At 33.0% G+C, this 72,089-nt stretch overlaps 3 protein-coding genes and 3 long non-coding RNA genes across 6 annotated transcripts in view; 2 read left to right on the forward strand and 4 right to left on the reverse strand.

Moving 5' to 3' along the window:
• Positions 1 to 16,654: 16,654 nt before the first annotated feature.
• On the reverse strand, positions 16,655 to 20,660 carry LOC127836003 (perlucin-like protein). Its single transcript, XM_052362421.1, has 3 exons — positions 20,556 to 20,660; positions 18,031 to 18,202; positions 16,655 to 16,976 (listed from the first exon to the last, which is right to left on the reverse strand). Exons 1-3 carry the CDS (start codon positions 20,658 to 20,660, stop codon positions 16,663 to 16,665), a joined length of 591 nt encoding a protein of 196 aa, XP_052218381.1. The 3' UTR covers positions 16,655 to 16,662.
• An 11,441-nt stretch (positions 20,661 to 32,101) lies between these two features.
• On the forward strand, positions 32,102 to 35,807 carry LOC127833287 (uncharacterized). The gene is made up of 7 exons (XM_052358460.1): positions 32,102 to 32,237; positions 32,928 to 33,374; positions 33,600 to 33,638; positions 34,002 to 34,118; positions 34,284 to 34,296; positions 34,525 to 34,589; positions 35,302 to 35,807. Exons 1-7 carry the CDS (start codon positions 32,180 to 32,182, stop codon positions 35,373 to 35,375), a joined length of 813 nt encoding a protein of 270 aa, XP_052214420.1. The 5' UTR covers positions 32,102 to 32,179; the 3' UTR covers positions 35,376 to 35,807.
• A 22,126-nt stretch (positions 35,808 to 57,933) lies between these two features.
• On the reverse strand, positions 57,934 to 62,110 carry LOC127833359 (uncharacterized). The gene is made up of 4 exons (XR_008027385.1): positions 62,077 to 62,110; positions 60,020 to 60,116; positions 59,251 to 59,422; positions 57,934 to 58,094 (listed from the first exon to the last, which is right to left on the reverse strand). It is a non-coding gene; the product is annotated as an uncharacterized LOC127833359 (long non-coding RNA).
• A 1,987-nt stretch (positions 62,111 to 64,097) lies between these two features.
• On the forward strand, positions 64,098 to 66,751 carry LOC127836541 (uncharacterized). Its single transcript, XR_008028818.1, has 4 exons — positions 64,098 to 64,239; positions 64,750 to 64,854; positions 65,230 to 65,369; positions 66,099 to 66,751. It is a non-coding gene; the product is annotated as an uncharacterized LOC127836541 (long non-coding RNA).
• A 771-nt stretch (positions 66,752 to 67,522) lies between these two features.
• LOC127834614 (uncharacterized) lies at positions 67,523 to 69,403 on the reverse strand. Its single transcript, XR_008028025.1, has 4 exons — positions 69,266 to 69,403; positions 68,657 to 68,770; positions 68,246 to 68,404; positions 67,523 to 68,092 (listed from the first exon to the last, which is right to left on the reverse strand). It is a non-coding gene; the product is annotated as an uncharacterized LOC127834614 (long non-coding RNA).
• A 1,379-nt stretch (positions 69,404 to 70,782) lies between these two features.
• Positions 70,783 to 72,089, reverse strand: part of LOC127836004 (uncharacterized) — an 18,271-nt gene continuing 16,964 nt past the window's right edge. The window contains exon 11 of the mRNA XM_052362422.1: positions 70,783 to 71,531. Coding sequence (XP_052218382.1) covers positions 71,475 to 71,531 — 57 coding nt within the window. The 3' untranslated portion in view covers positions 70,783 to 71,474. The remainder of the gene's footprint in view (positions 71,532 to 72,089) is intronic.

Here is a 72,089-nt window from a genome sequence, read left to right on the forward strand (position 1 = left end):
GTCCAGGCCGAAAGAATATGGTTAGATGCAGCCCGAGCAGGGCCCGGACGAGTGAGCCGTTGACGATCGTCGATGCGGCCCGTCTTCCGTGGCCCGCCCGCCCGCCCGCCCGCCCGCTCTCGTGGCTATAGTCCATGGGTCGGGTTCGGTAGACAAGAAACAGGTTATATTAATATTTATCTATGTATGTTTAAAGCTGAATGTATTAAAACGATTTATAAGTCGAAGAAAATATCTTGGAGCTTTCATTTCAAAGATCATTTGGTTTGCATTCACATTTCTCCAGATGATTATGTATATGTAAATTTTTCAACATAACGCTGTAGTAACAATAACACATACATAAAGAGAAACCCGTTCTGTAAACGTTGTGCGCTTTACCTTACTACTTCCAATAGATTTTACCGGGTTGAACGCATTTGAAAGAGGTTATTTAACATGTTCGAAGATAATCTCGGTTAATACAAGCGGGTACACAACCACAACGACTTGTTCCTTTAAGGGACTTTACTCTAATATTTACAAAATGACAAGTTAAAACAATCCTGAATTCAAACAAGAATGAAGTCATTATTTTCAAACATGAACAAACATATCTGTCTAAAATTTATGGAAAATAAATCGATTCGTTTTTTAATAATCATCAATGGAATCAGTGAAATAATAAAGCAATTATGACACTTGTTGTTGTTTTTTAAATCGAAAATATGTATATCACTTACATAGTATTAAAACGTGCGATGAATATTTGAAGCCAGTAATGTTGTGTTAGCAAAGACAAGACAATTTGAGTATGCTTCAAGATGTTCCGGGTTTTAACTAACGGGACGGGCGTCTCATCAAGGTCTGCGCTGTTTGCTTAAAGGAATTTCTACAAGAAGTATTCTAAATAAAGAAATAAGTTTACTAGACATCCCTAATTTTTTCAATAAACTGATCCAATTAAAAAGAATGGGAGAGTCCACTAGGCATCAATGGGTTAACGATTATACATGAGATATTCACTTAACTTTTGTAGTTAACCACTGAGTAACTACGGTATGTTAAAAACTTTAAAAAGTTTAGATACGTTAAAATGCTCGTTATGCAATCCTTTTCAGGTACATGTAAAAGGATTCCGGTTACAGAGAGTAATTGTCTATAAACAAACCAAAAACATATCCAACATACAGGTGAAATGTTTGGCGCTGATACTCAAAATATATTCAATAGACATGATGAAAAACCTGTGAAAAAATAATTAAATACTTCGCCTCAGTGACCGCCATGTTGTTTTTGTGTTAAGGTCATTGAACAGTTTAAGGTAGCATTACACTTAATCACGAAATGAGTTCCTATTTCTACAGAGCTCCTCTTTTCGGTCGCTCCCACACGTTTTGTCGTCATCCCTTGTGTCCTTTGTGGTTCTGTAACATCTTGTGTTTAAGCAGGGACTTCGTTGTAAAATGAACGTATGGGTGCGTTAATTTAAGTACGATGCTCTACGAAATCCCACTGCCGGAAAGATGTTTTCCATTGCCGCTTGCATTCGTGTGAAATTTACTTCCTTTTTTGCGAGAACGTATATTTCTGACTGCAATTATTGAAAGTATTATATAATCATAATTATTATAAGAAGCTAGATTTATTTTTTAAATAATAAATCTACCAGACTTGCAAACTTGTTTATATAGCAAATGCAAGAAAAATGATTTAAAGGCAGTTTTATTATGGGACCGTATGGAAATTGGAAATAATATAATCAAACCCTTATAATAAAACACATACCGGGTCTTTAGGACCCACTTGTTTAGAAAATAACTATTTAGCTGTGTTATTATATTAATTGAATCACTTCTAGTGTGAACATATATTATGTGTATCATAGCGTATATGTTGTCGACGAAAATTGAATGACAACTCGATTTTCGGGTAAAAACAGTAATAAAAAAGTACTGAAACCCGACGTTTGCGTCTCCGTTCTTCGATCGTGTTTAAAGAAACATTCAACACGTTGAACACATTACTTATGTCCGTTACATGCAAATACATGAGCAGTCAGTCTCGTTGTTTTAAACGATTTACAAGCAAATTTTTGAGGTCACCTTGTATACAGACCAATTACAGAAAACGCAAGCAATATGGTTTATAATGCGTCATTCTTAAATACGTTTTTGGAGTATTTTTAGTTTTGTCAGATCGATCTGAAATTTTGTATTCGTGGTACAAATACAATGATAACGGTGTAGATGCATTTTTCATGATCTCAAAATGTTAAGTTTTGTTAAAGGTAGTGCCTATTCTAAAGAGTTTCTTTTCTCTTCTGGAATAAAAGCAATTTAGCAATCTCACCCATTTTTTGTTTGTCATTTCTTGTATGCTATATGTGTCTTCAACAGTTTTGTTCATTTCATTGAGGACTACGCTGAAAGATCAACGTTTGGGTCGAAATCCCACAGCCGAAAACCTGTTTTCCGACGCTGCTTGCATTTTGGCGAATTTTACTTTCGTAGTAATAGCGAGAACGTATATTTTGATTGCAAGTATTGAAAGAAGACAGATTAATCTTTAAAATGAGACAAGACTCGCAAACTATTATCTATATGAAAGGATAGGGAAAAAAAGAATTATGGAAGTTTTATAATGGGACCATATTGGAGTTATATTTATAGTCTTCCAACATTTAGGATAATCCGGGCCGTACCTCGAGTGATGCTTTACAGTGAATATAAGTTAAGTAATTGACACAGAGGAAGTGTAGAAAAGATAGTGTAGGATAGGTTTCCTTCTGGTCATGATAACCCTCTTTACCCAATATTGTTCTATTTGATAGCTTATTATTCTGCCTCGATAACTCAGTTAAACGGCGTGAAAATATGTCAACCAATGCCACACAATAGCCATGGTTTCTCAGCCCAACGCATTCGTTTGTTTTAAAGTGTTGTTGCTGTTCGTGTTAATTTTTTTTTGCTATGTATTTATATGTATATGATGTAAACCTGCAACAACCTCGTATTGCAAAAAAAAACACAATAGAATACACGTTTTTGAAAAATTACAAAAGTTTGAAGAGGAAGGTTATTACCAATTGACTGTTATCCGATGATTTAGCTGAAGTAACTGGAGAAAAGACGTTATCAAATCGAAAACTTATAATCAGGATCTGCTTTAAAGTAAGTTATTTAAAACGGTCGGACAACTATTCAACTGTTCTTTTTGCAAACATGTTCCGATGGATTGTAATGAATTGCGGTAAGAGAGTGAATGCCATTAAACACTTCTAGCACATATGCAAAGTGGCTGTACGCAGTGAAATAATTAACGCTCGTGCATTAATTATATTAAAAAGATCTGATTAAAAACCTGAAAGATAAATGCATTAATGCCGAATGTCCAGTGATACTTTACATAGGGATGTATAGTAAGTAATAGGCAAAGGTGAAAATAGAAACAGGTAACTTTCTTTGGCCAAACCAAGTATTTACCTATTGTTATATGTGATCATTATGATTCTGTCCTGATGAATCTGGTGAACGGCGTAAAGATATATCAAACCATTACAAATATATCCCTGTTGTGTGTTTGTTTGTGCCTGTGTGTTTGTTTGTGTGGCTATTATTCTGGTTTAATTGTTTTGGTTTACTGTGCATTCATTAAATATAGTGTTAAATTAAATCTCATAGGATTTAATACAAAAACAAATGAATACCCGTTTGTTAAAACTTAAATGTATAAAAGAACAGTTTATTAAGAACGGACTGTTATCCGATTGCTTTAGCTGAATTAATGGAAGAAGAGATCAAATCAAAAACTTAAAAATATTTGTATTGTTTTACCGCTTTATTTAGCCAAAGTTTCACAAATGTACCCCAACCTCACCAAATCGTATTCACCGTACAGCTTGAAGTCATCGGCGTTAAGCATCAGCCCGTGTTTAGCGTGGTACCAGTTATTGAAAGGTTCAGTTCCCCACAAGTTCACGTCAGTATTATCTGGCATAACTTGCGTCACTGTTTCCCGTCCATTAAGATAGGTCTTCCTCCAGAACCACGTCCCTTGCCTCCTCTGGGGCCCCTGGGTTCTGTGAATCGGATCATAAAATCCACCTGTCCAAAATCCTGGAACCCCTACAATATAGATTTAACAGTTTACGTACTATCAATGAATATTACCTAAACATTTGTTTGCTTAAGTCGTTTCTTATTTGCATCCTACTGGCTTTACAAACAAGAAAACATTTTTGAATCTGTTAAATATATACCTCCACATTGACATATCTACCTTCTAAGCATCAGAAGTCAAAACCGTAATTTTATTGACCGATAAACACTGAATAGTTGAAAACGATTTCTTACATGAATTATATATTTCACAGAGTGTAGCTTCGTAGCGGGTATATGTGTTCTCTACACATTTCCGTGTAAAATATCATTAAATACTGATAACCAAGGAAGTGCGTAAACAATTGTATTTTAAAATTCTCGCCAAAAATATATAACAATTGTAAGCACTTGACAAATTTGTGTTATGTTACATAATTTATTCGACATTTGTTATGGCTTTTTGTGTTATTAAGACTAATAGCATACATCACCCGACGTGTTACTTTTATGTAACGCAATACGGTTTTATGAAGTAAAATGAATACAATCGAAATAAACCTAATGTGAGATTAACTTTTCGCATAAAGGATTTTTGACAAAATATGTAAGATATATATCTACAATCTTTATTGGACAGTTATGTTCGAGTGTCGGTGTTAGTATATGGAGACGATAAACAAATGTAAATAAATAATTGTGTGTACAGACAATCGATTTTATGACACTATCTTTTTTCAGAGCGTGTGTTTTAATTACAAAACAAAATATAAGCACGCTTGGTTTCACTTACATTAACGGGAGATAAGTATGGTTAGGAATCGCTGGTCATAAAAGGTATATGGGAAATTGCCTAGGCTATTCAGAACAGTACAAACAAATCAAACAATTGTTAGAACAATTATCAAAAAGCGGTTTAATGATAATGAGAATTACAAAACAATAAAATATATAAACACCAGCTTAGTAACAAATTAATTACTTAAAGGTTTCATATCCTCACGCAATGCATAATTTAAACTTGAAGAGGCGCGATTTCACGAAGCAAAAAAAAGACATAAGACTCACAGCCACCAGCACGTCCGACAAGCCTTTTAAGAAAGTTCAACTCTGGAGTGGAATCCATGTTCAGTAGGTAGCTGTTCATCGCCTCGCATCTGCGGTACGCATCGACGAAGACCACAGGCTCTTTGACCACAGTGTAGCAGGCATGGTTATATTCCTCGAATCAACGGGTACACTGCAAAATAGAATATAAAGCATGATGCTGACCGAATTGTATGTAGCAATTATGGTCAAATTGTGTTTCAGTTTCACAAAATCATCGTTCCTAAGCCTACTAACATCAATTTCTTGTATTTTTAAACATCATTTATCAATCAAAAGAAGTATTTCTGAGATAAACAATCCGTCATGGGCTGTTTTGTTTCATGAATACATTTGGGTTAGTGTGTTCTGGCTTTCTATGGTGGAATTTTGTGAGTCGTTTAATGTTCAAAGCTCTGAAGCATTAAATGTGTCGTTTTTTTTTTGTTTAATGATACCATACATATTCTTAATATACAGTTCGTTAAAAAATATTCCTTCAAAAAATATAAAGTGAAAATATCAATAAATGAGCAAAAATACATAACGCAACATATCAGCCAACGCTTTTTACAAAAACAATGAAAACAAAACTGGCAACGCATCTGAAATAGCCGTCGATACTTGACCTTTATTCCAAATGTGCAAGAGCAGAGATAGGCTAGCCCGATGAAAAGTAGTTGCAATCTGGACATCTTGATGGTTGTATCCTGTTAATGTTCTTCAATTTCCTATATTTATAAACACTCTATCATATTATGCATTTTCTCTCTATAATTGCGTCTAAACGGTTGGCGTGTCCACATTTGATCACTTCATACATTTAGCAATAATCAATTATAAACGTGGAAAGTAAGACACAATTATCGCAGTACAAATGATCTTTTTAAACTAAAATTTATTTGAATTTGTTGGATATCAAAATATCAAGTTTCAATATTTGTAATTAAAGGTCTTCTCAAATGCAGTCCACACTTTTCGTTCAAAAATGTGATTTTGTTGTTTTTCTATGGGGTTTTTTTCTGTTCTGTGATTGTGCTAAACCATTTCAAAAATATTTATAACAATAAGTCCCGATTCACGTTGTGTCTTCTCGTTTTGAGCGACATTTTGCTTTTATACATTTTGTCAAATTGATAAAATATGGTGGGTAACTGTTCAACTTTTTGATGATAATGGATGCTATGAACTTATCAGAAGAACACGGAGACAAAAATGTGATTGATATGTAAAATATGTAAGAACAAATCAATTTGATATGAGTTTAGAAACACACCGATTTTACGATTAGTTGAGACACGTTGACAGTTTCATTTGGTGACTTGTTTTATTCATAATTTTGCTGGAATTGCGATGTGAAAGCTTGGTAATTAACAAGGTTATAGAAGTCGCGGTCTATATTTGTGTTACTGGGTTAAATAATATTGACAGGAATAACAATATGATGTGATTCCGACTCAATTGTGAGCACTATTTACAATTCTATCAAAATATCAAAGTTCAATATTTGTAATTAAAGGTCGTCTCAAATGCAGTCCAAATTTATTGTTCAAAAATGTTTACTTTCTGTGTTGCTTTGTTTACATATGACTTCATTTGATTGTGCTTAACCGTTTCAAAAACATGTATAATACCAAGTTCCGATTCACGTTGAGTCTTCTCGTTTAGAGCGACATTTTATATCAGACAATGATAAACCATCTTGTTTTACGCCAATCACGCATCGCGTCTTTTATATATTTTGTTAAACTGATTAAATATGGTGGGTTACTGTTAACAGATTCAACTTTTTGCTGATAATGGATGCTATGAACTTAAAAGAAGAACACAGAGACAAAAAATGTGATTAATATGTAAAAATATGATGAGTTCAATATGATATGGCATATCGATACCTTCGTAAATACATCTGCTTCTCGCTCTGGCGTAATGCTTCTGCGAAAAAAAAGTCGTCCTAGATTAACCTGTGCAGTCCGCTGTTATGGATGATTTCGTTTAAAGGGAATCTTTTTTAAACAAAAATCCAGCGAAGGCGGAAAGTATCGTCCCTGATTTGCCTGTGCAAACTCCATAGGCTAATCTGGGACGACACTTGGAAGCATATGCATTAATCCCGATTATCCAAGAGCAAGATTCATTAGTTTCCCAATTCTTTGTTTTACAGCAACCACTTTAAAACGTGATGAAACCGGAGGATGAAAATATTGTTTCAGTTTGTTTATGTCTTCAAATTTAATTTCCTTCCAGAACAAAATCTCTACCAACATAAATGTGTGTTTGTAATATAACTTCAATCAACATTTTAATATATATTTATAGAGTACTTTTGTAATGCCGAATTGTCTCTGTCAATACATATGTAGTTTAGGCTTGTGCTAAATACAAAGGTCAACTATTCATAATATAAAGATAAAAGCATGCGTTTATATTCGTGTTATCATAATATTTTACTTCCAATAAATGACATAATTTTGGTATTATATTGCAATTCGTTATTATTTTTTATGAACTAATAATTAAACACCTCTTTACCTCAAACGCAAACTGATGCAAAAATATGTATATAGCATCTTACCTGAAAAATGTATAATCGCAAGGTGTAAAATAACTATTTTGGATCTTGCTTTTAATTGTTTCTCTCCGCAATAACATCTGCTCCAACGCCTTTAGCTGAGGATAAACAACAGCGCTTCGATATCCTTCTGACAATATGTGGTGTTTGTGTACAGCACTGTTAGTTGACACTTCTTAATTGTAAAACCAGCACATATTAATTGTCAAACCAACAGCTGTTTCAACATTAAATTTGACATGTATATGTGATAAATAGCGACACGGTTATTCAGATTCCTATACAGACACGAATCAGTTTTCTTGAATCATTGTTTTTGCTAAGCATTCCTGGAAAAAAAGTCCACTGAATTGTAACTTAAGATTGTATGTATTCTATAATATCAAATAAGTATGTTATACTCATTCAAATGTTGACAAATATTAATGCCTTTTACATGGTGGCTAATATTTGCCATATCGTTGTCACAGCGGTAAGGCAACAAACGTATTAATTTTCGTAATGACGCCCCTTTTCTCGTTATGGTGGTTTATCCCTTATCTGTTCTCACGGCATTTTGGCGCAAATGCGACGTTTATCAAAAAGGGCTATAGATCTTTTTATTATAGTATTTGGTAATTCTTTTTCTTTTTCTTCTTCTTCTTCTTATTCTTCTTCTTCTTCGAATTATTATTATTAGTAGTATTATTATTAGTAGTAGTAGTAGTAGTAGTATTACCATTATTATCATAGTAATTAACTTTAGAATTTGTTTTCCCAGTCTTGTTTTTTTACATAAATAGACATCTTGGAATTTTAAAAAGAATTTAAACAACTTTAAATTTGAGTCACAAATTCATTATATTAGTAGCAGAGAGTGCAACATCAGCTTCATGACAGCATTTACATATTATTCTACAAAGATGTTGTTATATCTGTCATCTTGTTAGCAAACTTAACATAGTTCCAAGTTTTATGTTTTAATTTCATTTTGATATTGACATAACGTATATAAACACGTGTACATGTACATTGTTCATTTTATCGTTTATGTTTTGAAATTAAATGCCTATGACACTGGTGTTTCATGATTTCCTAGGACGTTATTTTGTATATAGATTTGATAACAGCTTATGCCTACCTCTTTCGCTTAATTATTGATTGCTATATCCTTTAAAAGTGTCTCATTGTATTAGCGTCTGTTCATATGTCAGCCATTGTGGATAAACAGGAAGTTGATTTCCTGATGCTGGGTGCATTCTAGGTAGTTTACACTGACTACAGTATTTCTGATAGTTTAGTCATATAAACTAATTTGCTTAATACTTATATTGCTTCTTAAAATTGTTTAAAAGGGTATTAGTTGTCTTTATAAATGATTTTTTCATTTAATTGATATGTTTTGACTATTGTTTAATTGTTATATCGTCAGAAATATAATGTTAAGACGAGTGACATTTACCGTGTCAAGAACGCTTATATATTGTGCGCTCTTGCGTGCTTTACTGAGCGTTGTTTGTGCGCGTTTTGCGCACAATTCATATGTGCGATTTTATGTTTATATTGCACAACGCTATGCTTGCGCTTCTGAACAGTATAAAAGGCACTGAAAATTCTCATTCGTAGACTCTGAACTGTGTTTTCCTAGGTGGGTGACCTATTTTATTTTTATTATATAAGCATTGAAAATACAGTTTTCAATAAGACTAGATATTAAAATTAAGGCTTAATTTTGTAAATTGCATTTAACAGCTTTTTAGGACATCATTAAATAGAGTGTAAATACTTAACATAATACATGTATATTTCTGTATTGCTATGATAAATGTCTAAGAAATAATCTGTCTGTTTAGAAATATATATATTGAAAGTTGTTATTAATTTATTTGTTATGTATGAACAAATTTTGTGAATGTTATAAATCTTGAGTTTGTATTTTTTTTACAATTTTAAAACAACTGAATAGGCTAAATGTTATCCCTAGTTTACTGTTTATCAGAGTCATTTTTGTTCTATGTTAAACTTGAACAAAGCTTAAAGTTTGGATAAACAATAGGGAAAGTTGAAGAAAGTAAAAATCACAGCTACCGCTCGGCTCGTGACAATATTCTTATTTGAAAAATGTCATTGGTTGGGCTTTTCATTTACTAAAGTTTCATTATAATAAAGAGTAAAGTTAGCATTCAAAATCACATTTATTACGTTTAGTGCACATCATAAAACCGCAGATTTTAAATATCGAAGGCAAGCATACACATGTTTGAAAATTGTTCAAATTAAAACTCGCCTACAAAATTAACAGCACAAGTACAAAACATACAATATTGTTAATCATAATCAAATTAAACAAGAAAAATGGTTAATACTGCAATAGATCTTCAATAAGTGCCTGCAATGTTATTCGATTAATTGCTGCTAGTCGTGGTTCGCATTGTTTTCGTTAGGATAAACTAAAAGATATAATACATTGTTGTTGTTGTTGTTTTCACTAATAGTATATTAGCTTTATGTATAACTATTTTATAATTATAATCAAAAACGCACAAAGTCTTTGTCTGTTTCTCAAATATGATTTTTTCACTATATCACTAAAATCTAAAATACTAGAGACATTGCAAGTGAATTATATCCTATATAAAATTTCAATTGTATAGCTTAAACCATTATTTCTCTGGCAACCATTATGATACGGACAAACTATTTTTTTGTATATGTGGTCTAAGTCAAACAGAAACCCTATTGTAGCAGCGGTATATAATAAATAAATTCTAGAACACGCTAGTGCATATATATTCAATATTCAGTCGAGTATACTTTCCATATACCTCTGTTTTTTGGTGTCTGTCGTATACGAAAAATACATAAAATGTGATGAAATAACAGCTTACCGACTTGTCTTATAAGTGTAATTTGCTCGTTAATGAATGACAACTTGTGTAATATAACAAACGGGGTTTTTCGTTCGCGACAAAATAGGATTATATGGATTAAGTGGGAATCAACTAAATGTATTAAATGCATGTTATAAACATAAATAAGCGCATACAAATTTAATATCACCCCAATAAACAAATGTCATAAACCTAGAGATGCCATTTTAAAACCAGAAAAGCGCAGCCAATTACTTTATTCAAATAATAATTGTCAATATTGTCAAATATTAAGTCATTATTATCATAATTGTTTGTGCTGTGTTAATATGCATTCATCTTTTTAAGTGTTCATATTTATCCATCGCTGTTTTCGAAATGTGTCAAAAATCAATCGACCATGGCAATAAACACGTTTTAGCTATACACATCAACATAACACTTTTATACGATTATACGTGGGATATTCATTTGTATTTTGAGGTTTTCCACTAAGGAATTACGGTACGTTAAGAGCTTAGAAACGTTTGGATACGGAAAAATGCTCTTTTTGCAAAACTTTTATAGGGACATGATAATAGATTGCGGTTAGAGAGAGTGATTGTCAATAAACACTTCAAGAACATACCCAATATGACAGCACTTGAAATATGTGACGCTGATAATCAAAATATATTAAATAGACATGATGAAATACCTGTCAAAAAACAATTGAATACTTCGCCTCTATGTCCGCCATGTTTGTTGACTTGCCAATATCTGTTGAGGAAGTTCGCAATGCGATTAAACATTTAAAACGGAATAAATCATCTGGTAGTGATTGTATGTTGAATGAATATTTCCTTGAATGTAGTGATATCTTATCTGCCCATTTATGCGATGTGTTTAACGGTATTTTTGTATCGGGTTTTTTCCCCGATAAATGGACAGAAGGAGTAATAATCCCTTTGCATAAAAAAGGCTCAGTTAATGATGTAAATAACTATAGAGGGATTACCTTAGTAAGCTGCTTTTCAAAATTATTTACCACGATTTTAAATAAACGCATTGAAACTTTTTGCAATGAAAACACTATTATTTCGGATGCGCAGTTCGGATTTAGAAAAGGCTATTCAACTGTTGATGCTATTTTTATACTGATGTCAATTGTTCAAAATTATTTGAATGAAAATAAACGTTTGTATGTTATATACGTCGATATGTTTAAATGTTTTGACAGTATTTACCGCAATGCATTATGGTTGAAAATGTTTAAGTCTGGTATACAAGGTAAATTGTTAAGAATAGTGAAGGATATGTATGCGAATGTTAAGTCACGTGTTAAATCATGTTCATCCTATTCAGATTATTTTAGTTATGCGGTTGGACTGAGGCAAGGGGAGGTAATGTCGCCGATCTTGTTTTCTTTATTTGTTGAAGATTTTGAACTTTACTTACAAGATAGCATTAACTCTGGTTTGAGTATAGATGATATTGTGTTGATTTTATTATTATTTGCTGATGACATGGCTATTTTAGGCAAGTCACCTGCTGAAGTCCAATCACATTTAGATAAATTATATGTATACTGCAATGCTTGGGGGCTAAAAGTTAACACTGCAAAAACTAAAATAATGGTATTTCGGAAAAGAGGGCGATTAAAAGAAAATGAAAAATGGTCATATAATGGTATTGATATTGAAGTCGTTGATAACTTTAACTATTTAGGCACGGTGTTGAATTATACAGGAAGTTTTAAATTAAACCAAGAACATTTGGTTGGTAAAGCCCTTAAAGCATTGAATACATTATTGTTTAAATGCAATGAATTTGACATAAAACCGAAAATATTTTGCCAGTTGTTTGACGCTTTTGTGGGTTCTATATTAAATTATGCTTCAGAAGTGTGGGGTTTCACTAAGTCAGATGATATAGAACGCATACATTTAAAATTTTGCAAACGATTGCTACAGGTGAAAATAAATACATGTAATGTTGCTGTTTATGGAGAATTAGGTCGATATCCATTGTATGTAAACAGGTTTGTTAAAATTATTAAATATTGGTTTAAAGTTATGAACAATGAAAATATCATTATGCAAACTGTGTACAAACAAGCCTTGAGCGATTGTAATAAAGGTTATACAAACTGGGTCTCAAATGTCAAGAACATGTTAAATAATTTTGGATTCGGTTATGTATTTGAAAATCCTAACGTTGTACATGTTAATAGTTTTATTAGCGAGTTCAAATGTAGACTTGTCGACAATTTTAAACAAGAGTGGTACGGTAAAATGAATAATAGTACTGTATTAGATATGTATAAAGCTTTTAAAAGCTGTTTGGAATATGAACCATATTTAGATTTACTTCCTAGAAGCCTTCGATTATTTTTTGTAAGATTGAGAGTCTCTGCACATCCGTTGAGTATACAAACTGGCAGATACGCCCGAAATAACATACCACGAAATGAACGTTATTGTTTATGTTGTAATGTCTTGGATTTAGAAGACGAATACCATTTTATATGTATATGCCGCTGTTACACTGATTTAAGGAAAAAATATATTAGTCGCATATTTTATATTAACCCATCTGTATATAAATTCCACAAGTTATTAGCCTCATGTGACAAACCAGTCATTTCAAATGTATGTAAATATATGAAAGAAGCTTTTGCTATAAGAAATGCAATTCTTAATAATGCTGTTTAATAAATTTCATTACCGCTTTGATAGAATTTACGTATTCATGCAATTTGATTGTGTTTATTTATATTTGAATTCTTAAATGACCATTTATGTTATGTAATGTTATGTTGTTATACCTATTCATGTGACAGAAAATAATGTGTATATTTGTGTATTAAGACGATGTACTTATGTATAAGTCTGAATAAACTGTCTGTCTGTCTGTCGTCATTAAACTGTCTAGGTTACATAACACTTAATCACGACATAAGTGCCTATTTCTCGAGAGTTCCTCGTTTCGGTCGCATCCATACTTTGTGTGGTCATCTCCTGTATCCTATGTGGTTCTGTAACATCTTGGTACTTTTAATCAGGGACTTCGTTGAAAGATAAGTTCGGGTGCGTTTATTTACGTACGATGCTTTTGTCGAAATCCCACTGCCAGAAACATGTTTTCCGAGGTTGCTTACATTTGGGCGAATTTCATTTGCTCTATATTTGCGAGAACGTAAATTTCAGACAGCAATTATTGAAAGAAGCCAGATATGTCTTTAAAATGATACAAGACTTGCAAACTTGTATATATAGCAAATGAAACGAAAATGTCGTAAAAGCAGTTGTTTAATGGGACACTATTGGACTTGGAATTAGTAAAATCAAACCGTATATAAAAACAGATACGGGGTCTTGAGGACCTATTTTTATTGAAATTGACTGTTTAGTTGTGTCATTATGTTAATTGAATAGCGGGAAAGCATATTTTGTGTATCATAGCGTATGTGTTATTTACGATATTTGAAGGAAAACTCGATTTTCGGGTAAACAAAAATAAAGAAAAAAGTACAGAATTCCGACTTTTGCGTCTCAGTTATCATCCGATCGTGTTCAACACATTCAAAACATGTTGCATGAAATACAGGAGCAGTAAAACTCGTTGTTTTACATAAATTCCAAGCGATTTTCAGGTCGCCTTGCATACCGACCAAATAATGAAAACTAAAGCAAGATGGTTTATCCAGCGGCATACTCAACCACTTGTTTGGGGTATTTTTAGTTGTCATATCGATCTAAAATTTTGTAATTGTGGCACGAATAGAATGATAATAAGGAAGATGCGTGTTTTCATGATTTCAAAATGTTGAGTGTCCTTTTAGTAAGTGTCTATTTCTGACGAGTTTTTTTTCTCTTCTGGACTCAAAGCAATTTAGCGACCTCAGCCATTCTTTTTTTTGGTAATTTATGTTATGCTATGTGTGCATTTAACGTTTTTGTGAATTTCTTGAACGATGAACGTTTGGGTCGAAATCTCACAGCCGAAACCCTGCTTTTCGACGCTGCTTACATTGGGGCGAATTTAATTTTACTTTTGTCGTTATTGCGAGAACGTATATTTTGACTATATTGTTTTGAAAATAGACATATATATTTTTAAACAATACCAGACTCGCAAAGTGTGATCTATAGAAAAGGACAGAAAAATGCTTCGAAAAATTGAAATTTTATAAAGGGACACTATGGGAATTATAATTATTGTATTCCGGGCCGTTCCTCCAGTGATGATTTACAAAGAATATAAAGTAAGTAATTTACACACAGGAAGTGTAAAAAAAGAGTTTAGCATATGTTGATCATATTTTGATAAAGATTAACCTCTTTACCCATTATTGTTCTATTTGATAGCTTATCATTTGGCCTTTATGATTCAGTAAAACGGCGGGTAAATATGTCAATGTCAGCCAATAACCGTTGTTTCTCAGTTCAACACATTGGATTGGTTTATGGTGTTTTTGGTTGTTTTGTTTTGTTATGTTTTAATATGTATGCATTGTATATGATGTAAACTTGTAACACCTAGTATTGCAAAAATACCAATAGAATAAAAGTTTGCGTAATTTTACAAAAGCTTACAGGTGAAGGTTATTAACAAGGGACTGTTATCGGATGATTTAGCAAATATTATCGGAGAAAAGACGTTATCATATCGTAAATTAATAATCAGGATATGCTTTAAAGTAAGTTATTAAAAACGGTCGGACATTTCAAATGTTCTTTTTGCAAACATGTTCCGATGGATTGTAATGAATTGCGGGAATAGAGTGAATGCCATTAAACACTTCTAGCACATATGCAAAGTGGCTGTACGCAGTGAAATGTTTTAAGGTCATGCATTAATTAAATAGCGAATACATGGTTCCGAGATGGAGGGAGTTTATCCGGTATGGCTTAGAAAAAGAAAATAGGGCGAGCTAAAGCTCGCCTTATTTTTCTTGTTTGGGCCGAACTGGATAAACTTTCTACATATCGGCACCAACCGTGTATTCGATTTATCCTGATTCATGCCGTTGACACATTTTATCAAAGACCAATGATAAATTGACATAACAATATAATTATTCTGATCGAGCCTCCTTCATGTACACAACATTCCAGACGACCGAATAACTACCGATTGTGCCAAGTATAAAAAAAGTTCCACTTCAAACTGTTCCATTGAATACTTTTCTATAGAAGATTTGAGAAGAAATAAAAAAACGAATCGAGAATGTTATTTTTTCTTGGTCTTCAATTACGATAGCAGCCGATATAAGTAAAATACTACACCCTTGTGTAGTGTAGGAAAGGGTACAGTCAACTATGTGTCACAGCGTGGGTAGGAATACACTACTTCCTGTAGACCGGAGATAGGAAATTTTATTCGACCCTGCTTTATTAGGTCAATGTTTTTGCAACAGAGGCAGGATAAATTAAATATACCTGATTAAAAACCTGAAAAATACATGCATAGTTAAGTTAGCGTCTGTGTTCGCCAGAGTACTGCGTTAGGCTTATTCCGGTGCAGGCCGTATGTCCAGTGATAATATACAGAGGGATATATGGTCAGTAATAGGCTGCGGGCCGTATGTCCAGTGATACTATACAGAGAAAAGTATGGTCAGTAATAGGCTGTGGGTCGTATGTCCAGTTATTCTATACGAGAGAAGTATAGTAATAGGCAAAGATGAAGTATTGAAACAGGGAAATTTGTTTGCTATCATGATAGACATCTTAACTTAGTATTCACCTATTGTTTTATGTATTATTTTTCTGTCTTGTTGAATCAGGTGAACGGCGTGAAAACATATCAAACAATTACAAATTTATCCTTGGTTTGGGTTTGTTTGTGCCGGTATGTTTGTTTGTGTGGTTATTATTATGGTTTAATTGTTTTGGTTTACTGTGCATTCATTAAATATGGTGTTAAACTGAAACTCATAGCATTTAAAACAAAACAAAATTGATTTGTGGAAACTTAAATGTTTAAAAAGAAAGTTTATTAACGACGGGCTGTTAGCCGATTGCTTTAGATGAATTAATGAAAGAAGAGATCAAATCAAAAATTTAAAAATATTTGTCTTGTAATTAGCGCTTTATTTAGCCACAGTTTCACAAATGTACCCCAGCTTCACGAAATAGGTTTCACCGTACAGCTTGAAGTCATCGGTATTAAGCATCAGCCAGTGTTTTTCGGTATTAAGCATCAGCCAGTCTTTAGCGGGGTACCAGTTATTGAAGGGGTCAATTCCCCACCAGTTTACGTCAGTATTATCTGGCGTCACTTGCGTCACTGTTTCTCGTCCATTAAGATCAGTCTTCCTCCAGAACCACGTCCCTTGCCTCCCCTGGGGCCCCTGGGTTCTGCGAATCGTATCATAAAATCCACCTGTCCAAAATCCTGGAACCCCTACAATATAGATTAAGCAGTGTAAGTACAATCACTGAATATAACCTAAACATCTGTTTGCTTTAGTCGTTTCTTATTTTCATCTTACTGGCTTTACAAAAAAGAAAACAATTGTTTAATCTGTTTAATATTTACCTCCACATTGACATATCTACCTTCTAAGCATCAGAAGTCAAAATCGTAATTTTATTGACCGATAAACACTGAACAATTGAAAACTATTTCTTACGTGAATTATTTATTTCACGGAGTGTAGCTTCGTAGAGGGTATATGTGTTCTCTGCACATTTCCATTGGAAATATCGTTTAAGACCGCTAACTAAGGAAGTGCGTAAGCAATTGTGTTTGAAAATTCTCGGGAAAAAAATATCACAATTGTAAGCACTTGACAAATTTGTGTTATGTTACATAATTCATTCGATATTTGTTATGTATTTTTGTGTTATAAAGGCTAATAACATACTTCACCCGACGTGTTACTTTTATCTGCGAATGCAATACGGTTATATGAAGTAAAATGAATACTAATAAAATAAAACTAATTTGGGATAAACATTTCCCATCGTGGATTTTTGAAAACTTATGTAAGATATATTTCTACAAGCTTTATAAGACAGTTATGTTCGAGTGTCGGTGTTGCGGTATATATAGATGTTTTACAAATGTGAATTAATAATTGTGTGCACAGACAATCGATTTTTTGACACTATCATTTTTTTAGAGCGTGTGTTTGAATTACAAAACAAACTATTAGTAGGACTGGTATCACTTAAATTAACGGAAGATACGTCTTATTAGGAACCGCTGGTCATAAAAGGTATGTGAGCAATTGCCTAGCCGAAATTTAGGACAGTACATACAATACAAACAGTTGTTAGAACAATTAGCAAAAAGCATCAAAATGATAATGAGAATTTAAAAGCAATGAAATATATATCAATACCAGCTGAGTAACAAATTAATTAATTAAAAGTTTAATATTCTCACAAAAAGCATATTAATTAAAACATAAATTAGAAAAAGCAAATTGTGTAAAATAAGATAAAAGACTCACAACCGCCAGCACGTCCGACAAGCTTTCTAAGAAAGTTCAACTCTGGAGTGGAATCCACGTTCAGAAGGTAGCTGTTCATCGCCTCGCATCTGCGGTACGCATCGACGAAGGCCACAGCATCTTTGACCACAGTGTAGCAGGCATGGTTATATTCCTCGAAGCCATGGGGGCACTGAAAAATAGAATATAAAGCATGATGCGAACCGAAATGTCTGTAGCAATAATGGTCAAAATGTGTATCAGTTTCACAAAATCATCATTGCTTAGCCTACTTACAGCAGATACTTGTATTTTGAACGTCATAAATGCATCGAATTTCTGAGAGCAATAATCCGTTAGGGGCTGTTTTGTGAATTGAATAAATTGGAGTACGTGTGTTCTGGTCTTCGGTGACGGATTTTTGCAAGTCGTTAAGTTTTCAAAGCTCTGTATCATTAAATAGGTCGTCTTTTTTCGATTAATAATGCCATAAAATTATTGTTATTTCCGAGGATTTATTTTTTTAATTGTTAAAAAGTATTTATAACAATACAAGAACATTTCTGGATGTAAAGTTGGTTCAAAAATATTCCTTCAAACACTATAAAGAGAGCATATCAACAAAAGAGAAAACATACTAAACGCAAAATATCAGTCAATTCGTAGCATTTAACAAAATCATGCTAAAAAAACTGGCAACACATATGAAAAAGCCGTCGATACTTGACCTTTATTCCAAATGTGCAAGAGCAGAGATAGGCTACCCCGATGAAAAGTATTTGCAAGCTGGACATCATAATGGTTGTATCCTGTTGAAGTTCTTTAATTCCCTGTAGTTATAAAAAACACTCTCATATAATGCATAGTCTTTCTATAATTCTATACGATCATCTTCCCACATTTGATCACTTTTTACATTTAACAATAACCACATATAAACTTGGAAAGTTAGACATAATATATCGTAATTAAAATGAACTTTTTTTAAATTAAATTTATTCGAAAATTTGGATATACAAAATTACATTCGCACAGAATAACTTTATGTACATGGATGTATTTCCGATTTAACTGTGAACACTTTTTACTAAAGTAGCAATAATATCAAATATTTGTCATCAAAGGTCTTCTCAAATGCAGTCCACACTTTTCGTTCAAAAAATGTTTACTTTCTGTGTTACTTTGTTTACATATGACTTCATTTTATTGTGCTTAGCCGTTTAAAAAACATGTCTTTCAATAAGTTCCAATTCACGTTGAGTCTTCTCGGTTTGAGCTACATTTTGTATCAGCCAATGGTAAACCATCTTTTATTACGCCAATCACGAATCGCGTCTTTTATAAATTTTGTCAAATCGATTACATATTGTGGATAACTGTTATCAGATTGAACGTTTTCGCTGAAAATGGATGCTATGAACTTAAAAGAAAACACAGAAACACACACTGCGATTAATATGTACAAAATATGACAAGTTCAAATTGATGTTGGTTTAGGAATTGGTTGAGACACGCTGACAGTTTCATTTGGTGACGTTGTTTTTTGCATACATAATTCTGCTGGAATTGCGATGTGAAAGCTTGGTCATAGACACAGGTTTGGAAGTCGCGGTCTATATAAGTGTTACTATGTATAAAAATGTTGAAAGGAATAACATTAAAACAATATTACTAAATATATGAACTTATATGAATTTACTTGTACCTAAGGATGGTTTGGTCTCTTTGATGAACTACATTTTCAACTGTTCATTAAGATGCAGGGTTGTGAACGTGATTGTCATTATATGCAGCATTATAAAGAGCATATAACAAGAAGTTTTGAAACTCACAGAGAAGCTCGTTTTTTTTTTCAAAACATGCATTCTTCCCTTGTTCCCACAAGTTAATCATTGACGACGCTTTCCGTTTTTGTTTTAATTTTTCATTAAAGGAAGTATATTCTGAACGAAATTTTAGTCTATGCAGAAAGAATCGTCCCTGATTAGCCTGTGCTGACTGAACATTATAATCTGATAAGAATTTAACGCTCATGCTTTAAGCCCGTAAGTTTGTTTATCACCAGTTATTAGTTATATTGCATCCACTTTAATGATGAGAGATGAGGAAACGATTGGGGTAAAATATTATTTCATTTTTTATTATCTTCTAATTAGATATATTAGATTAGATATATTTCCAAAAAATCTTTACATACATCAATAAATGCATGAATGTATGATTGCGATATAAGTAAATTTAAAGATTTTCATACACTTAAATACTTCTGGTGAACTGTCTAATTGTCTCTGTCAGTGTAATTTATTTAAGGATTTAACAAAGCGTTTGTATATAGGAAACCTTGTGCTAAATAAGACGGTCAACTATTAAAAATATGCATATTCAAGTAACATATATTTACATGCATGTATTATAATATTTTATTCCAATACATTCGATTATGATTACATTGCAATCCGTTCACTTGTTATATTAATTGCATTACGTAACAAACAATTCTTTACATGTTACGCAATATGAGACAAGATATGTGTTTAACATCTTACCTTGATGACTGTACAATCGTGACTTGTGATCAAACCATGTGGGACCTTTTTTATAAGTTTCTCTTCGCCACACATATGTTCCAATGCCGTTGGCTGAGGATCCATACAGCGCTGGAAATACAAGCTGGTGTTTTTTACAGCCCCGTGTTGTGTCAGTTGACACTTATAAATTGCAAACCAGCATGTGTTTCAATATTTAATTTGACATTTAATATACAGTCATGTTGAATTGCGTTGATAAATTACGATACTTTAATTGAGATTCAGTGACACCTATGCAAACCCGAATCACTTGCCTTGGCGAGACATCCAATTCTAGGTGCCGGAACATATTTTCTATTCCTTAATTTTTTTAACAAAGCAGTACACCACGAAAGTCAATAAAATGGCACTCTAAGAGTGCACGTATTTTCGTAAATGAAATATGTAATACATGTTCATATGTAAACATTCATAATGCCTTTATCAGTGTAGCTAATTTCTGCCATAGCGTTGCCAGAGCGGTAAAAAGAGCGACAACATATTCAATCATCTTAATATGGGCGTTGTTCAAATATCGCCATAACTTGGCAACTTTTTGCACAAAAAATGACGTCTTAATGTTTTCCTTGTTTTGTTTGTTAAAGCTCAGTATACTGTATATTTTATCGCGTAAAAACCGTTTTTATGGAATGTTAATCCTCTCCCCATACGGTTTTCCAATCGACATATTGGTACCAATTTTACTGATGAAAGGGCGCTCAAGTTGTTTGCTTTCAATACCTTAAAGTGTGTTTCGACTGCCCTTTTAAGCTCACCTGAGCGATAGCTGGGGGTGAGCTATTGTGATCACTCACCGTCCGGCGTCCGTCCGTCCGTCTGTCTGTCTGTCTGTCTGTAAACAATTTGTAAACATCTTCTTCTACTAAATCATTGAGCCAATTTCAACTAAATTTCATGTGGAGCATCCCTAGGTCATAGGACAAAAGAATTGTTAAAAAAAATTTGATCACATAACCAAGATTGCCGCCATGGCCATATATGGTAAAAACCTTAAAAAATCTTCTTGTCAGAAACAGCTCATCAGATTATCAAAAAAATTCACAGGGATGACCTTTGAAGGCTCCCCTGAAAAAGTTGTAAAAAGAAATTTGATTCGTCAAAAAACATGGCCGCAGGAGCTCGTTGAACTTTGCATGTTTATTCGTTTTTGCCTATTTTGTGAAAACTTTCAAAAATCTTCCACATTTTTTGTCCGATCCTTTCCAAATTTGCACAGTGTCTTTATATCAATGAGGACACGAACCCTACAAAAAATGAGCATTATTGGTCCATGAAGTACAGAATTACCTCCCCTTGAATTGAGAAAATGGTGTTTATGCAATAAAGTCCAAATTTTTCATCCAATTCTTTCCAAACGTGCACAGTGTCTTCATATCAATGAAAACTCGAGCCCTGTCGAAAATGAGCAACATCGGACCATTAAGTCCAGAATTATCTCCTTGAGATTGCAGATTTAGAAATAATTATAGTGTACTCTTTTTTCCAATTAATAGTGCTATTAGAGTAAAGGATTTGCTGGCTACAGGCCAGGTTTCTCTGACACGATTCTCTTCTGATGGCTTTGCTGCAGACCACATAAACCCTTAACCCAGAACAGTTAATTCTTTGTGCAAATGTTTGTGACTGTGGAAATCATTGAAATAAAAGGAGAAATTGCTGAAATTAGCATTTTCTCCTTTCGTCACAATGCTTCCTACCCTATTAAATCAGTTTCTTCTTATTCCATTATAATTTAATTTGTCGTCTGCAACCTCTTTCAATAAGGAAAAGGGTTAACTACCAGAAATCAATTAATGCTGTAGTTTTGCTGATGAGAAATTATTTTTCCTTTAAAATGGGAGGTGATTATTGCTTAGGAAATTGCTCTGGTAGGGTTGAATCATTGTGGGAAATTGAGAAATTGTTCAGTCCAAAATATGTTGATTGGAAAAGGGTTAAATGGATACCATTTTTAAAATGGGAGGTGATTATTGCTTAGGAAATTGCTCTGGTAGGGTTGGATCATTGTGGGAAATTGAGAAATTGTTCAGTCCAAAATATGTTGATTGGTAAAGGGTTAAATGGATACCATTTTTTTCCAAGTTACCCTTTTCCTTATGCGAACATGGGTTGCCTGTTTAGTGGATGATATATTGTCAATTTTGAGAAAAAAGAGGAAAACAAGCAAAAATTCCTTTTATCTCAATGTTTAAGTCCACTTTTTAGCGTACCTGAGCAGATCATATTTTCCTCCTAAACCATTGAGCCAATTTCAACCAAATTTCATGTGGAGCATCCTTACGTCACGGAAAAAAATATTGTTAAAAAAATTTGGTCACATAACCCAGCTGGCCGCCATGCCCATATATGGTCAAAACCTTAAAAAATCTTCTCGTCAGAAACGGCTCGTCGGATTTTCAATTTTTTTACAGGGATGATCCTTAAAGGCTCCCCTAAAAAAGTTGTTCAAGAAAATTTGTTTCGTCGAAAAACATGGCCGCAGGAGCTCTTTGAACTTTGCATGTTTATACGTTTTTGTTTATTTTGTGAAAACTTTGAATATCTTCTTGTCCATAACCATAAGGCCTAGGGCTACCAAATTTGGTATGTGGTGAAATCTTATAGTCCTCAACCAAATAGGTAGAAAACATTGTGTTTAAAGGAGATTTTGCTTGCTATGAGCTATTTCTTCTTTTGTCTTCTTAAGTCATCTGAGGTAGAAGGGTAACTCCCCTAACAGTACTTCAAGAAATCCTTCATTGCATAACACCTGTGAAGATGTAAGGTCAACTTCTGTTGAACCCATAAACCCTTTACCAAATGACAACTTTTGGACTGTCCCAAATTCAAAGAGGTCGCAGATGACAAAGGACATTGTAATGGAATGTGAAGAAATAGCTTTGGTAGGGTTGAAATCATTGTGATAAAAGGAGAAATTGCTCAAAATAAGCAATTTCTCCTTTAATCACAAATGATTTCTAGAGTCGTCTGCAATAAACCAGTAAATTATTGTTATTGTTTGTAATGGGTTAATCCATTTCCACATTTTTGGTTGGAATAACCCATTACCAAACGGTAACAGGATTTTATGGGTTTGGTGCAGAAGACTGTATAAATCATTGTGATTAAAGGACAACTTTTTTGATTTGCGTATGGAATTATACCGTTTAGCCGCAACTAGAGGGTCAAATTAGTGGTTTTAGTAAATAACTTTCCTTGAAAATGTTACGCACCTGAGAGTTGCATATCAATAATATATACATATTTGTCAATATTACAACTTTGATGGACACTTTCCGCACCATAGGAATTATGCGATCGTTTCAATTTTTTTACGGAACGATCTTCTTAATACACGTATTTTACCAGTTCCATGAGTAACATATTCATTATTGCCTTATAAGTAAAATGTAAACATAATAATATAAAATACTTCGTCCATGGTGATTGATAATTCAAATCTCTAGAAAAAAAATCTTACAGACTTGTATTAGTCATTGCCGTTGCTTTTCAATCGAGTACACATTTATCCTTGAAATGGCGGAGTGAAGTTTGAATCAAACCACCTTTGACAATGTTTCGATATATACTTTCAGAGCGTTCTTTTTAAAGCTTCCGTGTAAGCAATTTTGATTTTGTTGTTCGGTTTTACTGAAATCAGAAAGGGATGTCAACGGAATAGCACACTTAGATTGCGTGTATTTTATTAAATAACAAATATAAAACTCATTGTTTGATTAACAAACCCCAATGCCTTTTAGCATGGCTGATTGATGATTTGACACAAATTTCAAAATGGGGCGACAGGCGTATTTATTATCGTTATGGTGCTATTTTTTTAATTCCTGGAAGGCAAATATGACACTGACACTGACACATTGCGTGTTAAATTGTTTATTAAAAGCCTACGGAAACGAAATAAATTGCGCAACATTTGCTATTAACAAGTCTATGTATGCATCATGTATTTTGTTCCGAGATATAGCGTATCCAACTGTTTTCCAAATGCTTGCGGAAAAACATAATTACCCAATAAATGGTATAAGCAAGACAATACAAGTATTATTAAAGCATGTGTTGGTCTTTTCCGTGGAAAAAATATATTTAGCATTCACGTGGGGACTGTTCAGTTACTGTGGTACTAACTGAGTTGATTCATGTCGTCATAACATTATAAAACGCAAGAAGGGAAACTGTTTGTACTCCTGTCGCATGAAACAACAAAGTTTGACCACGTAAATGTATACAACAAAACACATTGATTTCCAACACAAAGCAAAGTCTAGTATTTCGTACATTTTGTCGCCATACCGAGTATGTCGACACATCGGATCTACGATAGAAAATGATGGTAAAGAATACTTATTCTCATATCATCGTATTTTTTAAAAATGTATTTAAATATTTTCCTAAACGAATATACAATGTTTTAAAAAGTCTTAACTTATGAAAGTTCAATACAAATATTACCGTCTTAGGAATTCAAACTCTGGAAGCACAAGCTAATTCGCTACCACTGCTCCACACAAGCTTTTGGTTTTGTTGATTTATTACGAACATTGTTAGTACTACACTCATTAGCCACGTTATTCAGGAAGAGCGTTGTTAACGCTGTATTATTTTATCAATTTCGAAAGTTTATTTTCCACTAATAAATCAATATTGTAACATTTTTTCTGGTCAGGATTATTCTTTCACAATTATTGTAAAAAGCTTTATTTAAATAAGCCGTTAACAATTCCCTTTTTTCAGTCATACGTTGAAAAAACGTTTTCTCATTCCTAAAATACAACTTTTATCTTGGTTTATCTGACGTTAAGAAATGTGAACTTAGTTATAGAAGCTGAAAAGCATTTTCTAAACACAATTATTGGCAAAATTAATATGTTATACTGTACTCAACTGTTACTATCGCCGATTTTCCTAGATCGTAGTAAAGGCGCCAGTCCGGGCAAATATTCACACACTAAATATAAGCCTTAGATCAAAGGATAAACATTTTCTTTAATCTTAAAATAATCAAAACAAGTGCATTTACATTAATTAACTTAGTTTTAGTACTAAAGTAGCAATATGCGTTTTATAAAAACATTTGTTAATGGAAAAAGCATCATAGGCAACATGTATATCGTCAAAATATTTATCGGCTCTAAGTCTATTCTTTATTCTCAAATGTGATATGGGTTTGTAAATATGGATCCTGTTGTGACGGGTATATATAATATATGTTTCGCGACAAGTTTCTGAGCAAAGCAATCATGAAAACACAATTCTAAAACAAATTTCTTCCCTCATTAACGCAACAAGCTCAAAAGCTAACCCAAAATACATGTATTTTCACAATTATTAACGTAATGAAAGCCGTGTGCCTGTTTGATATTAATTAACTAGACAATGACTTATAAGGTAAGGATGTTTACATAAATTTGGTTAGCCAAGCATTTCTGTCGAACCCAGCTGCCTCCAAATAGTTTTACTGTGTCCGCGTTTTGATTTCTTGTTGTCCTGTGTCGTGTGACAAAGTCTGTCTTCTTAATTGTTTATGTTTGAACACGTGTCTAAAAGTGTTATAATGCTGATACCAATATATAATGTAATAATGGCCCGTTTGAGCTGTAATCATGAAACTGTCGCTCGTATCTAAATAATCGTATGTGATGATGTACAACTTACATAACACATACCGATGTATACGTGTTCAAATTCACATTCACTCACACGGTATATTCACAATTCACAGTTTGAACAAACTGTTTATAATTCATTAAAACGTTTAATTGATATAAATGATAAATGTATTACCGATTTAGTCACAATCAAAACTGTATATAATATGCAATATTTAAAACAATAACAAACATATTTATACGAATTCATATATTCCATATGAATAAAAATTGTATTTTATGTGAAAATAGAATATTATATGTATCTTTAAGCGGTTTTAAACATAACATCTCATAAAACACGAACAGGCCAAAACGTATCAAGGCTTATACAATTTAACAATCCTCTTTAAATTGTTTCCCAAAATAGCCTCTGCAGTCCACACACGCTACTCTGGGATGAGATGTTCCGTCTACACTGGATTTGCGTTTAGAAGATGCTTCCTTTGAAGGAAAAATACCATAACATGAAAAGTTAATCCCTGATTATCCTGTGAAGCATAAGCCAAGTTTTCGAATGAAAGCTACTCAATTAAAGAATAAGGTACGAGCCTTAAATAAGCGTTTGATGATGAAATCAGTTGATAAAATCAGATAATTAATGTGTGTGTTTCGGTACATTTTTGATAAAGTAACCTTTGCTGAATCGCACTACATTTCCAGATTCTTTTAATGCGAAATATGTTGAAAAACATATGAAACTTACTCACCCTGATGAATTTTCCGTGAATTTTCAAAACATCCGATCCATAGCGCCACCTCGGAAGTAGCATTGGCTCATAATATTAATGTATCGCAAAAACGGGTGGTGCCATGAATTACGGCATTCTACAAATGAACCGCGCTCTGAAAAAACCTCGATTGAAGTCAGTGTGCCAGCTTTGTGTTCAACCGAGGCATACGTACCAGATGCCGCTGCCTTATTTTAAAATGCATTAAATAAGAAATAGAAAACTCTACAGACGGCCATGTAAAATAATAGTGGCCAGCCAGGCAGACCAAAATTGTATATGGACCGAAGTCTGAGGTAATAGACAGTTTCGGCCGCCTGGTTGGTTACTTTAATCATATTGGACCCGCTTCCTTTGTAGAATGTTAATTAAACAACGTTGTCATGGTTCCAGTCAATTAAAGGGACCGTCAACGACTCAACCATGATAAATAATGTCATAAGAACATCATGACGATTCGCTTACCGCGAAACTCTTTATTTAAACCCATGTTCATGTAAACATTCAGAGGAACTTGATAAAGTAAATAAAGCCATAACATTTATCTTTAACATTTAAGGGTTTTTTAGTAATATGGTTCGCTTGTTAGGTGTACAATTATTGATCACAGTTGCCCATATAAAGGCAAACAATTTGTCCTTACTTTTTAGTCTTCTTACAACTGATACCGACTACTAACAATGTGATTAAGTGTTTCCAGTCGCCGAACTTGAGTGGTGTTCTTGAAATGTGTTGAGGCTCGACAATTATATATATTTATAATCTTACTTTATGCTATAATAAAGGTATTATACATTAACGTGTAGATCTACATGAACGCATTTATTTGCAAAATAATGTTCAATTCGACAAGAAATGAAAGGCGTCTGAGTAAATAATTGTGTTTTTAGCAAACACAAGACGTAACGATATGTGACAATGTCGCTCACTGACTGTAATGTCGCATTTAGTGATAACTGTACGAATGTTCATATAGGGCAGTTTTATTGGTTCGAACTAAGTATCCCATGTACGATTAAAAAAAAACACGGTACATGATGTTACGTGGTACTGATAAAGTTACTGTTAATGACTGAGACTGGAATTCGTTGTTTCATCGATCATTTTTTGTGCGCTGTAATTCCGTCTGTATTGTTTGAAACACGTTGCTTAGTTTGCCGCCCTTTAAATCTTACAAAGATAAAGAGCGACCACAGCGATAACAAAAGGCATAAACATGTGTAACGACGCGTGTGTTGTTATTAAATGTTCGGTTTTATTGTTATGTTTTCTATCTTTGGTTAAAGGGGCCTTTTCAATTTAAAAAAGTTGTCTCAGATTCGCAAATTTTCGTTTTAGTTATGGTATTTGTGAGGAAACAATAATACTGAACAGTTACCATGCTCTAAAATAGCCATTATATGCATTAATTGACGAATTAAAAACCTGAAAATTATAAAGCGTTGCCACGCGAAACGATTAAATACTTAGGAGAGTTCTGTTGTTGTCGTTATATTTTGTGAAACCACGAGGATTGCTTATACAAAGTATAAAATACATCTTTCATAATATGAGGAAGAATGGCCGAGTGTTCTAAGTGGTAGACTTTTTACTCTAGTGCTCCTGGGGTCAGTGGTTCGAGCCCTGTCTTGGGTTACTTTTTTCTTTTTTTTAATTTTATTCTTGATTTTTATTTGAGCTTTTAAGATCCAATATTTACATTTATCAATATAAAGCATTAAATGGCAAACTTCAAAACATGCCAAACTCTGTGAAAAGGCCCAGCTTAGACGAATCGAAGCCATTCAATATTAAACATCGTTCGTACGTACGATTGTATACCATCAGTGAGAGCTTTCCATGTATATCAATAGTTTGAGGTATGTTTTATTAAATGTTCAATACATATATTTTTCTTCTACGGTATTTAATGTTATGGATAAAATATATTGATCTGTATGGAGTTTAAACAGCAAGATTTACAACTTAATGTGTCTGATTTAATTGATATTACAGCCTACGCGGTCATTAAATATTAAAAAAGAAACCTGTTACTGTTAATTCTGGATACTTTGGTCATAGCCTATACCTCGAGAGTATTAGCGAAGAAAGGCCTAACACATCTCTGCCAGAAGAAAAAATACTTAGTTGCTGTCCAAATCAATCAAACAATATACTTGTTTTTATATACCACGACTTAGAGTATTATTTATCTGTATTAAATCTGGAACAAAAGAGAAAATAATGTATGTTCCTCTACGGACACGTATATGGTACACCCCGATAATATGCTGGATTAGTTTATATCAACTTACTGTGAAATAACACAGTATGTCGTCATAGTCTTGTTGGTTCCCACTTTATTGCATTTGCCATAACGACAATTAAGTTTAAGTCTAGATGTAAATGGTTCTGGCTACTTTTTTCTCTCTTTTTTTGCCTCGTACTGTGAACACTTTTCTTAATAGACTTTCAGTAAAACGACAAAAAATCTCCCCGTACCAACTCGTTATAGCCATTTGCTGAATATTACAACAAACATTCGTATTTTTTGTGTGGTACCGGTACAACAAAGATTTGTACTGGTATAGCACAGATTTGGTACTTTTAAATAACGTAACAGTCATAGAAAAATCCGGTATTGCTGCTTTTGTAACACATAACTTTATCTTATATACATGAAACTTATTTGTATGGTGAAATAGTGGGATATTGCGTGTATTTCTGTTTATATCTTCCTGTTAGGTTTAATAAGATACTGAATCATATTGCTAACGCCCAACACATAATTAGGACGAACACAGAGTACACAACTGCCTGAATAAAATGTCCGTTCGCGGCAATATATGTGTTGGACGCAAACATTATAATGCGGGTAAACATAGACATTCACCGAAATAATGTTTCTAGTGCAATATTTTAGTACTCAAAACGTTGATCAATTTTTCCAAACGGCGCAGCCTATAGTTTTCCTATATGAAGAAATGTATGTTATGGTTATCTTTAAATTTACCCTGATTCATCCTGGTACGGTTGTCATAAATAACCGTTAAACGGCGTTTGTTTATCTTTCTCAAACAAACAACAGAACAATCAGTTTAGGTCATGCAAAGCAAACGACAAAATATTTACACGTGATAATAACATTGATTCAGCATTTGATTAGGAACCATCATCACACATAATTACAAAATGATTGGCAATATATGTCTTATCAAGTATTTAGGCGTTACCACAAATGACAAACAATTATGTATGGTTTTAATCTAGTATTTCTGTATGTGTTTTCGTTGTAGTTAACTTTAAGCGTTTGAAATTACTTGGAAGCAATCTGAAATTTTGTTTACATGTTGTATTGAACAACTTATTTTTACGTCACATTTTGCATTTAATGCGAACGTATTTCTTGAAGTAGATGCATTATCAAAAGGTGAACCATTTAAAATGTGTGTACTGATTTATGTCATTTAAACCGAACTTACATCTTGGTCTCATGAAAATCAGTCATTGATTATGATTATTTTGTACATAATAATAATATTCTTTTCTCAACTTCCAAAATGTGCAAACATCAAGGTATTCAAATGTTGTGTTTTACTCATTTACTCGTCACTGTATTATTCTGTGACCACTGGTATTGATTAACGATGATCATATATAGACGACCGGATCCAGGATTCGACCGCTGGAGTGGCCGAGTGGTTTTAATGGAGGGCAATCCGAGTGTTAAAATGATGATCCTCCTTTAAAAACCGGATCACGTCTACAATATTTATTTAATTGTTGTTCGCGAATTCGAATTGGCACATCATGATTTTATGTATAATAACGACAACAATACAGACACGGATGCAAAAAAGGTCAATAAAATCATGTTGTTTTTCTCATTAATTTGCCTGATGTCCATTTATGAGAATGATTAAAGCAAACAAAAGCAACAGTAGCCTATGTTTACAGTAAATAACATTAAATATTCATTAAACAACAATCTATATTCTAACATTCTATTTAATCTAAGGAGCAAGATACTAAGAGGCTGTCTGTCTTCGATTTTGCGGAAAGTAAATAATCTGCCTGGATATCATAAATTAAAGGTTGAATTTGCTTCCCGATACCCGAAGTATGCCGTCAAAACCTGACATGAAAATACAATAACGCATTAAACAGCTCATTGTTCCTTCCTTAAGCAGTCATCCTTTGGCAGACGCACTTAAATGTTTTACATCGGTTGTAATTCAAATAGTGTAAACGTTCATGATATATATTTGTCATAGTGGTTAAGTGATCACTCTTATGTTAAAAGGATTATTTTTAAATTGCTATTGTTAATAAAATATTACATGCGTGCTAAAACCATCATACAGCAACGTTCTCACTTCAAATGTCCGCAGTAAATTTGTGTATATGCACACTGTTCTCCAAACCTTAAAACATTAACAAAATGTCCCCTAAAACTGAAAACAAAAGTAAGTTTAGAAGTGTCCTGACCACAGCCAGAAACTTGACAAACAGTAATCTCTCACGAATACACATTGGTAAATGTTTGTTGTTGTGACCCATGTATTTCAAACTTGAAGATATTCTAGATTGTATTTCTTTTATTGGATCTTACCTTAGTAATTTGCAATTTTACTTCTTGTGTTTGCATCTAACCCTAAAGTTATTGATTGTTATTTACTACAACAAGTATTCTCTTTCATAACCGTTGAATCCTTAAATGTGTGTTGTTGAATTCGGAGGATGACTGATCAAGTGAGAGTTTCATCGCACTATAAACTGTTTTAACACCCTATACCCCATTCGTTGACTCATAGTTTTGCTCATGTTTTTTCATTGTTATGTTACGTTTTTGTTTTGTCCCGTTCAACTTTGAAAATAGTCCACGCAAGCTACTGATTTTTCTTCAACCTAGCGTTTTGTTTCCTTGCTGTGTTTGTTTTGATGTGTTTTGCTTTCATTGATATCACCACATCTTAGTTTGAAGTCAACCAACATCGTAAAACATCGATAAATCGTGTGTTAAATTTATGAAACTGTCAAGATAAGGGTCATATCCATGCATAGCGTATTTATAAGCTTGGTTTTTATCACTCGGGGAGTTTTTAATAATTTCTATATTCTATTTAACCTTATTGTTGTTTGGATTATTCGTAAAATTGTGCAATATATATTCATATATATTCGTAAAAATATATTAATAATTAGATATTTAACCTTACAAGAAGTCATGCTGCAGACACTAATTATCTTAGGAGGATTTATTTGTTCATCAGTCAACTCACAAGGTAAAATTATTGTTTGAAGAAATATTTTGTGTTTTTCTAATAGTATGCCAAACACTTGCAATCCTGCATAACACTTGCAATTCTATGCCAGCATTGCATGTTACTGTGTCTGGTTAATGGACATAAATATGTCAAGTATTAATAATGTCTACCTCGTAATATGTTAGTTAACATGTATGAAGCATAATCAATTATACCAACTGACCTGTTGACTAAATAGGCTTTTACGTTCATATGAGTTTAGGTTTCAATAAACATGCAACGCCCGCCAATTACTTGTAATTGTATGCCTGGTTTTAATGCTTGTTTTAGATTTACTGGAAATTATCCTTGATATTTAAAGAGATTTTTTTATATTGCAACCGATTACAAAGTTAACACAATATTTCTGAAATAACATGTCGAGGTATTTTGAATGTTCAAAGAGTAAAGCACAACCAGAACAACATTCATTCCAATTGAAGTTATAACAAACAAACATTCAATTCTTAAAATTGTTTGGCAAAAAATGTATATGTTTTAGATGCTTATCTGTTTGAAATATATCAATTACATAATTTTACATTTTCAGTTGAAAATAAATATGAAAAAATAACGAAATACGTCTTTTTTAAAGAAGGAATGTTTTGAAGTTATAAAATGTTTAGTTTACAACACGCCAGCATTGTTCGGATTTACTGACCATTTCAGGTCTACCTATTGACTTTATAAGGGAAAGAGCCGACAACTCTACATACATAGTTAATGACATTATCGCTGACAAAACTAGTAGCGAGAGACTGCAGATTGTCTGCCGAATTAGTTCCATTTCAAATCTTGTAACTTTTCAAACCATAAATCTTAGTAAAATAACAAGCAATCACCGTGAACAAATGTTGGCTACAATGCAGGATCTTTTGTCTGGAAAACCCGGATATCAAACCCCTTACCTTTATCCTGGAAGTGGCATCACTGGAATTCAAGCTGTTGGGAGTTACAATAGGACAAATCCAACCATTGGAATATCAATACCAGTTTCAAGTCTGAGCTGTGACATTATGATATATCGATGTCAATTGTCGTACGAGTACGATAATTGGCCAACTGATCCCATTGTTGAAACGCAAGCAAATGGTTCACGAAATCTCAAAGTTTCAGGTATATATCTGTATTATGTGTTTTCAAAATGTTGTCAGAGTTTACATGTTTAAATTACTATAGAATATGCTACTACTCGAGTATATCTCTATTCGATTTCATATGCTCCAATAATATAAAATAGATCAACTATATTGAAGTATTTTATGTTAGGCAAAGATATATCCACATTTTTGCATTAATGTGCTGCATGTTGATCCGTTAATTCATATTCATAAATTTCAGATACATCAGCTGGGAGGCTGCCGAAACATATTGATTCTGGTAAAAATAATATTGTTTAAAACGTTAAGTGATTGCTACCTGAATGAAAAGTTTCTTATATACTTTTATTATACATCTGGTAATATAAAGACTGAGTTAGTAAGTTATTCGATTCGCTTTATACACAATGGGACACAATTGATATACACAATTTATTTTAGTACCAAACAAACGCATACTACATGGTGAAAGCATTTATCTATTATAATATGAAGCAGTTTGCGTTCTGTTGAACTAAATAACACTTGAGATTAAACACTTGTAATAGAAATTATACATTTAGATAATATGTCCAACTACATTTTGATGTATGGCATTAAGTAGGATTTTTTAACAAATGAGTCATTTAGTATTGGTTTTCAGGAAAATTGGTTGCACTTATAATTGGAGTTTTCGGATTCATAGTTCTCGCAGCGGCTTTTGTGACTGTGTTAATACGAAGGTGTTGGCTAAATCATCAAAGTCCTGAACATCTGCTCGGTAACATATTTTTGTCAGCCGAAAGGTTTTCATCTTTTTCGTTTTTCGATTTTTTTATTAGGGACACTTAATTTATGTTGTGAATTTCCATAAGTTTATGCCGTTTATATGTGTGTAATAATACTTTATGTCATATTTAATACAGTGCTTCTGCTTCTGTTACAGGAAACAACTATACGTGAGTTGATTGGTGCCGTATAAACGTACTGTAACTTATATAATATTGTAATAAATTAATAAAGAAATGCATTTTCAAATTACACAAATTGTCTATCGACGAATATACGTTTTTATGCTCAAATTAGAGACTCCGATTCAACTTAGTTGTTATTCAAATGTTAATATACTATGTTTGCAACATAAAACACGTTGAATAACATATATTGTTATCTCCAATACCCATTAGATATGACTTGGCTGAATCACTTCTTTCATTTGGTCTACGAGGATCAAACATGAGGTCTTACTCAGGTAAGTAGGGGTTTTTAGTTCCCAATTCCTTCATGCTTGGTGTGTTCGTTACTTTTTTGAATATTGTAAATGTAATAGGGTTATGTATAAGTATAACTTATACTGCCTTGCTGTATGAGCTAGCTCTTTTAGCGATGGTGAAGAGCGTCTGGGTTCAATCCCAGTTGTGTCGGGAATTTTTCTAGCTGAGTTACATAAAAGAGATTGTAAAATTACTTAAATGTGCATAGTTGATGATTGTTCAAAGAATTATTTTATGTTATGTAGTATTGCATAACAGTTTCATGAAGGTTACACATACGGTAAAATAGCGCAATTACTTTTACCTATCGTATTAAAAATTAAAAATCTGTTGTGTCTCTTCCGTATTTGCGTTAAGGTTAAAGCCATGATTTCACAAAATATTTGTTATTCATGATCTTTTTTTAATTATGACAAATAAAATTCAAACATCATGCGTATTTAAATCAGTTTATTTCTTTTTAAGACTCATCAATTGGATAATTATAAACATTTCAATTATTAAATAACGGAACACACTCAACACGACAATGTGCATTTATTTGATGGTCAAACAATAAAAATGAGTTAATTTTGATACAGTTTTTGTCATCACATATATGAGACCTTTCAAGAATTATTTAAACGTAATAACTTTTAGGACTGTTTTACCATTTCAATCCTTTAAACGTATCTTTAAAATGCACTTTAGCTGTTCGTCCGACGCCCATGGTTCCATTCGGTCCACCTACGAGTAGGGACGTACAAGGTCACAACAGAAGATAAATTAATCCGTTTAAAACATCCAGACGCTTCGCCGTCTTCGAATATAACAATTTGTAACATTGTCCTGACAACGATATCAGTGATGGAGAAGCAGACTTAGTATTACTTGCGATGATTCCATAATTATCTGCCGTTGTGTGTAGCTTTTTAATGTGACATTATGAACTACTCACTCAAATATGACGTACTTTTCAGACGAAAAAATGGTGTGAATTATTACAAAATATTTGTCATTTTACACCGACCTTAAATTTTATTATGTCCTATACGAAACAATACATTAAAATACCAAACAAATACAGGATCCTATTTATTTTATCTTGATATATACGTTTCGTAAACAAATAAACAAATCTTCACTCGTTATTGAATTATTCATTGGCGATACATAAGTTTGTCGTTCTTTGCTCTGTTTGACTGTTGGAGTATATGTAACCTGTGTGGAATTAATTGGCCATTCGCTGGTTACATGCTTACAGGAAGTTAATATGAACATTGCTAAACCGACATTTATATGAATCAATGCAGACAAGTGACTTAAATGTCGTTTCTATAAATTTAAGATTTATCCACGCTGTTTAACTCTTCACATTTAAACACAATATTTTTAGTTACATCTGATTTCTTATTTCTTATCAGCAGAAATAAATTATTTTATGAATAAAATATGTATAGTTACATCTTTTGCACGTGGAAATGGTGAAATGTCTTTATGACTGACCGGCCTTCAACATGCGTATTGCGCGGTTTCGCTCCGAAATATGCATGCAAGTCATATTGTTTTTTATATTTAAGAACTCATCTAGAATGATGCAATTAAAATAACATAAGAGTTATATCGCGCTGCACGATTTCAACGTGCAAAAAGATGAAACCCTAGTTACCATACCCACCCCACATATTATAGCGCCCGACCGTCACAAATGAATTTATTATTTGTGAGCTTGCACAGAATGACGTGAAACGATTTAATCGAAACAAAATCAAAATATTAACAACTAAAAAGTAAACAGGACATTCGTTTTTTAAATGTGTTGCTTTCAAAACGTTTTCTAGTGTAACACATTCATATACCTTTGTTTTTGTCATACGGTAAATCGTATTTATGACCAGCATACATGTATTTATCTATTACAATACAGCAATTTTAAAAGCAATGTCGTATGTTAAGTAATCGCTCTCTGTGAACATTCAAATGGATCCGAATTCAGAATCATAATTGTGCAACTTCACGTATACGGTTAATGTCTGTATATTGTTAAAGCATATTCCGCTAAACACAACTTAGGTTTTATTACATTTTATTCTGGTTTAGATAAACTATAAGCATATGTCATATAGTATCAGTCGACTGTACCGGTATGTAAACACTGCGGATAATAGGTAACATAAGTATAGTTTACATATCGAATGCTACTCATCTTATCTACATGTACGAATATATGTCTTTAACTTCTGTTAAATAGATCAGTTTTTTATTGTGTTTCGTGTTCTTTTTCACTCGTTCACTTTTCTCTTGCTGGAAAAGGTCTTGACGCCTTAAATGTTTTAATTAATAATCTAATACAGATATTATTATATATATAAGAGATATAGAAATCTAGATATTAAACACAGACTTGATTTTTAACTCTTTGACCCAATTGTGGGTTGGACATTAATTTACTGTGCGAGATATGGTGATTTTACAAATGTATCGTTGTAAAACGTATACATCTAACATTTTGTTCAATAATACTAGGTATTAAATCATCTAGCAGCAGAGTGGGATTATTTAAGGGAACAAGGAACGTATCCACTTTAAATAAACAGAAACCACGAAAAATACATTTCTGGCGTAAAATACGTGAATCAAATAAACTGATCATCTGACAATTTAAAAATGTTTCAAAAGTATGAAATTGTAGCAGCAGTTTGGTTTTAAATGTGACGAAACTTTTGGCTACTGACGGATGTTCATACATGTTGTACAATTTCTCTGCTGCCTATCTCGATACATTCCATATTGTATTTAAGTCAACGGTGAAATATGTTTTAAACAATCTTGGCACAATTCATTTAAAACGTCATGTAATTACTTGCATACAAATTATTTGAATGCAAGTTTGAATGTTAACCTTTTTGTTATTACTTGCCTAATAATTTGCGAAACTGCCTTTCAAAATTACGATCATCGTTTATCAAATATTATTATTATTATTATACCGGATTTATACAGCGCCCTTTTCATGCAAGAGAGCACGTTCAAAGGCGCTTTACATAAGAACATTTGACGTATCGCAGATACGAATACATTTTGCAACACTGTTTCAAAAGAAATCGATCAAAACTACTCAATTATACTATAAAACTACTCTATTATACTATAAGTACTACGTAAAAACATGCACAGTAACCCTAGATTAGAAAGATCAACAAGACACTATAAAACTTCCCTATGTGTATAGCTATAAGACAGTTAATGAAACAATAAAATCTAAAACTTAAAAAATAAGTACTACGTAAAACAACACAAAACATGCACAGTAACCATAGATTCGAAAGATCGGCAAGACAAATCAGAGAAGAAACAGAGACAGAGACAAGGGTAACGTCAGGATACCATAACCACGAGTCCACAAACCCCCAAAGGAATAATTATGCTTCCTTTAAAAGGGTAAATTAAAGTTCATGCTGATTGAGACAAGGGTAACGTCAGGATACCGTTACCACGAGTCCACAAACCCTCAAAGGAATAATTATGCTTCCTTTAAATGGGTTTATTCAAGTTCATAATGATTGAGATTTAATATAATGAATTGAATAAACCACTTCTTATATTACATAAGATTGGAGGAAGAGGTGAGTTTTCAGTGCCTTTTTGAATGAATTCAGTGTTAAAGAAACTCGAATGTTTGATAGAAGTGAGTTCCAGAGTTTGGAAGCAGCGTACATGAAACTTCGCTCCCCGTATGATACGGATTTAATCTTCGTTTGAATCACTAATGAAGTCGCTTCGTTCGTTGATCTTAAGTTTCGCATTGGTTCGTAGACTTCAAGTAGGTTTTTCAGATATACAGGCGATTGTCCATTTAAGGCTTTGAACGCATTGGTAAGTATTTTGAAGTGGATTCTTTTTTCTACTGGGAGCCAGTGTAATTCTTTTAGGATCGGTGTTATGTGACTATAGCGGGATGTTCTTGTGATAACACACGCCGCAGTGTTTTTGAACATTTTGTAGTTTCTTGATAGCTGATGTTTGTGTTCCATACAGCAGTGTATTGCAATAGTCTAGCCGAGACGTGACAAGTGAATTGACCAAGGATTTTGTGGCATTTGGTGTAAGATATTACCTGATGTGACCTATTTGCCTAATCTGACCGAAACATGATCTACTTATAGCATTAATATGGTGCTCCATGTTCATTCTTGAATAAAAGCTACAAAAACAAATATACATACCAATATATAATGATCTTAGCCCTTCTGCATAAACTGATTATCTTTTCATTTTGCAAACAACTATAAAGGCACGATATAGTTTATCTTTGTATAAAACTATATCAGCATGATATCGTTTCACTGGCACACATAAATAAGATAACTCTATTATTTCATACTTAGATAAGACTACAAGAAAGTAAAGGAAATAGGCGATTTAGTTATGCTCGTGCTCTGTCAACTCGTCGACACCATCTTGTCGATGACAGAAATGGAATATCTGGTTTCCGATACTTACGTTATTATACGCTAGCAAATATGTAGCAAACGAGTACGCAGCTAGCTCATGTCCTTCTTTGAAGGGCATTGTTATGCCGTTGAGTATGTGATTAAAGCTTAACTTTCTGAGTTTATCGACTTTCTTGTTATAGATCTATCTTGTATAGTTTGTATATCGCTCACAAACGCATTTGTATAGTGGCATAATACGGATGTATGAAACATGTTAACAAGTTTGCTTCCTGATTCTATTCAAAGACTAGCGTCGTAGAGTTAAAAAAGAATATTGCATTACATTCAATAAAGCAAAATATCACTCCTGGCTACCAAAACGGTTAAATATGATTCTTCATTTATTGATTATTATAATTCGAAATCGGAATAAAAACTGAAACAATTGAATCTCTTATCATCGATTATTTAATAAACGTTATTACTGATGTAATGTTTAATCTACCATTTTCATTCAAACCCTTTACAGTTTTGCTGGTAAATTCTTTTAATTGACATTTTAAATAAAAACGAAAATCTATAAACAAGTCCCTTATTAGTGCCCTAAACGATGCACAAGAAAAAGAAGGGGTTAACTATATAAAAAAGTTTTGTTAATTTAATTTTGAGAAAGAAAAAAAAAGTAAAATGGGTTTATATTGGAATCACGTTTACTCTGGCCATTTGCCTTGTTTTTTCTATGACATAACTTGAAAACAGACGAATATACATGATACTTCAGAGGTGAATGGATTTCATGGACGAAATGTGCAGTGTACAAAAAACATAACTCATGATACTGCATGGTTATACCTCTTTGTAAATGTTTTTCTGTCTGCTGTTTTACTATTTGCGACACAAAAAGTTAGTATTTACAAATTTCCATCTAAATTGTATAATAAAAATGAAAAAGCTAAGGTTTTTATTGGTAGTGGGAAAGGGGTATTTAATGCAATTTTATTCTATATAAGGTGGTTTTAAAAGTATCACGGCGGTCTCTTAACCTTCTCACACGATGCCAGGTTTAATTTTGTATAAGTATTAAATACTCATTTGTACATCATTATTTTACAACTGCTCTTTTTGTAAGATAGGTAAGGCCTGAATGATCGTAAGAATAATAACGAGAAAATATCTTCATATTGATAAGCGAGGATTTGAATAAAAATTGATGAACGTGAAAATAATACTAGTAAGAGATATTTATCATTTTTGATGCCATTTACCATGGTGTAGATGATGTACGCTTTAAAAGAATGTTATGATGATAAGAATCAGTTTGAAAAAAGTTAAACCGTCCGGCAAGTAGCAATTACGTTTTATTAAAACAAAATTCACAAACAGAGATGGAAAAGCAATTTCAGCAAAATTCAAGGTGCATATACAGAACTTCTAACATAATTTATATAAGACAAAATATTGATAATAACCGAATATATTTTAATTACATTTAAATAATTGTTTGACTGTCTTTACACTTAAATATGAAGAAACGTGTCAGACAGTCGATTAATTAAGGCTCATTAATAATTATAATTTATATTGGCCTAAATATTGGGCTCGAAATAGGAAACGCTGCAAGACCATGTATTTAGAAATGACTGAATGACTTTCTAAAACATCCACTAATTAAATATATTGCCTGTTTTATTAATTGACATTGCGACGAGATTCGATTGCAAGTGTAAATCAGAATGCTTGGAACTGGGTGCACTTTTTCCTAAAAAACTGTACACTCTCAAACGTACGGGACTCACCTACATACATACGGCACAGAGAGTAGAATTTGGGTCTACTGCGAAATTGTTTCCTCAAGGCTTAATATAATGTGCTTATTCTGTTTCATATTGTAACAATAACATGCCAAATAGCTTTTGAGTACCTAGCGAAGACATATACATCTAATGGCGAAATGCAATCCCATTCTACATGTATGCCCTCCCGAATAGTGTATTTATTATATCTTTGCACTGGGCTTTTCACTGTTAAACACATGAGAGTCTAATGTTTAAGTAGAAGTTTATAAAAGCCACACGTTCCCTTTATAATCCACATAAATCTTATTATTGTTTAGATGGTAGATGTTATCGATTCAAAAATTACCTGCGCTTAAAAAGAAATCCTTGAAAAGAAATAACAAGTAAGCTGCATTCATAGTTTGCATATAATGTGTATTCAATTAGCATACTAGTCGATGTTATCGTGAAACGGTTGGTTTAAAACCTAACAGGGAGTAATACAAATTGCTACATAGGTTATACGCATGCACGTATCACTAGAAACATTTAGTGTAATCAATGAAGTGGACAACAAATTGTGAACCTGAAAACTTGTGTGTATCTTGTTTGCTGTGTTCAGATTTAAAATAACGTAACAATTGAACCTGCATATTTTCAAAATGATAAATTGTACATTTTTCTCTACACTAATTGTAAATGCAAGACTAGGATTAAGCCACTCGCAAGGTAAATTTAAAAGCCATGTTTAACTCTGAGTAACTATACTAATTGTGCCTTTGAAGTGATATGAAAAGCATGTGCCTAGTATTTTTAAAGAAACATATGTTGTTTAAATGTGTATTTAACATCGGGCATTGCCTGAGATTTGTTTAACGACTTCTTGTTTGCAATCAACGTGTTACTGGTCAATTTCACTGCAATTAGTGCTTCTTGATGTTGTGACATTCATCAAACGTTCGGATATTAAATAACCTCTGTCCTTCGTTCAGACATTCATAATGATCAAGTATTAGTCTTAATATAATTTGTTTGAACGAGAAAGATATGAAACACGAAATGTTATAGCATGTTTATAACACACTTTATTGATTTCAAGTTTGTTCAACATGTAACCCCATATTTGTAACTGAGGCTTGTGTATGCAGTGGCAGCCTTAACCGAGGCTCTGTGCAAGATATGTTTAAATAGGCAAATACAAACATTTTGTATCATCAATATGCGGAACATACTTTAACAAATATAACCATCTGTCATCATTTTGCTTAAATTACAATATAACAAATGCTCTCTATATAATGTTTTATGTACTTAACAACAACATTTTTTGCTGCATGGACACGTATTTGAATAACAAATAAGCAAATCCATAATATCGCAACTTGTTGTAATACATTATGCACTTAATTCTCTCCTCCAGTGCTCAGCAACCTCTAACTAAGACTCAAAATGTCCTTTGCGTGCATATAAAAGATTTTAACCTGGCACTTAGCACACTGATTTATTGTGGTATTTTAAATATGCTTTATAAGTTTTGATACACTATTGACTATGCACAACGTCAAAATCATACTGCGCCAGACACTGAGATTTTTTATTTTTTGATGAATTGCATTTTTAAATCATGTGTAAAAAATCACTTAACTTAATATTTGCCAGTGTATCAAAGCTACAGGAGAAAAACACTAGAATGAGGCATATCATGATACAAATTAAAGGTACAGATGTTATTCAGTTGCTTGAAACCATAAATTTAACATAAGAATTTCAGTAAACTGACAACTGTAAAGAACATTTCTTTCTGTTTAATTTACCATTAAATTTTAAACAAAAGGTGAACGAAATACAATATTATTCAAACATTTATTTTAAAAAATAACATGTTCAGGACAAAATACAAGTGAGCAGTTCTTATATAAGCATAACACGATAGCATTTAGCTTGTATGCATTAGTACTAGATATATGACTACCGTTGAAGTTATAGCAATTTATTCATAGCTAATTTCAATCAACTCGCATAAATTGATAATTAAACATGTAATGTGTATTTTAATCCAATAATACTGTCATTGAGGATTTGTAGAGTGATTGCCCGAAAGTACCATATGAAATACTGCAATACTACGAAAGCTCAACGTATAACAACAATGGATAACCATTCATTTGGGAAAGAATATTATTAGTATTATAATTAGTTTAAATTGGTTGTTTTCGGTCAATAACCAGAACAGGAGCTTGATCAGAAAAAAAAGAAAAGCAAACAAATGAAATACGTAAATTTCTTCTTGTTACGGGACTTCAATGCATTGCATCACAAATAAAGTTTAAATACCATTTGAAAAGTAATTACACGTATTATCATATGATTGGTAACAAACGAGTGAAAGTTCTACATTCCGGAATTTAAATTCATATCATGAACTTACCAACGCTCGCAAGCTCAATTGCTTTTCCAGGCCGATATGTGATGGTTGCCCAGCCTTCATGGCCACTGAATTAAGTCAAATTATAAAACAGAATATTATAGAAACACATACACGTGTAAATACATCCGGTTAAGTGACTTACACAATTTTACTATGTAGTAGAATACTTGAGATAATGTTACTCCAGTTTAAGTCATATGCCTAATAAACACTACATGCAATTAGCACTTTTTAACAGTATTCAGGTATTCTTTAATGAGCATTTAATTTTGCATAAGACTACTACAACTTTAACGTTGTTCGTTACTTTAAGTTATAATTCTTGTTATTTTGGCCTATACGTATATAAACGTATGAACGTATGAGCATAAGTTGACATTACATGAAGTCATTCTGATGTATTTGTCATTCCCATAAGCAGCATAAAAATTGCCATTAAAGCACTAGTTGAAATTCTTAAGCAAATATGTTTATAAAAGTTATTCGAAAGCAAACACCGCTTACCGGTGTGTTTTTATCCATTAACGTTTAAATGTGAATCCTACAAAGTCACGTGATTTTGCACCACGGTTATGTAATGATACGTAATCTATTATGTTGCATATAATAAGTAATTTTCAAGCAAAACATATATTCATATTGATTCCTGTGATTTATTACAGACGAGTTAGCCATTGAGTTCATCATTCAAAGAGTGGACAATTCTACGTACACAGTAACTGAGGCTATGGTGGACAGTGGCAGCTTGGAAAGGTTGCACATTGTGTGCAGGATCGACAGTATCCCAAATATTGTTGGATTCAGCAACTTTAACATTTACAGAGTAAATAAGAATGGAGTTGTTGAACTCCTGGCTTCAATGCAGCCTCGTTATTCAGACAATCCTGGGTTTCAAAGACCTGCACTAGTTCAAAGCAGTGCCACTATGCAGGCTGTTGGTGTGTACAGTGTAAAGAATCCAAGTATAACGTTCCATTTTATTTATATTTTCTCTCTGATAGGCGTTTCTTGTTTGATTTAATTATTTTTAATTTGTTTAGCAGTCACATAAACAACCAAGCTATGTAATATGGAATTTTTACACCCATTATTGCTGCTTCTTCCTGTATTTGCGCGATGATTATCTGAGATATTAACTCTATGATTCTACATTCTCAAATCTTTTCTATAAAGAAGGAATGTAGTTGACAATTGTTAATAGTTTTATTTGATCGTTCGTCAAAAAGTTGTAATTCTGTTACTCTTGTATCTTCAATGCAATTGAGTAATTAAATAGTAATTAAATTGAATGCGTTTTAATTCCCTTTTATTATTGTTTAATTTGAGTTACAATGCTATGACGTTAAATTTTATTTACACTTAAATGTATTATGAATATTGCTGGGCCAAGTGTGAGGTTGAGCGCTCTATAACCAGGTTTAAACCCCCAATGCTTTGCATTGACCGTTCCAAGGCGGTGACCCCAGCTTTATTCATATTTTGTGTTTATGTTGGTTTGTATTGTGCTGTATTGTGCTGTTTTGTACTGTTTTGGCAATCGGTCACTTGCCTTAAATAAAGGACCAACTAATTGTTTTTAATGAAAATTCAATACTGCTCCAGCAGCTGGAGTTTCACTTCTTTATATTGGGATATCAGTACCTGTGGCTTCCCTCACCTGCAATGATGGGCTTCAGTACAATTGCTCCTTTGCTTATGACGACAAACAAGGAAGCACTGTAGTAACAAAGACTTCTTCTGTGGTCAAAAACCTCACAGTGTCAGGAACTTTATTTATGTTCCATGTATTGCGTAATTTTCTTTTGCACGTGTAAAACTCAGTATTACCTTCATGAACATCTAATTAATTGTTGTGGAGAGTCCCTTCCAATGAAAAAGAATTTACACACTCTTACATTTTATTGCATAATCTTAGAGAACTCTACATGAACACTTGTCTCCTCTTTTTGGAGCAACTTAAGATGAAATGTTCAGAACAGGACATTTTGAGAAAACAAATATTGTGAACTCTTGAATAGTCTTATGACATGTCTGTTTGTAGTCGCGCTGTATACCATAAGGTTTTATTTGTCAACTATATTGCATGAGTTGACTGTGACTTTGGAGACTTTCCTATGACTCCTATTCGAGTTTGTGTCACAACAAGTTGTACAGACCCATTAATAATCAAACTAATTATTTATAGAGTAAGCATACACACGTCTAAGTTGTATGATTTCGATATCTTGGAACACACGTAGATTTCAATGAATACATCTACCTTATGATGCAGCGTTATTCCTCACTTTATACAGCCGATACCGGTCAAATTAGAACATAATCGTCGTTTACCGCATAATTAGGAATGAGTATCACTTTCTTCCAAGATTTACAAACTATTAAAGATGACAGTCTTATACTCTAAATAATTTAATTTTTATCATTATTTTTATAGTTAAATGTCAGACAGTTCCAATATCGATGTCTTTTATTTGCATAGATTGTTATAAAATTATTATTCAAACTCAATTGTCATCAAATCGAGGAAAAGCCAACAATGTTCGATTATAATGTCCGCCGTGATAATTATTACAACTTCACGCGTGATCATTATAAAGGGATTTATATTAAGCCGATTAACAGTGGGGCCCTTTCGATTTAATGTCCCACCTTGTTAAAATGTGTACCCCCTACCACGGTATGCCTCATCCTTTTTTAATATGTATTACTCATTTTGTGTTTCAGTTTTTGTTCTCTAGTTAATATAAAACACTCACTTTTGTGTTAATAGCGTACAATTATATTGTGTAGTGTACCGTTTTATTTTGTATTAACATCAAACTATTTGTGATAAATAGCATAACGTCAATTACATTGTACTACGTTTACCATCCAGCACATTTTCACGAAGAAGGTTATCATGTTCTTTTGCATGCCATGGTCAACTTTAAGGGCCCCTTCCAGTTTTTAGTCTGGTAAAATCAATAAATTAATACACTTTTTTAATTATTGAATATATGTGACATAAGCATTTTCCATCAACCAATCTTCCCACGTGTTATGCAATAAACGAATAAATTATGGATATCCCTATTACGAAAATAAGTTCGCAATTATGGATAAATCACTTTGTATGTTAAATTACACTGCACACGTAAATAGAGTCGTTACACGACCTCATTAAATCGGAAATTAGAAACAATTTGACGAACTACTTAACTTGTAAAGTCTTAATGCAAAATCACGTGAAAACTCCTTCAAATGAGATTTTAATAAGAAATGCAATTAAATTTACCTTTAAAACTTTTCAAATTCAAGATGAAGCATACATGACAATAACAATGCTCAACATTTGGTCTTAATTCCCAGCATCGAATTTATGCTTTCTTCCTCATTGACTTAAGGAATTCTTTCTTCATATGAGGAAAATGATTTTAAAATCGAATAGGGAACATAACCGTTTTCAGGTACCAACTTCATAAATAGGACAAACGCTTTTACATTAAAAATTGACTGAATTTCCAATTTCCACAAAACTAGAAGCTTAAATCCATCATTGTTTGGAAGGGCAAAATGTGCATTATAATGAATTGATACGGGTTTGTACAACAAGGGGTCCTTCGTGGCTTGAACTATTGTCAAAGCTCTGTTTTTTATCAACTTATTATATATTTCTGAATTTATTAATTAATGTGCACGGTTTGAATCCGGATTTTATTAGCGAAATCTGTTTCGACATTATTGAAGCGCTATTATGTCCTGTAGACTTAAAGGGGCCTTTTCACAGATTTTGGCATTTTTTTAACTTATTCATTAAATGCTATATATTGATAAATGTAAACATTGGATCATAAAAGCTCCAGTAAAAAATCAAGAAAAAAATTAAAAAAGGGAAAAGAAAATTGCCCGGAGCAGGTTTCGAACCAGTGACCCCTGGAGTCCTGCCAGAGTCCTGAAGTAAAAACGCTTTAGCCTACTGAGCTATTCCGCCGAGTACACATTTGTGACGAATTTTATACCTTATATAAGCAATCTTCGTAGTTTCACAAAATTTAACGACAAAAACAGAACTCTCCAAATTATTCAATCGTTTCGCGTTGCAACGCTTTATAATTTTTAGGTTTTAAAATCGTCAAAAGATGCATATAATGTCTATATTAGAGCATGGTTAATGTTCAGTATTACTGTTTCCTCACAAATATCATAACTAAAACGAAAACTTACGGATCTGAAACAACTTTTTTCAATTTTGTCAATTTACCAAAGCGTGAAAAGATCCCTTTAAATAGCCTTCGTTGAGATTAATTGGTAAACAGATAAAGGTTTTTTAAGAAAACCGACCATTTTGTTGTTTGTTTTTACTCTTGAGCATCAAGTGTTTAACATCAATTATATGTTTAATAAATGTGAATGCACTTAAAGAGCTCTACAAGCTTAGAAAAGGTTGATTGCAGGTCACTGATGATGTTATTAACTCGTCAAACCTGCATTTTCTTAGGATTTCAACATATTGCGTAACGCGTTAAATCTCTAAGCATTTTAACAGATGTCGTATAAAATAGGTAAAACAGAGATTTATGTTGCACACAAAAATTGTGTGGGATGAATTGTCTAAAATGCGAAATGAATCGGGATGTTATACTGTACATCAAATTGCTCTTAATGTACATGAGTATTAATCATCCTTCCTAGCAAGATATGCTTTCTAATTGGTTTACGCTACAATCGTAGCCATTTGATAAATTTATATTGATGACGGTTTTTTCATATTGAATAGTACAACGAGTATTTGCTTTGTTCTTTACACTTTGAAGTTTAAGTCATATTACTTAATTTGTAAAAAAATATTGTTAGAACCTATTAGAGAAAAAAATCTGAACACGTAGTATATCAAAACACGACAAAATTATAAATAAGTATGTTTCACATGCATGCCAAAATGAATATTTTGTATTTAATTTGGTTAAGAGAACAAAATAAAACAAAGAAAAGACAATATGTGTTGTAATTGCTTCTTGAAGTAATATTATAAACATGAAATAACACTATGCATGTGAAGATCATAACTTCAAAAACGTTTCAAGGCACCTCATGCGTTGAGATCAATGCATTACATTATAATGTCTTTTTGTTCCATTTTTAAGACGGTTTGTTAAACGTTATTTAAGTACACAAACAGGTTGATCTAATTGAAAAATAAAATCACTTTAATGTAAAACATAAATGGGGCCTTTTCACGTTTTTGTAAATTTATACAATTACAATAAATTGTTTCAAATTCGCAAATTTTCGTGGTAGTTATATTTGTGAGAAAACGGTTATACTGAACATTAAGCATGCTCTATAATATCCATTATATAAATCTTATGACGATTTAAAAACTTGAAAATTATAAAGCGTTGCAACGCGAAAAGATCTAATTATTTGGAGAGTTCTGTTGTTGTTGTTATATTTTTGGGATACTACTAGGATTGCTTATATAAAGTATAAAATAAATCACTTTTTGTATGAGCATGGATAGGCGAGTGGTGTACGAGATAGACTTTTACTCCAGGGGTCAGTGTATCGAGCCCAGTTTAGGGCTACTTTTCATTTCTTTAATAGTATTCTTTTGTTTTTACTGGAGCTTTTTAGATCCAATGTTTGCATAAAGCTTTTGACAAACTTCAAAACATGCCAAAATCTGCGAAAAGTCCCCTTTAAATCACCAGAATCACTAAACGCGCTTTTTATTCAACCGAATTTAATTCTGAAATGTGCTCTCAGTTACACGCAAAATATCAAATGTACTTGTTCTCTTGCTGAAAACGCTATTTTCAAATGCAGGGATGCATTTTTCTTTCATTTCTTTTTTTTTTCGGATCAAAATTTGCATTTTCTTTAGTTTTACTCGCTTTAAAAGCTGATACATACCGGATCTTATAAACAAGTAAACAATCGCTGCCTTATGCAGTTTTACTCATTTACCTGTGAAATGTGTTCATCGACTATTTGTTGGTTTATGTTCGAACAGTAGTTTCGGAGTGTTTTTTATCGCAAGTTGAACGATCAATAAACACATGTTGTATTGATGAGGCTGATTTTAGCGGGTTGGCTTTCACGATATATTTTACATTTGTAGAGAGATTACACTTACAGTAATGAAATGGCTTCTGACATTGATCTGCGCTGAAAACAAACTAATAACACACTTAGTTGGAAACATTGTGAATTTGCACTTAATACAAAGTATGGAGTCTTGTTTTAAACTGTTTATATGTCCAGCATGATCCGTGTGAGATTTCAAGATATAACATGTATAAACAGCATCGGGTTACACAATTTACATGAAATTGGATAAACTCTAAATACAATATGAGATCTATAAAATTTTGATACTTACAAGGAATATATGTGTTAAGTTTTTTGTATGTAAATACGGCGACCAAGACCTGTAACTTTGATCAGCCTTCAGCCAATCGCACATTCTCGGCCCTTTCCGTCAAACATCGGATAAGTACCTCGAAGGAGATAGTATGAATACACATTTCGGAAGCGGTATTGCGGTCTACCTACGCGGGCCTACGCGAATCAAAATTACATAGTAAAAACAAACATGGCCGGTTTTGCGAGTTGTTTACATTTTGCAAAGATGAAAATGGGGATTTTCTATGCTCTGAAGCCAGAGCAAGTACAAACTCTACAGGAATTATGGACGCCATCGTTGTTATTGTTTTTGTTGTTGTAACATTCTTTGAATGGTATCACGTGGGCGGACTACTTTCAACCCGTATTTCTCCCGAGTCCGATTATGATAATCTGCGAGGGGTACCGAATGAGCTTTCAGCTATCAAGCATGATAATTTCCCCTAAGAACAGTTTTGTTATTGTTTGCATGCAGTGGGTAAATATATAGTCAAGTTACACAGATATTTAAATAAAAGTATTAATTATTTATAGAATAAAAGTTTGTTTCAGAATGTAAAACAAGTTTTTGTGTAGTTTAGTTCTCATAGAAAAACACTGCAGATTATTAGATTATATTGTAACAATAATTAATGGATGGCAGAGGGTTTTGTTGATATGTTAGCTCGTAAGTCTGAGAGACATGGCGTGCAATGGGTAAATATAAATACAACTTACACAATGATTAGCGAGTTATTAAAGAGTTTTTCGTATGAGCGGGGAGTCTAAATAGGCATATAAAATTTAGCTATTCTTACATAAGACACTTTTTTTCTGTCATATATTATAACTAACTACTTCATTTTATATATGTTTTCAATATTGTATTACATCATTTTTTAACTCAATTACAAAACATCATTTATCAATTGTTTCTATATATTTCGTAGTTGTTCGATTGGTTTGTTTGTTAAGTATCATTTTTCTTCGTTTTAACTAGTATTTCAATAATATCAGGTCGGTCACTTAGCCAAGTCACAATTTTCTTTCTTATTGCACATACTTATGCAGTAACTGACTACTACCTTACTCCAATCAAAGGTCTGGGGAAAGGGGCTATAGTAAGGATTTAATGACACAGGTTTTGTAAACAACTATTAAAACCGATAGCATAGTATAATCAATTAAAAGAAAGGAACGATAATATGAAAAATTGTTTAAAAAAATAAACAAGTACACATATATATAAAATTGCTTAATGAGACGTCGATATTATATGTTTTTGAAAAAAATCCATAATTTGTCATAAATATATATTTATTTATTTTTACTAATAGTCATCATTTCTTTGCTTAGTATAAGCTAGAGGAAATCTGAAAATGCGGTATTTTATCTGCGTTTTTTCTTATATAAACAAATGAACTTTGTCAAGTATTGTAATACAATGTATTGCAATTGAAGATCACATATAACTATCAAAAACATAACACAAACTTAGATGTGTTATGGTTTAAGTTTATAACTCAAAGTAAATGTATTGTTTCGTTCAATGAACATTTGAAGATCTTTTCGGAAAGATTGTAAAAATATGCCTCCCCAAAGATAGGAACATCGAAGTTTATTGCCATGCAATATTTAAGTCGCATACATCCGACTGATCAGGCCGCCCGTGAACATGATAGGTGTTGTGTGAATTATTTTAATCAGATATTTGTATTAAAATTGTCTATGTTAAGTTAGCTTTAGACTTAACAGTAATTTATAACATGTTTGATAAACATCAATACACGTTTCTAAAAGATTCGATACTTCCATTTAACATTCAACACATACACACCACCGGGCTTCATTTTTATTTTAACACTTACCTAATTTTGGACTAATAGTTATGGGCATATGAATTGATTATGACAAAACTTCTAGTGGGAACATAAGTGTTTATCGACTTCAGCATCTTTTTGCTACTGTTTTAGTCATTGGTTAATGCAAGTACATTAGAGAAGAATTTTGTAATTAACATTATACATGAGTGTATTATTTTAACATTAACAACCAGTCATATAATATTTCTTATACGTTTATACCAAAACAAGAACATCGAACAAGTTGCTTCCTTTAGTGGTTGATTTCAGAATGGCTTACTATTGTTTTCTAAATGATTTGAAAATATGAAATTCCAAAATACACAGTTTTTCAATAATAAGCATTAAGCTTAAAATGTTTTTCTCTGTCTTGATCCTTGGTTACGTCAATAACATTTTCTTTTTTCAGTCTAGCCAAAAGATCTGGATTTAAGGGCGTTCAACCAGTCTATATCATTTCCGATGGAAATCCTCAACGAGATTGGAACGGTAGCCACCAATATGGCCCACTTTATGATTGGTCAGGTGGTTAAACTCACCTGCAAGGCAAATCTTGGTACTCGCAGCAACGGACTCAGCTACTGGAGAAAAAGTAACATCGTAGCTGGGAATGGGGTGGCCAACTACATTCCAAACAATAATGAACATGAAGAGGGTCAAGTTGTGGCAAATGGTTGCCAGTTTGAAAAAAAAACAGCATCATGTACAACATGACTGACCAGGACGCTATCAGAACATCCAACAATCCACTTCAGTTCCAGTGCTACATAAGTGTTCCTGGCTCTACTGTTGTTCTTCATGAGACCACAGTGAAGAATTTCTTCATCAAAGTCCGTATGTATCATTCGTCACTCTGATTACCATTATTGCCTTAATCTTTCATGTTTCCAAATCTGTCTGGGTAAAATAATACACATATGTAAAAAATGTTACATGCATCGTAGTTGCATGATAAGAATAAGTTATCTGGTTTGATATCATTAAAAAAATTCTCAAATGCTTGAGAGCGAAATAGTTTTGCATTTTACGCTTAGATTACCTAAGTGACTATTCATGAGATAAAAAATCTTTGTGTATTGTCTTGATGATCAAAAATTGAGTTACCTTACTTTACCGTTGATATAGATTTAACAAGACTTCTGTCTTGTTTGCAAAGCTACAAGTGTTGATGACTAAAATTTTATGTTTTCAGTTAGAATTCAAACGGGTGGGTTCAGTTATAGTCGAATAGCTAGTGAAAGATTGATTTTGCATTTAACCCACGTGACATAGAAGACGAATTCCATTTTATGTTAATATGCCCTTGTTATAACGATATGTGGAACAATACATGAAAGTATTATTTCAAGGGACCATCAGTATATAAATTTCTAAGCCTTGTTAGAACATGTTCTACAGAAGAAATTATTACGTGACAGATGCTCGTTTATGTTAATACACAAATTTTCGTACACGATGCGGCATCGCGATAATATGTGTCTTGTTCTGAGAAAACTGGACTTAATTCATGTGCGTAAAGTGTCGTCCCAGATTAGCCTGTGCAGTCCGCACAGGCTAATCAGGGACAACACTTTCCGCCTAAACTTGATTTTCGGTAAGGAGGGACTTCCTTGAAACTAAAAATACCATAAAAGCGGAAAGTGTCGTCCCTGATTAGCCTGTGCGGACTGCACGACACTTTACACACATGAATTAAGCCCAGTTTTCTCAGAACAAGACACATATGTACGTTATTTCCAAATAATCGATGAATAGCGTCTCAATCGCATCATTATATTTTACATTTTTCGATTGAAGGTTATTTAAAAACGAACAGATATATTTTACGTACAATTTAGTCTGAAAAGTGGTTAGTTTGAAAATTATGAATACTTTCTTTTTTGAAATCTTAAAAGATTTTTCAAGTTCTCATTTCACCGATATGAGATTATGTCCCTGCCATAAGCAGAGCAGTATGTCGATATTTTGTTGTTTTGTAGCTGCATCGCTTGAAGTAAATGCAATTATCTTCAAACCTATGGTAAATATGCTTTTTCTCGTGCGTTCAACCCGGTTTATTATCCCCCGCCATAGGCTTTCCGTTCGTCCGTCTTTCCGTCCGTCCGGAGCCATATCTTGGAAGTGCTTTGGCGGATTTCATTGAAACTTGGTATGAGTATATATATGGATAAGAGGATGATGCACGCCAAACGGCATTGTACACCATTTGTTCATAACGGAGTTATGGCCCTTCGTGTCTCGACAAAATGCTTTTAATGTAAGCTTAAAGCTTTATCTCCATTAACACATTAGCCAGCGCCATGAAACTTGATATCGTTGTTCTCAATCATCTGGGGGTGCTTCACATTCAACACCCATAATCCTAGGGACTAAGGTCAAGGTCACATATTGAGGTCAAAGGTCACAAATTGATGAATTATTCGTTATTTAGTCATTCCTTTACTATGGCATCAAGGGATTCTGCAATAACTTTCCACAATTGTTCTCCTTTATATAGCTGAGTTTCAAATATAAGATCCAGGTTGCTAGGGTCATGGTCAAAGTCACACACAAAGGTCAAAAACACACATCTTGATTACACATGCCTTATTATGTAAGGATTCTACCATACTAAAATGGATTATCACAATGTCCTGGTGTAATTGTTCTCAATAATCAGGCAATGCAAGTTGTATGTGTTTTGGACCAAAGTCAAGGTCTCACATCAAAGGTCACACATTTTTAGAAATATTTAATATTTGTCGGTGGATATCAATTCAACGAGTTTGCTTGTTCTTTTGGAAGTAGTAAGGTAAAACGCACAATTTTGTCGAACATATTTATGTCGAAACATTTACACATACTTAATTAGTGGGCTGTGTAAACGCTTAATTTTGACACAAACCAAATGATCATTATAATTTCTACACCATCTTTGCTTGTTATGCAAATAATTGGTAATTCTTTGAACACTATTTATTACATGATTTTACCAAATATACATTTTTAATACATTAAGCTTTGTAATAACTTATTATTGATATAAGAATTTTAATGTGTTTGCATTCCATAAGAAATGTCTGCGGTTCGTAGGCGTGGATTAAACCCACATTGAACTGTGTATCCAACACTAATTATGACAGTTTATTAAATCTATGTTTAAACTTAAAACGTTTGAAAATACTTAAGGAGTTACCGGTACATTTTTCACTATCATAATGGAACTTGATATGGAGATTGTCAAATGTTTGAAGAGTTTGAAAATTGACGAGTACATTTCATTGCTGCCAGAGGGTGATTGAGGTTTTCTTATATGACATCACATCATATGTGTTCTATAATTTTATTTTTAAAAGTCCAATCGGGAGCCATCGTCGTGGCCTAATTTTCAAACTTTGTCATGACATAATTCTTATACCAACGAAGACAATATGTTAGTCATAAGGGTTAACACAACTCGGTGACAGGTCAAATGTTGTGTTCAAACATTATGAAAGCAGATCAGATCAGTCATGTTACTTTGGGTCTCAGGTCATGTCCCATGGCCTCTGGCTCTGTTGTATATACTGTTGTTGCTTTTTTAATGCTATTGTTTTACTTGTGCTGTTGACCATTTTAGTGTATTGTATGTTTGTTGATCTTGCTGTTTATGATGTTATAAATGTTTCTGTTATTCTTGCATTGTTGCAAGCCAAATCCAGCCTGTTGGTCGTGGTAGTCAAGTTCGCTTTGTTTTTCGAGTTGATAAACAGAAGGATATTCTGCATTGGCCTATTTTCAGAAGTTGATAATTATCTTTCTTTATACATAATTGTGTAATTAAAATAAATCGCACACTATTATTTCAGTTTCTCAAATAAATTTACAATGACCTTGCTAGTCAAATATAACGTGTATAAAGTTTCCAATGTATAGTTTAAAACAACTTAATTTTCTCTTTCATACATTATGGTTGCTGATACGGTAAACCAAGTACATTTACATGTGGTCTAAGTCAAATAAATTCCTCTTGTAGCAGCGGTTTATGAAAATATCATATCAATAACGGGTGTATATTTTATACATGTATACCTTCGAGTATATATTCCATATACCTCTGCTACTCGGGGTATGTCTTATGATACAATGTATATAATGTGATGAATTAACAGCTTACAGCACATATAGTTTTATTAGCTCGTTCATGCACGTCAACTTGTTATATAAAATATGGCCGTTGTAAGCGGCACAAGTTGGACTTCGTTTTAAATCTGCTAAAGGTGGTAAATACGTGTACTTAAAACGAAATAGTGCATACAAATGTACACCCCTTATTGAATGTGTCATTTAACAGGCAATGCCACGAGAGAACCAGAAAAAGCGCTGCCAAATTGATCTCTTAATCACCATCAATTGGTTCGAGTTGTAATCTACTTGTTAATACCGTCAAATATAAAGACATAAAATATCGATAAATTATTACATGTTTTAAAGTTTATTATAATTTTGGTATTTTTATAGGTTTGTATTTATCCATCGCTGTTTTCGAAGCGTCATTAGCTTTAGACAAAAGACAAGTTTTAGTTTTAAACATCAAGATTACACTTTGTAACAATTACACATGAGCTGTTCATTTTACTTTTGTAGTTTACCACTACGGAAATACTTAATGTTGAGGTACATGCATGTACATTTCAGGTACATTTAAATGAATTGCAGTTACTTAGAATGGTTGCAAGTAAACTAATCTAGAACAGATACAACATGACAGTATACCCGTGAACCTTTTTACGCTTATACTCAAAATGTATTATACATACTGGAAAACCTGAAAAATAATTGCATAATCCGACTCTGTGTCCACCATGATGGTTTTTCGTTAGGTTACAACACACTAAGTCACAAACGTATTGCCTTTGCTCAAAGAGTTTCTCTGTTTTTTCTGGGTTAAAGGCGATTAAGCGATCGCGCTCATGCTTTTCGTAGTCATCTCGTGTATCATATGTGTCTGCAACATCTTAGTGCTATTCATTGGTGACAACGTTGAAAGATGTACATTCGGGATCGTTTATTACATAACGGTGCTCTAAAAACCCAGACCGCGTCTTTAAAACCAATTTTTATTGCATATCACTTTAATGCTATTTAAATAATTGTATTACTTAAAGCGGAGTAAACTATGATTAATATCATAACGTTTGTGTTTTCTAATATTGTTTAAGAAAAACTCGCTTTTGATCGGGTAACAAACAGTATTAAAAAAGTACGGAAACCTGACTTTTGGGCATCCGTCAACACTCGATCCAATTTATGAAGCCTTCAACACATTGAACACATCGGTAATGCACGTTGCAAGTAACTATGTCTTAATGGGCTGTTAATCACGTTGTTTTACATGATTTACAGGCGCATTTTCGGTCGCCTTGCGTACAGACCAAGTACAGAAAACGCAAGTCAGATGGATTATCGTGTGTCATACTCAGACGATTGTTAGGGTATTTCTAGTTGTCAGAAAGACCTGAAATTGTGTAGGTGTGGTACAAGTATATCAATAATAATTAAGATACGTGTTTTCCATGAGTACAAAATTGTAATTTTCTTTTAAGGAAGTGACTATTTCTAAAGAGTTTCTTTTCTGTCTAGAAAAGAAGCAATTCGGCGATCGCACCCATTTTTTGTGTGTCATTTCGTCTTTTATATGTTTGTCTGCAACATGATTGTGCATTTCATTGGGGACTACGTTTAAAGATGAACGTTTGGTGTGCGTTTATTTTAAGTACAGTGCTTTTGTCGAACCCCACTGCCGAAATTCAGTTTTCCGATGGTGCTAACATTTGGGCGCATACTACTTTCTTAGAAGTTTCAAGAACGCATACTTGGACCGCAATTATTGAAAGATGACATATCTTTTGTTACAATGCTAATAAACTTGAAAAATGTGATCGATTGAAAAGGCAAGAAAAAGCTTTGACAGTTGACAGTTTTATAATGTGCCACTTTTGGAATTAAAATAAGTGTACTCCAACCTTTGGGATTATCCGGTTACGGGCCGTACCTCCAGTGGCGATGTAAAGAGAACATAATGTAAGTAATGGACATACATAAAGCGTAGAAAACAGATCGTGTAGAATATGCTTTTGATCATGGTATACATATGTACCCAATATTTTTCTATTGTTCATTTTGGTAGCTTATTTTTCTGCCTTGATGGTTCCAATTAAACGGCGTGAAAAAAACATGTATGTCAAAAAGTCCAAAAATAAACCATAGTTTCTCCGATCAACACTGTTTGGTTGTTTAAGTGTTTTTTTGGTGTTTGTTTTTGTTACGATTTAATGTGCATGAACAAAACATTAAACACGTACCTTTATAAAATACCAATATAATAAACGATTTTAAATCTTAAAACTGTTTAAAAATCAATTTTAAAAACAAAGACTGTTTCCGATCGATTTAGATAAACTAATTGGAGAAGCGTAGTAATCAAATCTAAAACTACTAAAAAATTTGATTTTGGCGCTTTATTTAGCCACAGTTTCACAAATGTACCCCAGCGGCTTATATTGCTGTTCATAAGACAGATTGAGGTCGCTGTTCAGGATCAGCCAGTGTGCAGGGTCACTCTCGAACCATTTTCCACGGGTCCAATCATAAAATCGACCGATCCAATATCCATCAACCCCTATAATATAGATAAAGAATTTCAAGTGCAGTGTACAAATATAAACTAAACATGTTTTTCTTTAAGACGTTTGTTATTTTCATGCTGCTGACTTGACAAACAAGAAAACGTATTGTAAAACTAAAACCTAAACCCACGTGAACATGTACGTGTAAAACCATTCCTGGCAAACGCGTCAGATATAAACGTTAGTTTAATGCAATTATAAAATTAGAATTCATGTTAATTACCATGAACAAGGTTTTCGTCCGTTAAAATTGAATCCAATTAAAAATGTTGGATGCATTATAGTTATCATTTGTTGTTTTTCATAAAGGCAAATAACAAAGCAAGCGGTGTAGAACTTCTCGCAAACAATACATACAGCTGTCCATAACTTGACCACAGCAAAGTAATAGACCTATCCATCCTTTGAATCATATTTATCAACTTATTATTATATAACCGCCATTCGCATAAGTAAAATTAATCGTTCTTCTAAATAAGCATAGCCATCTTGTTATGAAGCGCTTATCATATCAGGTACTTAAACACCCTGCAGGACCCGTAATCATCAACTAAACATCAGACTTAAGAATAATGAATAAACTTAGAGCACAAAATACGTCCAGAATTTGAATACAACATGCTGCCACCCATTGGTCATTACCGAAATGTTCTACACGAAGAAGATATGGTGGTTAATTCCAAGCTGGACTCAAATTAAAAGTTAACACTTTGCATGCTGGGAAATTTGTCGTCTGCTAAAATGTCGTCTGCAGAATTTCTAAAATTAGCATTTTCTTCTATTTTTTTCAAAGAATACTATCAGAATAGCAAACAGTTTGGATCCTGATGAGACGCCACGTTCTGTGGCGTCTCATCTGGATCCAAACTGTTTGCAAAGGCCTTCAAAATTCGGTTCCCGCACTGAAAGGGTTAATAGTTGAGTATTCCACTTCAACGAATATTCTTTTTTCTAAGAATTAAATCTCGGAAATGTTTCGGTTAATTTGGGTCACTGACAATACATACAATACAAACAAACGAACACGTTTAACAAATAACCTGACAGCATCATGGTGCAAATTTAAAAGCAATGAAATAAATTATACCCATTTAATTACAATTAAATTACTAAGTGAAACAAATTTGGTGAAGAAGTTTAACGACTCACTTTGTGGACTACGTCCGACAAGCCGTTTAATATAATTCAGCTCTTGATTGGAGTTCACTTTCAGAAGTTCGCTATTCATTGCCTGGCATTTTTGAAACGCATTGGAGAAGTCCTCACGATCTTCGTCCACCATGTAGCAGGACTGGTGATATTCCTCAAATCCATGGGGACACTGAAAAATAGACTCTGTAACATGATACTTGCCGATATGTCTAAAGCAAGTATGGTCAAAATTTGTTTCATTTTAACAAAATTTTCATCGCTGCTAATCTCATTAACAACAGATGAATATTTTTTAAATATCATAAATAATTTGAAAGAAGACAAAAACCTAATTAAAATTAAATAACCACCAAACAACAATTCCATAAACACGCTCGCTTACTTTTCTAAGTAACTTTTCTGAATGAAACAAGTGTCGTTTTGTGTCATGAATATATTGGTGTAAAAGTGTTATAGATTTCAGTGGCGGATGTATGCGATTTGTTACATTTCAAAGCTCTGACACAAAAATGGGTTGTTTTTTAGTTTTAAAATACCATTACTGTTATTTCTGTTGGAAACAATATATAATTGCAAACCATTTATTGAAACCCCACGACATTGCTTGATGCAAAGTTGGTTTTAAAATATCACTTCAAAAAAGTAATAGTGAGCAAATCAACATAAGTTCAAACATACATACACAATGAATCAGTCAATGTTTGTCATTAAAAAAAACTAATGGAACGAACTGGCATCACATTTGAAATAGCCGTGGATACTTCACCTTTAATCCCAATGTGCAATTGAAGAGATAGGCTACGCCGACGAAAAGTATTTGCAATCTTGACATTGTAATGGCTGTATCGTTGTTCTTAAATACTCTGTAACCATAGAAACACTCTCATATAATGCATAATCTCTCTATAATTGTGTCTATACGATTATCATGTCCACATTTTATCACCTCATACATTTAACAATTAACAAATATTAACGTGGACAGTTAGAAAATATGTTCCATAATTGACATGATCTAGTGATAAATGGAATTTATTCAAAGTTGCTTGATATACATAATTATGTCCATGTTTCGTATGGTCAGATTCGCACAGAAAGACATTATGCACATGTATGTGTTTTCGACTGAACTTGGAACACTTTTGACAATTCTAAAAAAAAAATCAATTATTTGTAATTAAAGTTATGTTCACCTGGAAGCAACACTTGTTGTTCAACAATGTTTCATCACTGTTTTTAATTACATATGACTTCATATTATTGTTCGTTATCGTTACAAAAACATAGCTTACAATAAGTAAGGCATATTGATATGTATGAAACTCGCACTGGGAAACGGGGTTTAAAGCATGTGCTTAAAATGTCGTCTCAGTGAGAATTTGCAGCGGATTTTTAGTGTTCAAGACCATTATTGAGATCGATTTATATTCGATGAGAAAATTTTAAAGACGGTAGCAGGGGGTCGTTCCCAAGAAGATTCTGATCGTCAGACATAATCCATTCGAAAACAAAATTATTAATATTACCATCCAATTCACGTTGAGTATTCTCGTTTGGAGCGCATTTTAATACAGCAAATGATAAAGCATCTTTTATTTCGCCCGTCACGATTAGCTTCTTTTAAACATTATATAAAATTGATTTGATATGGAGGATAACTGTTACCAAGTTCGACTATTTCGCTAAAAATGGATGTTATGAACTTAAAAAAGAAAGCATGGTCACCACATGAGAGTAATATGTTAGAAAATGATTAGTTCAATTTGACAGGGTTTAAAAGACATTGATTTAACATTTGGCAGATGCACACTGAAAGTTTTATTTGATGACGATTTCTCAACTCTGGAATTGCAACGTGCAAGCTTGGCCATAAACTAATTAGTTATGGAAATCGCGGTCTAAATTATCTCTACTACGTATACTAATGTTGAAAATAATTACATTTTTTTAAATGTTGACTTATTTGTTTTTAAGCATGGTTTGGTCTTCATTATGAACTTGTTTTTACTGTTTATTAAAATACAGTGTTGTGTAAGTGATTCTCCTGTTCAGCATTATAAAGAGCACAGTACTTGCAGTTTCAAAACGTCCACTCTTACCACAATCCCCACAGGCTAATCATTGACGACACTTTCCGGTTTAAGTTTAAGTTTTCGTTTCCGGTTTCCGGTTTAAGTTTAAGTTTTCGTTTCCGGTTTCCGGTTTAAGTTTAAGTTTTCGTTTATACGAAGTATCATCTAAACGAAAATCTAGTCTAGACGAAAAGATATGTCCCTGATAATCCTGCGCGAACTTCATATTCTAGTCTGGAACGACACTTTACGCACATGCTTTAAGACCGTCATTTTGTTTATCATCCGTTATGGGGTTTAGTGAATCCACTTCAATAAACAGAGATGAAACAGTAGGGGCAAAATTATAAAAACCAACATCTTTTTTTATTTGATTTATTTTTAGAAAAAGTGTTTACCTACATTATTTATACATTTATTTATGATTGCGATATAAGTAAATTCAATGATTTAACATACATGTATATGCTACTGTTGAACTGTCTAATTGTCCCTGTCAGTGTTATTTAAGGACTTTACAAATCGTTTGTATACATGATACCTTGTGCTTAATAAGACGGTCAACTATGCGCAATGAACAGATAAAAGTAACATATATGTATATGTACGTTTCATCAGATTTTCTTCCAATACATATTATCATTTATTGTGTGTATTGCAGTGCATTCCGTTCACACATTCTATTTACTGCATAAATAAAAAAATATTATTATTGCGCAATTTAATACAAAATATTTGTTTTACATCTTACCTTAATGACTGTGTAATCGTTACTTGTGATCAAACTATATGGAAATTGCTTTATATATGTTTATCTTCCAAATCGCATCTGTCCCAATGCCGTTAGCTAAATAACTACACCGCGTTTCGATATCCTTCTGGCAATGCATGTTGTTTTTTACCATCCAGTGTTGTGGCAGATGACACTTATTAATTGTCAAACCAGCAGGGTTTTAAATATTTAATTTGACATTTAATATGCAGCAATATTTGATGACGTTGATAAATTACGATACTTTAATTCAGATTCCGCGAGCAATATGAAAGACTGATTCACTTGCCTTGGCGGGACCTCAATTCTACGTGCCTGAACAAATTGTGTATTATTTCATTCATTTTTAAACAAAGCATTCCACCACGAAAGTCAATTGAATAGCACCCTTACATTGCATTTTTTAACAAAATACGTAAGACTCATTAATATGTTCCAAATATGTACCCATTTATGCCTAGCGTCTAGAAAAAAGGCCTTGTTAAACAGCGTAGACCCAAATGAGACGCCGCAGGGTCTGCGCTGTTTGCTTAAAGGAATTAATGTTAGAAATATTCTACATATAGAAATAAATATACCAGACATCCCTAATTTTGGAAATAAATTGATCCAATTTAGAAGGATGGGGGAGTCAACTAGGCATATGGTTAGTGCATTTATAATTGTTGCTGATTTCTAGCAGAGCGGTAAAACAGACGACAAAATTATTCAATTATCGTAATATCGTCCATGTTCGTTCGTGTATCTGTAGACTGTTTACAACCCTGCATTATCATTCTTATAGACATAACTCTCTCCTACTTCTTGTACTGTACTTATACTAAACAGAGTTACGTTTTCTTATCTGCTTAATTCAGCCAGAGGAGAAAAGGAGCTTTAATATTGCATTGCAATACATCTCAAGAAGTAATTGTGAAATTAGAAAAGATAAGAAAATTATCTATTTAAATTATCGGTCTGTTGACAGACTAGTGTATCTGTAAAAGAGGCGAGTTGGTGCATTGGCAATTGTTGGCGAAAATGGGGATGGCGCACGTTTTGTCAGTCTGAAGAGTAAATTTGCTGATCCGGCGTGTTTTCAGATAGTTGCTTTGGTGACGTTCTTTAAATCCGCTTATAAATTGTACCAGCCACCATACGAAAACCATACCCACTGTAATTGTGTGCGTTCATGATACCATTAAATACTAACTGTTCGTAAACATCGTTTTGTACATCGGAATCATTCATTTCTGAAGAGCAATTTCTAAAGTGTAACGAGTTTCTAGCAGTATACATCATTTGGTAAATGCTCAAGATGATTTTTGTCGATTGGTGATAGTGAGATATTGGGTTAAAATACCAAAGGAACAAAATTAGTTACACAACACATGTCATCAACAAGACTATATAAAGTATTTACAAATCAAAAAAGGTCGTATCTAAGAAAGGCTTTTTGCACAAATAAGCCTGAGAAATAAGACTAAATAAGGTTACAATTGAGTTCCATCTCACATATGTGTTTAATCCACCTTTGCGATATACGCTCCGTTTGAGATATTCGTGCAATTAAGGTAGTGGTTAACGGTATCATGAAATGTTTCAGCAACATTTTTAAATTCCCTTAATGACAATGCTTACAATTACCAAATTTATTGTTTACAGCTGTCTTATTTGAACTTTTGTTACTACAAGTTAATGAAGACTGACAGCCCGCAATCCAACACACAATAAGTGCCATAAAAGCCCTTTCAATGTAAGTGGTTTTCTTACCATGTTCTAGGCAAACAAAACAAATGCAGTGTTGCCCGCCAGCAGACTAGCCTTCAATAACTTAACTGTAAACATAGATTATTCCTATTAAATACCAATTTTCCAAATATACACCAACACGCATCATTCCTATAGGCTGTATAAAAAGGGTATAGTAATTAGCTATTAACTGTGAAATGCGACATATTTAATCATGTTACCTTGGTATTGATTGACATGACACGGGCTACTAAACGCAAGTAAATAGACCCTTTCAGTTATTCGCTTTTACTAGTGTTAGAGTTGTGTCCCTTAGCCGGATGTGACGTCAACGGGGGATAGAAATTCGCCAGAGAAAATAAAATTTTACTGTGTCGCTGAAGAAATCAACGTCTTTAGCACAATATATGCGTAAGTTGCACACATGTTTTATTTTTATTATTTTATTGACGCATATTAAAGCTATCGCTTGTTGTATATTTACTTTTAAGTACGATGAAGTGAGAAAAAATGCATTAAACATTCCGTTTTGTCAAGACACATTTCATGTTCGTACATATACCATTACACCTGGATTGGAACCTAAAAGTAAATATTGTATAAAAATGCCAAATTTTGAAAGCAACGCGTATTACGAGTTATTTTCAGAAAGTTTATATTTGTAATCATGATTTTATCATAGGAATTATATGATTTCGGGGCTTTTTTTATTCTTAAATAGAACTAGAAAGTAGAAGAATGTGAATGAAAACCAATCAGGAGAACGGGTCATTTAACTTTCATGTTTTTTACACCAAAATCTCTATATTTATAAACTTTCAAAACCGAAACTATCCTTTGTTTCTTTGAGTGTTTGACTGAAGTGTTGAAATAACATAAAAATCAGCTGCAAAAAAAGCATTATATGTGGGTTTTTTTCAGGAATCATCCCAAATGCTATGTTCAGAAACAGTGAAGTACCATGGCTGAACCAGATCCTGTAACAGAAAAGAAAGTACAACAGTACACGACTGTGATTGTCATAAGGTTTGTTTTTTTGTTTAAAATGTGAATTCACTATAATAAATACTCCTAAGTTTATTATTAATATAATTATGCAAATACATACACATTGGTGGCATGAATATATCCGGACATAGTCATGTACCATAAAAACACTCTAATAAATATTGACTCGGTACAGAGACCCAACATGAAAGCATACAAGTTCAGCTGTCAGGTTTTAAGCATTATTGCCACTTTAAAAAAAACATGTAACTTACACTACATTCAGTATCGATCATATTTATTTCAAACCATTTTCTAAAAAAATAATATGATGAATTTTGTATGTTGTATAAGTGACATGATTTTTTTCTAAAGAAGCAATAATGCTTAAAACCTGCCTTTTTATTTTTGTAGCTGTATGCCAAGGATGTCCCTGGCGCTGTTTTACCGCAACTTCAACCAGAAAGATGCAAAGTTACAGAGTTGCGAATATGGTTGAAATGCCGGGGACAAGCTGTGAAATCGAATGAGACAAAAGCCGAACTTTGCTTGAGGTACTTATTTTATATCGCCTTTTCAGGCCTTTTCCGGGTGTATCTACGGGTCAGTTAAACGGACCCATTCCCTAACCTAAATTGTAATTTGAAAAAAATAATTCCCAATAAAAAAAGAAAGAAGAGGTTATGATTATTTTAACTCAATTATATGTAAATGACATCTAACAAAGTACATTACCATGAATAATATGATTTTTCATCTAATTTGAATGATTGTGAAGGGTTATTTTATATTAGTTTTTCCCAAATCAGTTGATTTTTGGCACGAAAAATTCACAATCCTGCAATTGCTTTTTTCCCAAAATGGCCAGGAAAAAGCCTGCTTTTTATATTAAAAACGCACATTCATGTTGTGAATTTTTTTCTATGTTTCTGTCAACCAGTCTGTTAAAAATAAGTTTTATCTGTTTAGTCAGCCTGACTCGACCACACAGCATATAGTACTTTACAATGTATATAACATGCATAGTGGCACACAGCTTTCTGCTTCAATTAAAATCCCTGACATAATAAGTTACATTACTCTCTTAAGTCTGCATTAGAAATTGGTTGCCACTAGTTAAATTGTCTTTATACATTTTTTGGTCACAAAGAAGGTAGGGGTGGCGTTTATTAGGTGGAAAACAAGTATCTGAAACAGACTCTGGAGTAGTGCTTTTTTTGTAACACCTTAAATCTTAATGTTCTGTTACAAAGTTTAAATCTTTACTTTTATATATTTTCCAGGGTAAAGAAATTCAGTGACAACCAGGATAACATCCTAATTGTGGATCCTTATCCAGACCAGCCATTTGCAGCTAAGCAGAAGTCGTCCTGTATGAACTGTCAAGGACAATCAACAGTGTCAACAGCGGAAGAACATCTTAATTTGGAAGAATGCACATGGACCCAAAGCACCAGACCGATCTTCAAAGACTTTTCGTACATGAACATTCTGGAATGGACCAAAAGTTCTGGTAAAGGTTCAAAACTGGGTGTTGAAAAGCCTATTCAACGAGGCTATGTGTTTTTTCATGACGGTTATGTATTCGACACATGGACATCTGAACGTAACAGTTCAACAATTGTTAGATGCAAGTGTTTCCGCTCCATGAAAAACCGGTAATCAGAAATAAAGAGTATTGAAATAATCTAAATTATATTTGAAAGTATTCAATTTTGTGTTATTTTAGTGTCAGTATTTGTGAGATTCACCTCAAATCACATTTATTCATTCAATATAATCATAGGATCTCAGCTCATTTTGGTGCAATACCTGTATCTGAATGTTTGTAATTTTCAGATTGTGTTTCCTTAAATTAGTTTATGATTTCTAGCTTTCACATGTTGTCTTTCATCATTAATCTTACAATTAATGATACTTCATACTGTTTTGTGATGAACTAAGCTACTCAAATGTGCTTATCTTGCATTATTTCTGTTGTAATAAAGCTTATATCATTGATTACAAAGTGTTTTTACTCAAAGGATTACGCAAATCTGTAGCAGAGTCTTAGTGAAATAGTTGCTATGGTGTCTGCTAAGCAATCTGGAGCAACCAGTTTCGATCCCCATTGAGAATCAGTAATGGTTCTTCCCAGGAAACGAACTTAAGTACTGATTTGTCTCAATATGCATTGGACTTTCTTAGTTTTACCTAATATTTCCCCAAAAAAAATAAAATTTCTATTAACAAAATTATTTATTCAGTAGTCATACAATCAAAACAAATTAACAAACATGATTAAAAAGATGTATATACAATTTTTATGTAAAGGCCACACACCTTATTTGGCATAGTAAATTTAAGTATGAGTGACATATTTTATCTATGCCAATTAGAATATATCTGGTGGTTACAAGGTAGAAATCCATCTTTTTTGCACTTTACAACTTAAAAATAATCGCGTTTGTCGAAATGGATGTGTACGTCTGGAAATCCTACTTTCGGTTTTAAAAGCAGTACTGTTTGAAAAAAAAAATAACTTGCTATTAAACTAGGCTATAGATTTAATTTTATTATGCCAACTAGAATATATCTGGTGGTAACAAGGTGGAAAGCCATCTTTTTTTGCGCTTTAAAAAGTTAAAAATAATCGTGTTTAATATAGAAATCCTTCTTTCAGTTTTAAAAGCAGTTATTCCTGTTTGAAAAATAATAAATTACTTGCTAACTAGACTATAGATTTAATGAAAATTTTGCACACTTTCAAATTGCATCTATATGAACATGTACTTTATTTCAAGGTGTGTAGCTTTAAGTACTCTTTAAGCATTAATCTGTAACTAAATCAATGCTTATATCAAGATAATTATCAAAAACTTTATACAAAGCCAAAAAATGTACAAATATTACATGAACAGCCAATGGTTTTTCATTAGCCTACATGTAGTATGATGTACACGAACAACAAATGTTCATATAAATGGTATGAATGTTAAACACCAGGACATGGTATAATTGGGTCTTGGAAAAGAGTGAGCAATGAGCAAACTGTCCGAATTTGATTAATTATCCCAAACAGAGAAACCAGAATGACCTGATCAAATATGTGAAAACTTTTAATCTTGTTAATTGCACGTTCCACTTGAATTCGCTTCAACAGATGTGGTTTGTCCTTCCAGCAGTCGAATAGTGTAGGGATGGCTCCTGGTTTTAGATACCTCCGCTAAGCAAATCCAGATTCATCAAGACAGTCACGTTCAAAATGGAGAAAACAGACAACCGTATTGTGACTTATCTGAAAGAAAAAAAAAGAATAAATAAATATGTGTGCTTTTTTTGAATCACATCAACACTATTTTTCTGACATGAAAATGTATAGTACTTTACATGTTTTATTTTTCTTTATACAAAATCATTTAAAGTTTTACTGAAACCACTAACAACTGACCTTAAAATGTCTGTCTTCATCTCTTCGTATTTTATTCAACCAAACAGCTTGAACTGGATCATCTTCAGCTGGAAATGCATGATAGCTGGGCTTTCCATGGCCTTCTAACAATCCTTAGCCAGTGGTGTGACATTTGGGCACACAGCAGATCCTGTTAGACTGAAATTTTATGAAGATCAACTAATAATATTAAAAAAAATCAAGTGAATAACAACTTTACCAATTATTTTGGATCATTAAAATCAGTCTAACAAAGTCCACAAACGTGGTTAACAAATAATAAGATGTGTTTTTATCCTATTGGTTAAGAATTTCATTTTATTTGTATTGATATTAATTATTATATGTCTATAAATGTTTTATTCCCAAATGTTATTTAAACAAATCAATTGACTAAACAATTTAATTTACCTTCAACTTCTTCTCGAGTGATACAGTAATGTCTTGAATCTGTTTTCCATCCGGTTTTGAGTCGAATACTGGTGTTGCTGTGTAAAACTGGACAGCATAGTCGTGGTCATTAATCTGTTGAACAAAATTCTGTTTCATAACATTCATGATAACTGATTCATTGTACTTTACACATTAATACACATTAGGCCGGGTATAGCTTAGTACAAGCTCTAATCAAACAAATAGCTTTTTAACAAACCATATGTTGCATTGGATGCCGTTGGCTTTCAATTAAAAAAAATGGTCAATTGGTACAAAAGCACGGTATGACTAAGACCAGTACGAGCGTCCTTTAGTTGCTTCAAAATATAAATGCCAACGAGTGTTCATACTTTGACGAATACGAAATGTCCTTAGATAAAACAAGTCAATATTTCCACCTATTTAATCTATATCAACATTTCTGAACAGGATTTATTTCAGTAAAAAATCCTTCGTTTGAACGTTTCGTCCTCGCGAAAACATATAACAGACAAAAACAATACCGCTGCTTTATCAGCATTATAAACCGAATATCAAAATTGCATAAGAAAATAATAAATTATTAATAATAAGGTCAGTACAAACCTTTTCGTTCATATTTTAAGTCCATTTACACCGTTGAAAACACACATTGTCAAACAGACATCTCTTTGTTTGCTTACAGTCGATAATCGGGTATCCCCGGATGACGTCATTCAGGGGAGGTAATTATAATCAGTTAATACAGACAGCAATTCGTGCTCATATTTGCTCATATTTAAAACCAAATATTACCTTAGCTTTTACTGCTATAATAACTATTTTCGTTTTTTAGGACAAGTTGCTCAAGGTACGAGCATCATAGCTAGCATGATTAACTCAAACTCAAAATCTGACAAAAGGTTTCTTTGATCATATTTTATTCTTTATTCTAAATGTAAATTCTTAAATTTGGTTTGTTAATATGTGCCCCGTTATGACGGTTATATAGCTAACATGTTTGGCGACAGATGTCTGAGCAACATAATCATGAAAACACAATTTTTAAAACAAATAGCTTCCCTAATAAACGCAACAAGCCCTTTAGCTAACCGATAATAAATATATGCTCATTACTTTTATTGTAATGCACGCCGTGTGCAAACTTAATAATACAATGATCCGTGCTGTGCGAAAATGCGGTTTAATACGTGTGCGTAAAGTGTAGTCCGTACAAGCTAATCAGGGACGATATTTTCTACCAAAACTAGATTTTTGCTAAGAAGAGACTTTCTTGAAACGAACAATATCATAATAGATTAAAGTGTCTTCCCTGGTTAGCATGCGCGGACTGCACAGGCTAAACTGGGACGACACTTTACGCACATGCATTAAAACCCCTTTCCACAGAGCACGGTCCATATTTATTAATTGAGGACTGATTTTTAAGGATGTTTAATTTACTTGTGTGAGCTACAGCATGTCTGTCAATCACAGCTGCTTCCAAGCGGTATTATTTTGACACTATCACTTGTATCTTAATAATTGTCTGTGATTATGATCAACTTACACAGAGGGGGTAATCACGAGATAGTCAAGATTGCGACGTCAATGCCGTGACAGTTATTTTTCGCCGTTTTATACCCTATATTACTTTTGTTAATTTTTTAAATGACGCTAACATTCCAGCCATATCAGTAAAGAGGTGATTAGCGTGTATTTCGTATTTAAAATCGCTTTATATCTCGACTTTACTCCCCACAATTGTTCTTAGTGGAGCCCTAATTGGGTCATCCCGCTAAGAAATTTTGCAGCGAATTAAGTCGAGATATAGAGCGAAAATAGCCATGAAATAAACGCCAGTAAATTTCTTGCTTATATGGCTGGAAAGTGAGCGGACTAAAAAAAACTTAATACAAGTAATAAATGGTATAAAACTGCGAAAAATACCTGCCTCGGCATGGACGTCGGCATCTTGAAAGTCACGTAATTACCCCCTCTGTTACAAAAATCATAACATCGTGTTCGTACTCAAATGCACATTCATTCACACTTCATATTCACAAGTCACAGTTAAAACCAGCTGTATTATTATGTGTTAAAACGTTTAATCGATATACAAGTATAACCGATATCGTCACAACAAAACACATCTATAATAACAACATATAAAACAACAACCAACATTTTTATATTAATAAATAAATTCCATCTAAAAAACAATGTCCTTTTTAAGTGCGAAATAAAATATAAAATGTGTCAAACAGCGTTTTTAAACAAAACATCTAATTAAACATGAAAAGGAAAAAACGTAAAAAGGTTTATACAGAGTAACAATTCCCTCAACATAGTTTGTTGCGACTAACTTACACTCGCCTTACTCTGTATTCAAAACGGTTTGCTAACGGCATGGCAAGATCAATGTACATGTATAAAACGAACGCTCTGTTGTCCAAACAAAGGTCTGCAAATACGAAACATGCGCAGACGAGGTTATTTAAAGCCACACAACTCATTTGGCATAGTAAATTTGAGTATAAATAAGAAACATATTTTATCTATGCCAATAAGAATTTATATGGTGGTTACAAGGTAGAGATCCGTCTTTTTTGTACCTTAAAACTTAAAAATAATCGCGTTTGTCGAAACGGACGTATACGTATGGAAATCCTACTTTCGGTTTTAAAAGCGGTACCGTTTGAAAAATAATAAATTACTTGCTAACTGGGCCATAGATTTAATGACAATTTTGCACACTTTCAAATTGCATCTATATGTATTGATGAACATGTATTTCATTTCAAGGTGTGTGGCTTTAACGATCTCTCAATGACACTTATTTCCCTCCCGTTGCTCCTTCCAGGTTGCCCCATTGACCTTCACCTCCCTCGTCCTGAAACAGGTTAAAATCAGAAACATCGATCTTGGAAAACTCGGCTAGGTGCATTTGTTTAAAGCGTCGGCCCATATTAGTCTGTTCAGTCCGCACAGGCTTATTCAGGACGGAAACTTCCGTATAGACTGCATTTGTGTTAAGTAGGGACTAACGGTAATCGAAAATGGATTAAAAGCCGAAAGTGTCGTCCCTGATTTGACTATGAGGATTACGCAGGCTAATCTGGGACGATACTTTACGTACATGTATTTGGTCAAGTTTTCCCACAACAAGGCGAAAAGGGATGATAAGATAAGACCCTTAAATACGCTTTTGATGATAAAATAGAGGATAAAATCAAGTTATTAAACCATTTATGCCTAGTGGACTCTCCCATACTTCACAACTGGATCAACTGGATCAATTTATTTCCAAAGTCAGGGATGTCTAGTTTATTTAATTTTATATTAAGAATATTTCTTATAGAAATTCCTTTAAGCAAACAGCGCAGACCCTGATGAGACGAGACGCCGCATCTGGGTCTACGCTGTTTGCAAAGGCCTTTTTGTAGACGCT

This window comes from Dreissena polymorpha, chromosome 6, assembly GCF_020536995.1.
Source record: "Dreissena polymorpha isolate Duluth1 chromosome 6, UMN_Dpol_1.0, whole genome shotgun sequence".
NCBI classification, from domain to species: domain Eukaryota; kingdom Metazoa; phylum Mollusca; class Bivalvia; order Myida; family Dreissenidae; genus Dreissena; species Dreissena polymorpha.

Coding starts and splice junctions, on each gene's coding strand:
- LOC127836003 (XM_052362421.1), bottom strand. CDS start 20,660: ATGGATCCTCAGCCAACGGCATTGGAACATATGTGTGGCGAAGAGAAA. Junction 18,203..20,555: donor ACGATTGTACAGTCATCAAG/GTAAGATGTTAA, acceptor TCTATTTTTCAG/TGCCCCCATGGCTTCGAGGA. Junction 16,977..18,030: donor TGTCGGACGTGCTGGCGGTT/GTGAGTCTTTTA, acceptor TCTATATTGTAG/GGGTTCCAGGATTTTGGACA.
- LOC127833287 (XM_052358460.1), top strand. CDS start 32,180: ATGCTGCAGACACTAATTATCTTAGGAGGATTTATTTGTTCATCAGTC. Junction 32,238..32,927: donor TTCATCAGTCAACTCACAAG/GTAAAATTATTG, acceptor TGACCATTTCAG/GTCTACCTATTGACTTTATA. Junction 33,639..34,001: donor GCCGAAACATATTGATTCTG/GTAAAAATAATA, acceptor ATTGGTTTTCAG/GAAAATTGGTTGCACTTATA.